Genomic DNA, 64,390 nt, shown 5'->3' on the forward strand with positions numbered 1-64,390 from the left:
ACAATGTGGTCCAGTTGTTTTTCAGCTCAATTTATGTCTGTGTAAGAAGTAACGTTGACAAGATTAGTCCATAAAAGTATTGAACTGCTGTTCCCAACTCTTCCAAACACTCAAGTGAATGCATTTTGTTCCCAATCTAACTCAACTGTCCATTGCTGTTGCTGGTTTACAAAGAGCTGTAAGACCTGCAGATACACCAGTCAGTCAGAAGCCGGACCTAGTCTGCCTGGTTCATAGCATCAGAGAACTTCAGCTTGTCAAAAATACAATCCATACATTCAGCATCACATTCCAACGTCACCTTTGAGATGGACCAATAAACTGGGAGTCATCATAGCAGCTCATAGCTCATAACTAATGCAGATGCTCCATAAAAACATTGCAGATGGAGTCGTTTAAGTTACTTTTAATTCATGGGTATGAATATTTTTGTACATTTTGGGGATAGATAGAATTATTTAAGACAACTAAAATGTTTATACTTTTGTACTGCGGAAGGAGATTCTGAGGAATAAATTCTGATGAATTATGAGAATTGGATTCTGCAGTGTTTCTGCTGTCCCTAGAATACACCCTATCCCATATATACTTACTTTCACATATAAAGTATCCAAAACAAGAAAAGAACTATTGCTAATATATGCAGTTCCGCAATTGTCAAATTCATCAGCCTGTTAAGTAAAGTTGGTCGAGATAATCTACTGTAGCAAACAGATAATATATTTTAGAAGAACTTGCCCAGTTGGAGATGGATGGTTAATGAGTGTGATCTACCCGGAAGATGTAGGTCCTCTCTGCTCATTGGCCATGAGAAAGTCTACTGAGGCAAGCTTGCTGATAAGCAGGTAGATCCTTCATCTTAATCACACAATCCTGCACCATCTCCCTTAAGAGGGAGGGCCACAGCCTCTGCAGAGAATGACCCTTCAGGCTGGTTTCAGACACCCTGTGGACCAGCTCTCGCAGGTACTGCCGGGCTATCACAGTCTTCTCCCCTGACTCCACAGCACCCTCCTGTGGTAGAGGACAGATAAAAGGATGCATAGCAATTTTCTGAAACAGGTTGGCAATGTGGTCCTAACTGAGCTCTTAAGTCATAATATGTTGATCAAATGTGTCCCAAATTTAAATGATACCAATTCAGCTTATGGCAAACTAAAATTCTTCTATCATACTAATTCACATATATAGAAGAGTCAACCAGACAGAAGAAAGTCGTGTTAAATTGATCAGCCGCATCTCAATGCTGACCAATTAGCAATCCATCAGACAGACATATTTGCTCCACTTGGAAATGAAAGCCGGCTAACCCAGAGTAAGATGTTCACCTTGTTAGAGTTTTAAAAGCGTCACCTCGAGGGCATGACAGAGTTGGGGAATGTGGAGTGTGCTCTTGGGGATGTTTGGAGAGAGTGTGCTGATGGGACGTTTCTACCGCTTTGCTTTTCTTAAAGGAACCTCACCCTTTTTTTGCTTGATGATGCTCCAGTCACGGTCCACACACACCACAGTGTAGCAGCTGATTGTTATTCAGACAGGTTTACTGATTAATTGGTTTACAAATCTTCCTAATTTTGTGTGTAGTTTTAATAATAAATAATCTCAAAGCTAATTCTGTTTTCCCAGCTGTACCAAAATCGCACCCAACCGTGAGCCGAAAACCCACATTAGTACTAAACCGTGAATTTTGGGCACGGTTACAACCAATATTAAACATGAAATATTGTGAAAATGGCTATTTAGTTTACGGATCCGCTTCTTATACTCTTTCTCGTCACATGGGAAGCGGTAGAAGGAAAATTCTTTGGTTTATTTTTGAATCAGATCGAATACAACAGACACAACACTACGGCATATTGGTTTGTACTCAGTAGGCCACACGAACAGTATTATCACGCGGTTCAAACGTCATGATTTAACAAGCAGATTGCAGCTACCAAGCTCCCAGGAGAGAAAATCCCTAACCCTATTTGCCAGCAGAGCAGAGGCATCCATGACGGGATTGAGGGAAGTTTTTCTGGGGGAATTTGAAATCCCATTTCCAATGAGATGGATAAGTGAAAGAGGAGAGTCTATGGTGTTCCCATGGGGGGGAGGGGGGGCTGCAGCCATTACAGCCCCTTCCAAGGCTCAAATTCCACAACTCTTGCCTGTGAGGACAGTCAGTTCTGGCAGCCTTAGCACCGTGTGGACAGATGCCAACTCAAAACAACTGACGTAATAGTACTGATGGGTGAACCTGGGACCCAGAAGATTCTGAATGGTGCACAACAGCTACAGGAGGCCTTTTCCAGAGAATGTTTTCATTATTTTGATAAACCACAGGTCTCTAGTGCTTAGTCCTTATGCTTAGCTTTTATAGTTTTGTGCATCATACAAACTATCTTCTGGTTGCAGCACACCTAGTACACCTAGTAAGTCTGTACCAGTGTTTCTCAACCCACTACTCAGGGAAGCCCAACGGTCCACATTTTTGCTCCCTCCCAGCTCCCTAAGAATAAAAATGTGGACTGTCTGGGGTCCCTGAGAAACACTACACGACTCGATCCCCAAGGCCACAGTCTCCAGCTCCTTCTGGGGGGATTCCCAGGTGCTCCTAAGCTAGCTGGCAGATATAACCCTCCCCAGCGTATTCTGGGTCTGCCCCAGGGCCCCCCACTCTAAGGGACATGTCTGGAACAGTTCACTTAGGGACTGCCTTGTGAAATCCCTGAACCCTGATCTGACGAGGCAGTTACTCCACTTTAAGGTCTCCCAAGATCTCTGATGTTCTTTCCCTGGAACCCTGCAGGAGAATCCTATTTCATCTGCTTGTTCTTTTGTTCTAAAAAGATACGTATATAAGTATAAGTATGCTTAATTTGTGATTTGTATAGACACATTGAATCAAGATTAACTTCATTCTGACAGGCAGGGTTCTATGTGTTGAGGACCATAGCTGTTTGCTTCAGAATTATCATCATAATGTGGTATAGGGCTGCTGTTGTTTTAGCTGCACTTTAAACTAAGGTGAGGTGAATCAAAGGTTTAATGCAACAGGGCGAGATCTGACCTCTGTGCCCTCGACAGGGCTGTACTGGCAGGGGTAGCTGAGCAGCGTCTTCCCCAGACTGTCGCCTAGCAGCTTGCTGGTCTCGCACAGCTCCTCTGGTCTAAGCCCCGCCCTCTGGCTACGCCCCTCAAGGAGAAGCTGCAGCTGGTGCTTCCTACAGCATGGAGGAGGATGAGGAGAGACAGGTCTCTTAGGTGAAAAAGGAAGTGTGAAGGTTGAAACTGAGAGTCCGCATTTGCAAAAAAAAAAAAAAAAAACTAAAATCTGCTTAATTGTTGGTTTTGACTGTGGGTAAAGTCTCGTGCTGTGGGAAATATTTACTTAAACATTGTCAAGCCTCCGGGAATCATGTTTAAATGACCCACCAGGACCAGTTATCATGGCAGAAAAAGTGATCTTAAATTACAGCTAAAGCTAAAAAAAATCTTTTGCACCTACTCTACAGCATCAGTGATGGTCCACATCACAGCAGCTACATTCACAGAAGGTATTCCTGTAGGATGTGACATCCGATGGATGTGTCCGATTCATCATGAATAATCAAGAGATACCGTACTGTTCCAACACGTTCCAACAGCCGGTGATAGATAAACCAATCAATCCAGCTCCAGCTGTAGGCTAAAATACCGGATGGGATTAGTTTGGGTACGGAAGGAAATGCAAAGGAGGAGCTGACAGAGGCATGTGAGTGAAGCAGGGTTAGTGTGAATCAGAAACACAAAGAGAGACCCCGTTTAAGCTGGAATGGGTGGAGTCAATGGAAAGATCTGCTATCATAGTGTTAGGACACAGAAAAGTACGCTGAAGGTTTATAAGGCGGGACCCGCTGTAGTGCCTCAGATCAGGGTACAAGCCGCTGCAAAAACAGGTAAGAGCTGCTGTACGGCTAAGCAAGTGAATGTCAGTAACAAAGAGAGCAACTATCATAACCAATTTATCTTCCGAAACTGCTTATTCAAGGCAGGGTTACAGTGTTAGCCGGGAGCCCATCCCAGCCCGCACAAAAAAAATACACCAATTCACCAAACAGCATATTTTTGGATGGATGGGAGGAAACTGCAGTGCCCAGTAGAAACATACTAAATCACAGGGAAAAAAAGCAAGTTACACCCACACATAGAGCCAGGAATGGGGTCTGAACTCCTGATACAGTGCAGTCATGCTACAATTATTATTGTTGTTGTTACTATATTGGGACTTATAGCAGTATGACTTGTGTTCTCTGTTACAACTGTATGGATGTTACAACTGTACAATGGGTAGGACTACAGGTAAGACTACAGCAATTTCAGTACTACTGCGTTTCAATGCACTGACAGCGCCTGCATCTACATGCAATGCCGATATAGCCAGAGCACCAATTAACTCCCACCAACCACGTGACAGACGGACAGGCGCCGCCTACCATTGGCTGCTTATTGTGATGACAGCCAATAGGACGCAGCGGCTCCCGCCGGCTGGTCACACGGCCTGTGTGGAGCACAAGCCGTCCCTCATCATCTAGCGCAGCACGCTAACGATTTCCCCGCGCATAGATGTCAGCCTGATGTCTTCACCTCTCACCTCATACAAATTCAACCCCGGGGCCAAGAATGTAGTTCATCTGTGTGAAGACATGCCAGGTGACACCCCCGAGGGGATCTCTCACCCGGGACTAACTAGATCGCACACCAAGGGGAACCTAACACCCAAGGCTAACTTAGCTACACGCTGACAATGAGAACTTCATTCTAAGACCCTATCCCTTTGCTACTGTAACAGCATGAAACAAATTAGATTCCATATTCTACAGCAAAAAAAAAAAAAACAAGTCTTAACTTCTCTGAGTACTGGTGGTAAGAAAAAGTGCATCTAAAAGACAGATTGACCAAAGACCACTGGCAAAAGCTCAAGCATTGCACAAGGGTGACCTGGATGAAAGGTTTAGTCTATAAGTTTACCCACTTATATGTGCAACAACCACACCGGTCCTGACAGCCCTGCGCAGGTGTGGACTTGTTCACTGCATACATACATACAGGGCATACCTGGAACACATATGCCCACCAGGGACACCGTACAGAGAATCAGCTATGTGACTGAAATATGGCAAGTAGGAGTAACCAGCTAATACATCATTGAAGTTGCTTAGAACTGCCTCAGTAGAATACTGAATTCTATGAGAAATAAAATATGCCGCTAATTTGGACAATGGTGCAATAATGTAACTAATTCAACTATATGAAAACAGAAAAATGTGTCCACTCCTCTTTTAGTTCTGTTCCAGTGACCAAGTCATTATATGAAATGGTTGCTAAATGAAAATTACGATAGCCTAGGCATGAGCGTGATTGTGCTTACAACTTTATTTCAGCCTTTCATACTCAATTTCTCTCATTGTTCATGAAAGTGAACATTTTAAACAACAATTTGTATATTCTACTTCAAAGATCGGTCTCTCTCCAGGTGTGCAATTTTGTCAGACTTACAAAATTTGGTCATAAATACATGTGTTGGTTAGAAACTTTTTTATTACTGTCATATTTGCAAACGATTGCTAACCAATGCAGTCGCTAAGCGAGTTTCAAACAAGTGTCAATTATGCCTTTATACACCATTTTGTTGTACACACAAAATCATTTGCTTCATTCTAAAATAAATTACTCTATTTTTATTGTGTAGGTTTATCCAGCATCATAGCTTCTGCTGCTCATGGTCCAATGCAAGAATCTCCCATGGTGGATTATAAACGTTAAGCAAATCCAACATGAGCTAAGAGGATCTGCTTCTCATTGGTAATGTGGACGTTTCTCCTGCTTTGCTTCCATTTACGAATGAGATAAAAACTCATAATACGGATCCTTCTGGGAGTCGAGCCACCGACGTCAAAGGCAGAGGGTCACTTCTGTCAGGTACAGACCAAGCTGGAAATCAGCTCCACCCAGTCAGAAGAATGTGACTATGGTCAAATTTGAGCAAGTCAAAACAACGCGGAGAAATGGTGAGCCTAAATCGCTGTGAGGTTTTCTGCTCAGGGCTATCATGTTTTGCATTACTGTTGTCCTCTTTCCCATGTCAAGAAATGCAAAACATTCTGTACAAAACAAAAAAGAAGGTCAGTGTTGGGGAAACTTCCATAGGCATTTTGTTAGTCAGCATGACGCTCCCCTAACAGCAGCCAAGGCCACTGTCATGGATGAGGCATGACCTCAGACCCAGGCCTTGTGTTGTTTAGATAGGGTTTTGTGCTTGTTCTCTTTGAGTGTGTACGTTTTTCTGAGGAGCTGTCAGCCACAGTGGTGCAGTGTGCAGTGGTTCCAGGGAACACCCAAGCCCTGAGGTGCTACCACTGTTTCCATGGCCCCCTCCTCTTGGACCACAAGTGAACCACGAGGACCTTCTTCTGAACTCAACCTCCCTTTGTCAAGCATCCAAGTGAAACAAAAGGCTTCTTCAGTGGCCTCGTACAGAGATGAGGGGTAATGGTTGCACCGTTTGGGATTAGTGGCTGGTGGGAAGGTGGTCATCGGGGATTACCTGGGCTGCTCCAGCAGCAGCAGGAGGCAGAATCGGGGGGTTTCAGTGGCAGCAACGTGACCCAAGGTGCCAAAAAGCCTCTCCGCAGAAACCTTGTCTTCCATGGTCACCTATTGCATACATACACATACATGCACGCATAATGCTTGTCTCCCTCTCTCTTTAGTGAGTTCCCACTTGAATCTATAGTGCAACAATCTTGAAATAACCAGAAATCAAATGAAATTTCAGGCAGATTTAAATTTTACAAATGCATATGACTGCAACTTTGTGTGGCTGCATGTGTGTGCATTGTATACGACATCAAGCACAAAGTTTTCGCAGGTACGGCCCTAGGTGTCGTACCTCCCTACTATTGACCTTTTGCAGGTTGAGATGATGGAGGCGATAAATGAGGAATGAACGCCACAGCATCAGTCCAAGTACCGGATTGCCTTCAGGGTGGATGGTCAGCTGATTCAAGCTCCTTAGCTTAGCTAGGGCAGCTAGCTGTGGGAACCGGCTGATGTCTGTCTCCAGGAAAATCAGGTGCTGAAGTGAAGGTGAAGGCCAGAATGAGATGCACATGTATCTCATCGAGTTACGACATCGTGAGCTGTAGTGAGGGCTTCCATAGATGTGAGCACTCACCGACAGGTTGGGGAACTTCACCCGGACTCGTGGCAGCATCGGCACAATGGCGTTGAATGGGATGTAGCGGAAGGCAATGGTGGTGATGGTTTCGGGACTCTGGGCTCCCCAGGACCGATCCAGGGCCTCCAGGGCTCCCAACCCAAATAGCCGCAGTGTGTCTCCGCTCAGCTCCGCCAGGTGTCTATCTGATAGTGACAAACTCTGTGTGGTGCCACCACTGGTCTCCAGGGATCTGCAAAGTTCAGACCAAATCAAGCCCATGGGATCCTTCAGCTAGAGTTCTCTCAGGTTGCCTGCTTAATGCCTGAGAAGAGGCCAGCAATCTTGAGGCCAACACTGTTGCCTATGTGCTGCCTGATTGTAGATGGAAGTACCTTCTGCTGATATTATGAAAGTCGCAAACTTTGACTGCTGTCAGCAGGGGAGTATACAGGGGCGGGGCCACTGGCCACAGCTGAAAGCTGGTTGGCCCTCTGTGTGCCCCTCCCCCTCCACCCTAAAAGATTTAACAAATAGCAATTGTCCCTACCTGGAGTTATCAGAAGGGCAGACATGGTAACTGCTATTCACTGACACAAAAGAGTTTTATATCCAACAAATTAGTCTTCGCATTCTTACATCTAATTTAGAGAAAGAGAAATAGATATTCAGATGGAAAGTCGGGCAATCCCGAGCTCTTGTGGGATAATTCGCTGGTCCATTTCTCCACGGTATCTGGTTGAACAAGGTCGACAAAAGCACTTACAAGGAAAATGTTGTACCGGGCAACAAACCTGATCCCCTTACTGCAGAGGAGGAACCTCTTCTTATCGTCAGAGTGCTTTTGAGCTAATCTAAGACTTCCCTGGTTACATGCTAGGAAAACAAAAGTGGGACGACTGAGAGCAACTGGATGCCTGTAATACTCTAATACAAACTGCAAGGTGTCGCATTCTCCTTTGGAAAAAGATAAGAGGCTTTGCACCACATACAGAGAGGAAGCCGGGTGACACTGTTCCAAGGTGAAGTAACAAGTGAGAGAGAATACAGGGAGGCCACTAAGGCAATGCCAATATTCAAAGGCACAGGTGCGCTGAAAGAGGAGATGGACAGGTGGAGGCCCACAGAAATCTAAACTGGATGGGGTCCCAGTTTGCTTAGACTGTATGGAGTACACTAGGATAAGCATATAGATGCTCCTCGACTTACCATGGGCTTACGTTCCATCATAAATGTAACATCTATATAATGTAACAATATATAACATCGTAAGCCGAATATGATGGATAGATAAATAAGTAAATAACTACTGTCACTGAATAAGTGAATAAATAATTACTTTAAGAAAATACCAGAAATCGAAAAGTAAATAAATATATACAAGTTTATTTGATTAAACGCAAAAAAAGCACTGCATGGTACCTTGTTATAAACACTGCATGAGACGTTCACGCTCACGATCGCTACAGAGATTTGAAGTGTGGTTGCGTGGATGTGTTTTAGTTTAAAACCTGATAGCTGCTGAATTTGCATCGCTATCGCCCGACATATTGTATGTCAAAATATTGTATGTCAAACCATCGTAAAGCGTGGATCATCTGTACCAAAATATAAGGTTAAATACCCTAAAAAAAATAACCAAAACATAATTTCAGTATTATTTAATTGAATTAACAGCAGAATCTCAACAAAACAGACTACTTAAGATCAGGGTCCTTTGGTTTGGTTAGAACGTGACCTTGGGCAGCTCGGAGACCATGTGCTAGAGCACTAAATGTTTATTGAAATCATCTTCCATCGACTCTTGGTAATATCACCATATGACAACAATAGAATTATGGCATGACAGCCATCGCCTAAGGGTGTTTGTAACATACTGTATGTAACTATTTCTGGGAAAAGTTTTAATGACACAAAACATTCGACCCAAAGTTGAGGTCATTTTTAGGGGACCAGCTGTCTCTGACATTATGGGGTCATATAGAAGTGGATTCAGCTGGCCACTGCAATGTCTAACTCAGTTTCTTTAAGCTTGTGTCTCCAGGCACCAGTGCTCTGGGATAACGGGCTGGCTGGTGACAGGTTAGCAGCCCACAACCAGCACCTAATTTGGCCAGCGAGGGTCTAAATCAACTGACTCCGGATGGAGAATCAGCTCCTGGCAGTGGGCCGGCGTCCAGGGAGCGACACACAATTCGGATTTCTGCTGACCTGGACGCCTGCCACCGCCACATTCGCACGTCTCACTCATTGTCTGCTGTAATCTCACTTGAGAGACAGCTGGGCCTCTCTTGGAGCACGAACAAAACCCAAGAAATGTAGCCTAATAGACGCTCAAAACAAATGTTAATGGTAACAAAAAAAACATCTGGCGCTGATTTAGAGGCAGCATTATTTCACTGGTATAAAGAACTTTGCGTTTACTGAACTCAGAGTACAAACAGGCTCAATTTTTCATTGCAGGCCCTGCAACAAACCGTCAGGTCACACTGTGTCTTGACAAATATGCTGCAACGTGTTTTTAAGCCTGAAAGTTGCCCAGGCTTGGCTAAGCAATAGAAGCCAGTGCTAGATCATCTCAGATGGGCTTCAGTGGAATGTCACGCAAACTTCTTTCCGAATATTCGTCAACAATCGTTAATATACATATACGTCTCGTTGCAGGTGCCTATGTGTCCCTGCGATCTTCCCTTTTCCATTCAGGTGAACGCCCTTATAGGGGATTGCTGGAGGAAAGAATTGTACTCTTTCTTAAGGAGTGTTCTCCTGCGGTTACCGCTGGGACTTCTCTGATGTGGCGTTTCAGACTGCGATTTCTCTGCATGCCTACGAACTTCTTTTCATCCGTCACCTTGGTAACATTCTTGAGATCTACGTCTGTATGGCAGTCCACCTGCTTGCTGCCTCAGTCCTAGGTGTTCTTAGGGATTATGTATAAATAGATCTGTGGAACTGTTGTCTCCACATGCTCCTATTTGGTAATAAATCACCACCCACCGCCCAACAAAAGAAGGAGCTGAAGAAGTCTCTTCTCACAGGCACAGAAGTCGTTTGCCTATCCTTGCGTGTTCCTAAGTGTTGTTGGGACGCGTTTGAAAACTACCAGACTGCATAAAGTACATTTGCAGTTCCTCCATTGTCGGGGAGGTAGTGACACTGGCATTGGGGTGACAGGTCCCATTGTGCGAATATCTACTGGCTTGAAGCTGGCTCACTGTCCCCCAGTACTTCCTGAACCCTGGAGAGGCTCATGGAGGCAGAACAGGAGCTGTAAAGCAAAGCTCTCCCCTGACACTTGACTCTTTCCTCCTAAATAGATGGAAAACAGCTGGATGATGGTGTCTACAAGCCAAAGAAACTTCCAGCAGGTTAATCTGCTCACCTCTAATCCAAATATAGACACCTCCTCAAATTCAATATCTCTCTCTATCATAGTCTTCAGAACACTCACTTGGCAGCTGAAATACCATCGTAGAAATTTATGTAGCCTCAAACTACATATTATGTTGCCTGAGCAGAACAATAATTTAGGTTCATAGATCAAGAATACATTTATGCAACCAGAAGTATCTGTTCTCACAGCTGAGGTACAATGGCATGAAGTCAGCCAAGTGTCATTCCATAATTATGGGGAAAGATGTTGGTAAAATATGGTAATAACGTAAAACAATAAGGTGAGGCTTCAATTTCATTTGAATATGGAGCGACTTTGGTGTGCCATTATGTAATAGTTTATTTAAGGGTGTGGCAAGAGTGTTGTAGTTGAGTGTTGAGGTTCTGCGGACGTCTGTGGGGAAAACGGACAGGACACCGTTCCGCCTCCATGCGGAAGGCGAAGCCTTTGATGACAGTGGCAGTATTACTCTGCCTTGTTACCCGTGTAACGATGGATCACGGCCCGTCTGAGCACTTCACTCAGAAAGCGGACCTGCTGCCAAAAGGGCCAATCGGAAACAGATGTGAGAGGAACACGACGCCATCCCTGCTGCCGGCTGAAAGGCTCGTGTTTCTCCTTTGGCGGGTCTGGGCTGACCTGCGACCGACCAACCGTGACGCTAGAAAGACCTGCTTCTTTCACTGTCAGAGGTTAATCTACTGATATGTTTTCTTTTGTGGGTTTTTTTTTTTTTTGATTTCATAGATCCTCCATTTACTTCAACATGTGACCATTTACGTTAAGGTAAGGCCCTCCCTGTAGGACTAGAACTGAGAAGGTCAGGATAAGGTAAAGGATATGAACCTCACAAGCAAGAGAGACAGGTTGAAAACAACACTGAAATGCCAAAGCTAGACATGAAGAGCTAATGCTTGGACAAGTCGTGCATGAGTCAGTCCTGCCAGACCTACTGCATCACAAGACCTGATCTACCTTTTGTTTTAGACAAATAAAGCAAGAATTGTAAGGTTATGATACGTAAAATAACTTGCCGTTTTGGGTGGTATGTGGCTCTGCAGGTTAGGCATTTGTGGCAGCAACTGAAAGGTTTCTGGTTCAAATCCTCTAGCTAGCAAAGTGATATCACCATTAGGTGCCTGGGCAAAGCCCTTAATCCAAAACACTATCTGATCCTCACTTGTACATCACTTTGGACTGTCAAATGGTAGCTCAGTGAAACATAGATATGTTTTCTCCAGAACAACAGACAGAGCTGACATGTGTTCCATCGTCCCATGCGTGAGTGCAGTAGGACGTACCTAGCCTCCCCTTGACTGCTGGAATAACTGGCCACGTGGGGTGTGCGATCTTTGTTCCACTGTGGTCCTTCAAGCGCACTACCAATAATTAACAATAAGTTATACTTTATTGATCCCTCAACTTGGAGAGTAAGCTGACCGCAGATGTGCTGAAGCTGGGTTTGAACTAGCAACCTTCTGATTACAGCAACACAGGCTTAGACCACTAAGCCACACAGTTAAGTAATTAAGTAAAAGAAGTTTACCTGCCATACTTGTGTCTCCGTGGTCCACAGAGTTGCCAATACAATACGTACCATACGTACCTAAGTTCTTGCAGGTGACAAAGGTCATCGCCCTGTGCAGAGCTGGCCTTCTCTGGGCAGACCTCCCTAGTCCCAGCCTTGAGGTCCTCCCAGTACTGGGCAGCATTCTGGACGGCCAGGCGCCGTTTCTCCTGCTCCCATTGCACACACAGACAGGTATAGGGAGCACAGGTTGGAACTGGGCTTCAAAAAAGAACAAACAGGCTGCCTGTCTCGGAGCTGTGCATTGTTGACCTCTGTAGCAAAGCTGAAATGATCTTTTAGCTCTAACACAGCATGACAAACATACACATCAGACCTGTAGTCTGTACCTGCTGGAGAGGTATGGTTATATTGGTTGTATTCAGTAAAAAAAAAAATAGCATGGCAACTTTAATATAATATAATTCACATCAGTTAATACTAAGCCGCAGTACACGACTGCTGCATGCTGCATGACATATAATATATATAAAAAGAATGAATAATCAGTCACTCGCTTACAAATGGTATAAAAGTTAATCAGTGCTGAACCAAGAAAAGCAATTTGATCAAAGCTCTCAAACGTGCTTCATCAAAAGACAGATGATAAAAATATACTAGTTATTAAAGACTGTTTCATTCAAAACAGTTTAAACTTTACATTTTAACCATTATATCTAAAACTGTTTGATGGTAAAACAGTAGAGTCCCTCGATAACATTAATAGACACACTGTTATTATGCTACTAGCAGCACTTTGTAAGGACATCATGTTTATTACCTATTTAACAGGCGATTTACAATCTTAACCCTAATAAAACTTGCTATTTATAATGTTTATGCGCCCGCTGGCTTTGTCGCCCGTTACTATAGATATGGTTTATCTCCAGTATATATCTCATAATTTTTTTTTTTTTTTTACACCAGTTCTGACAGCTTCCTGCAGCTTGGCGCAAAATCTCTGTGCCCAGAAGTGAAGCAAAACCATAATTTCTATTCCACCCCCCCCCCCCCCCCCCAGAAGAAGACGAACAGCTTCTCTGCACAGATGAAAAGACATTTGGCGCCGCTCAAAACAAAACGACCAGCCAAGCCATGGAATACCAGCAGTCTCTTAGCTCACGCTGCGATCAACAGCTAGGATGCTGGCATCCTTCCACGCACGCCCGGGAGCTTAGTGTGCTGAAGAAGTTCCTATTCTTCTTCTTTGCTGTGTATCACAATGCACAGAACTGCGTTGCTTGCTGGAATAGATACTGATAAATGCTAATCTGATATCACATTGGAAGTGGGTCCGTCTGGCCTTATCTCACACGCAATGAAGCCGACGACACACGCTAAGTGCTTCTTGTGTGATGGAATTGAATTTGACGCTCAAATACCCCGGTCTGCTCTCGTTACAGCATTAGCAGCGCTGGGATCAGTTACATGTTACGGTGCATACAGAATATAACGAAGGGAAACCAAATTTTTTTAAATAAAATTAAAAACAGTGGAAAGATCATAAACACAGTAGCAGTATCGAAAGTAAAGGGAATTCTCAAGATCCATTTTCTTCAACTGAAATGCATGAAAAATTGGATTTAAATGTTGAAAATGACTTGGACTCTTTTGCAACTTTCCACTCCATTCCTGTCTCCCGAGGAACTTGGATGTCATACTTCACGATGAAATGATGGCCAAGAAGATGGGAGCACTGAAATATTTCTCACTATTTCGCAGAGTAATTGACTTTTAGGCACTTTTTTACGGAAAGGCTCGGTCCCTTGTACGAATGAAACCAGCAAACTCCGGTATCACTGAACTGCCACGCTACCAAGCTGCTTCAACACGTTTCTCATCTAAATAGAGAAAGAAGACAAAAATCGTCTCATAAACAATCTTAATTCATTATGCCGCTGCATGTTCATGCCTGCAGAACAGATAAATATGTATGGCCACTTCATTAGCTTCACGGGCTTTTGTAGTAGCACTCTGGGAGAAACAAAGCCTCCTTCAGACTTTCACCTCCCTTGACTTGCTACAAGTTTATCTCGGTCTCATCTGACTCGTGCATCATTCTTTTTTTCTGCTTTTTGCTGCAGAAAGTTTAGCATGGCACAGGGCAGCCTTTCTAATTCAGAAATCTCCTTATGTGCTCCTATCGCTCGCCTCCTGCTTTCCTGAGGCTGATTGGTAACTATAGCAGCAGCATCCTTCCTCCGCTGGACTTTTAGTTACGGCTAAATCATATTCTGTGTGTCTAACCGAAACGGTTCCCAGCAGCGAGCAGCTCCCTGTCTCTCTGTCTCTTCCTTTCATCTTTGCGCAATATTGAAACCTAGAATCACTGGATGTAGTATTTGCACAGATAATGCACACAGATTTGTCTGCAAAATTACTCAACATCAAACGCCCAACATAAAAGCAGCAGTCAGCTTAGATGTGCAACATAGTCAATTTGTTAAACAATCCCTGTAGATGAAAAGGAGCAGAGTAATATGAGTAGATGATAAGACGGCACAGACTCACGGTACCTTTTGTACAGCCAGCCTGAGACTCTCTCGCTTTCTTTCCTCATCTTTCCGGGCCAAAAAACAGGCCAAGCGCCTGTCCTCATCCTGAAACACAAGGCGGTCATCAGTACAAGGCTTCAGGCCCCCTTGCGAGAGAGACGCCTGCGGTGTGACCCTGGTGTGTTACCATGGAGAGGGACACAAGTGACAGATGACCGTGTAAAGCGCCATTGGTCCATCATGTGTGAGACATGTGTGATATTCAGATTTCCACATTCATCCAAGTTCTACTTTCAATAAACAGAGGGTCCCTTAACCATTACATTTTCATCTCATTATTTTAATCGCTGATGAAGATTTCTTAAAAAGATTAAACCACTATTGAATCCATTTTCATCCATTAATCCATCTTCCAACCCCTCATCCACTGCAGGGTACCACAGAGAGCAGGCAGTGGATATTTAAGAAGCTTCCTGGAGTTCAGTTCAAACGGGGCACTCTTGCCTAACGCTGGCATTTCCGTTCAGAGTGCAGATCCTTCATTGCACACGATTAACCACGTGTCACTTTTGCCCTCTGCTACAACTGCGATTTTGATCCGGCAAAGTGCAACGTCACATACCGAACCACACGCTGCACCTTTCAGACTCAACCAGAACTTAAGCTAAACTCATTTCATCTCATTTGCTCACGACACCTCTCTGTTCCATCAATTCAAAACGACTTAACTTGCCAAGTACGTTACAATGTACTGGTACATCTTTTTGCTGCTCAACATAAAAGCGTGACACATACAGTAAAAATACAATACAGTACACTGCCATTCCAAATGTGTGCAGAGTCTATACAAATACAGACAAAATGCAGTAGTCTATTGATAAGAGCAGTCCAAAATGCAATCCCTAATGATGTGATAGAAGGATAAGGTGTTACTATTTCAGGCTGCCTTATTGATCAGAAAGAAGAATTTAAAAGTGACATGATTCAGGTTTGAATGCATTTTTCAGAAATGACACTTTGTAACAGGTGGTTGACTTGGGTGGGAGGGTCAGTAAACCTCTTCCTTGCCCTGGACGTTCTCAGTGGAGAGAGGGGTGCAGATTTGGTGAACATTTCAATTTGCATTTGGCATACACAGCACCTGATCAGATATCGATGTACGAGGTGATGATGCTGTCACTGATGACTACACAGTATTGTACCAAAATGGGTTTCTTGTGTTCATTTATCTATGACATGCGCAGTTGCACTTTCCTTCTGGGGAATGCGATTCTCTCATCCTGTTTTAGTGTGTTGAAGATGGTGGTCCCCAGGAATCTGAAGGGCTCAACTATCCTGGCAGAAACCTCTTTCATTTTTTCTGATAATAGGCGAACGGGGGTATTTCCACATGTACATTTTCTGGAACCTCCTATTCAATTCAAGGTCAGTCTGAGCTTGCAGTCTATCCCAGGAGACATTATAGACAAGATACCGGTCCTTCAGATTCACACATGCAACACCCACACACAGAGCTAGCTACTGAGCTACCAGGTCAAAAGTTATCCATCATTTCTACTGTTTGATGCTATTTAACTGTAGGATGTGGTGCACCCAGGCCATTCACGTACAGAGTAGGTGAGAGAGCATGCAATTTTGGGTGCACCAGTGCAAAGGCTAAGGGCCAGATTTACTAATGGCCTGTTCCAACACCAACCCGCTGTTGGGAGTTAAAATAGTACTGTAGGGATTACTAAAGATGCACAGTGGAAAGACATTGACAGTTAATTTTGTGACTGAAAGGAGTTCCTTTCAAAAGTACAAAATTTGGGGGAGGAGAGTACTTAAATGACTCATACACCGAGATGTACTATAGTTTGCAGCAGGCAATTCACCACAAATTGCGCCATTACATAACGCTGAAAAAAAGCATGTCTTATTTTGCGCTGCCCTTGGATTGGTCAATATTTAAAAGAACCGATTGTGTCTGTATTCATAAGCGCATTTTTAGCAGATCACCCACAGAACTGACCACTCTCATTGGCGCCGTTTTTTGACGATGCTCCCATGCTCATTCACACTGTAAAAGCAGGGAATCTGGCCCTAAGGTAGCTGGAAAGGTAGGGGTTGCATATTCTGCTTGGTAGGGAAGGCAATAAAAATGATGGAAGATCTCAAGCAGGCAGAAACACCTTACTGTTCCAAAACCAGAGTGAATATAGCTATAAAGACTGGGACTGGGCTGTGCTGTATTTTAGCGTGGGAGGGGGAACCAGATCAGCTACAGCTGCTTGCCTGCTGGTTTGTGTCTTTTAGAGCCTGCAGGCCTCCTTGTAGGATAAAAGAATCGGTGCGAATTCATTGTCAGTCAGCCAATGAATGCTTGAGAAGGGGAGGTGGAAGGTAACAAGTCTGTTGGAAAGATGAGAGGTGGGGTTTTGAAAGTCCCAGTTCCTGATGGTCCACTGGGTTCCAAATGTACCTAACAGAGCTTGTTAGGTGTAGGTAGGTCACCATTTACACAAGAGTCTCTTGTTTTTAATTAGTGATGGTTTGATAGCCCTTCCAGACAGTGGAGAAGTTGTTATTGGCAAACTTTTTTTTCCAGGATACTCCTTATTTTTTGGATGCCTTTGTCATACTGGCCATTTGATTTCTGGTCCATTAGTAACTTTCCTGCTGACTGTTTCTAGGGATCTGGTACTTAATCATTCCTCGTGCTCAATCTTGGCGGTTTGTCACTGGGGTTTCAACAGGAATACAGGTTTCTTCATGTAAATCAATGTGGGGGGGCTGTGTACTCATTAAACATCATCACATGCACCTCAGAGAAAAGTGCGGCCCGTTGTATCATCCTCAGATAGCTCGTCAGCAGTCCCAGGGGTCCACTTATGACTTGATTGCTTGATGGACGTATTTTAATATCTTTGGTCTGAATTTCCCACTGGCTCACTATGCATCGTTTAGCAGGATGTTACAAGGGCCCCCAATCTCTCCCCCTCTCTAGACACTTCTATTTCAGGAACTCATCTTTTAGTTTATTGCGAATAATCAAGGAGCCCGGATGGTTATGTTCCTGCTGGCTAAATTGTTCAGCCAGCAGCTGCTGTGTGATATGGGGGGGGGGGGGGGTACACAGTCCTAGATGAACGATCAAAGGCGATTCTCTAGAAGTCGTCCAACTATGTACAATGATTCCAGGTTCACACCGCAATTTTACAAAAGAATAGGCACATTGTCATACCAGTTTTTGTTCGCCGACAAAAGACCCAGCGCACTTCTACCTCCTCTGATGCACTTTTATTTCGCTTCGGTGAAAAACGGTTTTGCACCAGCAGGGAGATCTTGAGCAGTATTTCCAAAGCCAACCAATATAATTCAACCTAAAATTTGATTGGTTTTTGGTTTTCGAGTTTTCCTTAACTCATAAAACTGACCCTAAATCTGACATAAAAATAATGAAGCTACAAGAAATACAATCACGTACTTAGTGCCCAAAAATCCATCGTCAGCTCTGGATAATTTCGTTACCATAACTTTTTCATGCCAAAATGAAAATTGTTAACACTGTCGTCTCAAGCCAAGCCCTTGAACTGGCTCAGCGTTACTTGGCCACAGACCTGCAGTCACCTCTCTAGGTACTTATCAGTACAGTGTTTCATTGATGCCACGAATCTGGAAACACCTTCTAACAAAGAGGAACATTACTGAGGGAGAGCGATGTAGCTGCCCAGGCATGGGAGCATCAGGCTGGGTAGGGAAGGCGAGCAGCTAAGAGAGGATCTAGCATTTCACTTTACTGAAGCATGGCTAAAATTACTTTGTAACGGATTCATCAGTGAAGACGCTGAAACGTTAACTTTACAGAGCCAAATGGCCAGGGTTCAAAGAGCAGGCCCCACCCTACAGTACCTAGACAGCTGTGGGTGGCTGTCACGCTTTGCTGCTTGCCTGTGACACAATTTCCTTACTGTGTAACAACAGAATGACATAAATTTGAAGCATAACCTGCAACCATATAAATTTCTCAAAGTCAGGCCTGGGTGTGTTTTTCCCTATCAGATGTCCCAATCTGCATTGCACCATGACGCAGAGACAGGAATACAGGTCCACAGGAGGGTGCCGGTACACGGAGATGCATACGCATGAACGCGAGTACACAACGTGCATGCATGTGAGGATGCAGCATCCTATATGCGCACGCAGCCCCAGAAGTATGACAGCATATGTGAAGCATACATGCGTATGCACTGCCTTACCGTGACGCGCTTCATGTCCAGCTGTCTCAGGTGAAGCAGGCATCTCAGTGCAGTCTGCTTGTAGCACGTCTCCTGTGTCACCGGGTTCCCGTCCAGGGCAAGCTCCGCGAGGGTGCTGGACCGGCTCAGGCAGGCCAGGTCATCAAAACTAGCCCGGGACACAAAAATAAGTCGTGTCCAGGGCTATACCACTGCCTCCGATCCTCACCTTTGTGTCCGTCTTCATAACCCTTTGCCGCCACAAGCAATATCTTGCAGCAATTAAACACCAATTAATGCCTGACTATTTATAAAACAAAAACATGCTACAAATTCTGTCAATGATTCTAACATGCAACACTTAGCAGTAAAAAAAAAAAAAAACATACAAAACTAAAATCTGATTGGTAGGATAAGAGAGGTCAAGTCAGGAACGGTTTAGAGCAAGGGTGGCCGATCTTGTCCGCAAAGGGTCGGTGGGTATGCGGATTTTCGCTGCAACTCCCTAATTAGATTACTAATCCCAAAAACCTGCATACACACTGGCCCTTTGCGGATAAGACTGGCCACCCCTGGTTTAGAGTTTCAGAACCAGAACAGGTGGGTTCAAATCAATATAAAATAACCTTGCTAGCCTGGGTTCCAGAAAGGAACCAAAACTCAAGGTCTAACTAGGGCTGATCCTGTGAGGGTAACGACCCCTCAGCACGATCCCGGCAGAAAAACAGGTGAATGGAAGGAGCTCCTATGAACTCCAGCTTGGGTCTGTTAGCACTGTCATCGCGAGCGCGAAACGGGCAGCTCGTTATGACAAATTTAGCAGACCTGCTAAAATATGCGCGTTTCTGTGTGGAGAACAGGCTGTTGAACAGAGTGTCGAGCAGGGTGTTCAACGGAAAAGCGTGAGGACCAAAAAAAGAAATTTGCCTTGGGCAACTTAAATTGACGTAGGAAGTTTTCGGGGTTTTCACAGGCACAGAAGAGGACATGGGCTCCAACACTGAAATCCAGGGAGGTAATTAATTCTCATTAAGTCACTAACACAAGAACTTGATTCTGGATATACAAAAGACACTCTCCATATTCAGTGCGGGAGCCTGAGCTTAGGCTGATTATGCAGATGAAGTAACAGCGTGCGCCGTAGCTGATGTGTTAACGTGACATTAACCTTCGGGCTAATAGTCACGCATGCCTGTTCTTTCTGGAACAAATGAAGCTGTAACAACAATCATAGGCTAGAGACCTTGTGTAGCATGAATGCACAGACTGTGGGTAAGGACTATGAGACGATCATTAAAATGACTTGAGATGAAGTACAATTTTCCGGCTAAGTAGTGCATTGACATGACAGAAGTGAAGACAGGGAGTACCGTAAATAAAACAATTCTAGCAGAGGCTTTGTTATTGATTTAACAAACCATGCAAAATGGTAATAATGTGGAAATGATGGATGCTAAAAATCAGGGGTCAGCAGGAGAGGAGTGCCGCTGTCTGTGCAGAAATGTGACGAGACTGACACAGAGAAGCTCACGTCCAGAAGCTCACCTGGCGATTCGGTTGCAGCTGAGGAACAGGCGTTGCAGTGAAGGTAGGCGGTCCAACTCCGTCTGTGGTGAGAAGGAGATGGTGAGAGAAGGCTAACATAACCATCAGCCCACCGGGGAAAATGCTGGTAATCCAGACGGCCAGTTCAGCCCCCTGGAGACCAAGAACTGTGCTGAGCTCTGGGGCTCTGGCCTGCAGCTGGGGCAGGTGGACACAGAGAGAAAGTAAGTGTTGGTTTCGTTTGCAAAGCAGGAGATTACATAATCACTTGTCAAGCAGGAGAATCAGCGTGCTTTGTTACTGGACCCTTTGCTGGAAGGCAGGACGATGCTGACGAATGCCATGTGAGCCCACATGGGAGATGGTTGGGGCTGTGGACCACATGGGAAGATGGTGGCAGTAAGTGTGTGCCACCACAGTCCACACATGTGGATGTGGTGTGTGGTCTAGCTCTCCATTATTACTGCGTACACATACGGTCCCTGCTACCGTTCCCTCTCGGCATGCAGGAAGCACCCGGCACTGACCCAACTGGGCCTATAGCCATGCCTCCAGTAACTCCCCTTTCAGTGCGTTCTCCAGGGAACAATAGCTCAGAACTTTGAGATTGTGCCGGGATTCACTGGGTAGCCTCTGCGCCAGCTTCCGGACTCCTGCCTGTTGCCCTGGTTACGTAAATCTCTGTCACTGAATTAGGAAAAGGGCAACCGTTATATGTTTAGCTCTCTTAGGTTAACAGTTCACCAAATCACAGTGACAAAAGGACATGTTCAACAAATAAATAAGCAAACAAGCAAACAAACAAACAAACAAAGACATACAGCTTATTCTGACTTTAAAATAAATATCAAAAAGCTGGAAACTAACATTTAAAAAAAAAACATCAGAAAAAAAATATCAGCAGAAATGAGTTGTTCTGCAGTCAGGACTGAATAAAGTCTTGAATTAGGCACTGACAGCAGATAAATGTATGCGGCCAAGTGCAGGTCATCAGATGATTCAGTGAGTGCTTAACACAATACTTCTGCTGACAGTCGAATGGCAATAACAATGCTGTAAAGTAGCCTGTCAGAACGAGTCAAGAGTACAGTAAACATTCACATTAATCCGTCTTCAATCCATTGAGTTCACTGGGTTTAAAAATGATAATCTTCACCTCTCTGCCTCTGATATAAATTGCTTCAGGATAGCTGTCGTGAACTTAAGTTTTAACTTTTGCTAAAAAGTACTCCGGACACCCTATGGAGAACATTCCAAAGGCAAATGAATAGTGTTGGAGCAAGATCACAACCAAAGCACAATAAAACGTGGCAGGCACAGGAGGTAGTGGTTACGGTCTGCTCCTTGTGGGGGGTGGAGGGGTGGGGGCTTCTGCACCCACATTGGACCAGACCCAAACTTGCACATACCTCCTCCAGCCACCTCAATTTGGAACAGCAAACTCAACAAGGCACCACTGGGGCGGAAAGCTTCAAAGGCCCTTGCTGGGCAGAAAATAGGCACCCCTGCTACGCGGGTCTCATATAAATGCCACTGCACCAGTAGGCACCGTGCTCAGAACTGGAACCATGACTAGAAGGATGTATGTTCCAATCCAGGGGCCTATGACGTAATATGTTTACTGCACCACCATTAGGGCTAACTTACAATTCCTCAGTAAATTAGAGGCGTGGTCTGAACAGGTTGAGGAATGATACTGATTGAGTTAAACTAGTGGAACCCTATTTATTAAGTATCCTTACTTTTCCAAGATGACAACCCTAACTGTGTAACTAGAGCCTGGAACTTTCTTAATGGGTTACGTTTCCACGAATACTTTAAAGGTCACACAGAATGAGAACGAGAAGCTATTAATGCATCACAGCACATAGGATGTAAAGAGAAACCCTGATGGAAAGACAACGTCACAGCACACTGCCTTTTAAGCAGACTGGACACCCAGTCTGGTCATGAAGCAGTTCATTGCGTTTTGCTTGTCCTAATTATTTTTCCTAGCTGGATAAATAATGCCTTCCGAATGCAGGCTGTTTAAAGAGAGCTGGAGCATCCACTCAAGTTGTGGCCTTCAACACATACGATTAGATAGCCCAGGCTTTGTCAGTTGCTTCCACCCTTTTTACATTTGTTTTAGGTCCCTGCCCCAATTATGGAGGGTAAGAAAACCAAACAAATCCACAGGAGCAGCAAGCAGCAATTTTGATTTTATGTGTAGGAAACCAGCCGGTGAAGACAGACACCAAATATTCTCTTGATTGCCACGACGACGACAACGTAATCAGCTAACGTGCTAACATACCAAACAGTCAACAGATGAGCTGCCCCAGAAGCAGACCTCCAGCCTGCTTCACCTCAGCCAAAGTCTCATGCTGGTATTTGGGTGTGCCTCCTTGTCAGGTATGCCGGTTCGGCTCACGGCTGTGAGGGGGAGAGTCACTCACCTCGTTCCTGACTTCAGTCACACACCAGGCGCTTGTCAGCACCATTTAATCATTACCTAGTAACAAGACAGCTCCGCCTACAAACCCCTACCCCACCACAGGCATCTTATTTAGCGCTCACTCTTATGCCGTAAACAAAATTCACATACAATTCACATACACAACAAAGCATCCATTATTTCTGTCCTACAGGAAATGTCCGCTCCATGTTAGAAGACCACAGACGGCCTGTTGCCTCTTTCTCTACATGTCAACTTTTTTTTTCCTTTAGTCATTCTTCCAAAAACCCACTTTATACCTCAGAAGTACGAAAAGCAAGACATTTTAAAAGTGCATGAGGATTTCTGTCCATGCAACCCAAAAAAACTGGCAGCACTACTGTGTAACGAGAGATGAGACAGAAAGAAGCTTCAGGCCGAGATATTTCCTTCCACGGAATGTTATACGAAATATCGCACCCTATTCGTAGAGATGGAGGTCTTTACAGGGAATATATACAGGAGTTACACTCACCCTCATGAATGCACTTTATTACATGGTGCTACAGCGATCATCTCCAAGATACTCAGTCAGAAATGAGCTGATGTTTGCACACAGAGAGTCATGGTGTCAACACTTGCACTCCATAAAATAATTTAAGAAAACAGAGTCACTCTGTTCTTCCACACACAAAACCTGAGACCAAGTCTGCCATTTCAATTTGTGTGTTCCTTTTGATTTTATCTTTAGGGAGAAGAAAAGAGCGGAAATATCCAACACTGTGAACTTAAACAAACCGCAGAGAAACAGCGTAACCAAGTGAAGAAGGTGCCAGGGCTGTAGGTGGAAAACTTCACGAAGGCCAAGAACATCTGGAGAAAGAAAGTGATGATAATTTAAGAAGACATGAGCATGCGGATAAGGAGTAGTGAAAGAGAGGAGAGACTGGATACAGGGGGCATTACAGAGAGGAGAGGGGCAAGGGCCAGCTACAGGGGAGCAGGACAAAGGCGGAGAAGGCCAGCTACAGAAAGCATGACAAAGGAGGAGAAGGCCAGCTACAGAAAGCATGACAAAGGAGGAGAAGGCCTGCTACAGAAAGCAGGACAAAGGCGGAGAAGGCCAGCTACAGAAAGCATGACAAAGGAGGAGAAGGCCTGCTACAGAAAGCAGGACAAAGGCGGAGAAGGCCAGCTACAGAAAGCATGACAAAGGAGGAGAAGGCCAGCTACAGAAAGCATGACAAAGGAGGAGAAGGCCAGCTACATGAAGCGTTACAAAGGAAAAACTAGGCCAGGTACAGGAAGCATTTCAAAGGAGGAAAAGGTCAGCTACAGGAAGCTTTATAGAGGACATAGGAAGCGAAGGCCAGCTATAGGAAGAATTACAGAGCGTATTAGATGAGTACATCAACATGAGACATTTCACAGGAGAGTGTGCAAGATACAAGGGGCATTACAGTGGATGAAGGAGGAGAAGGCGGCCAGCTACAGGAGGTATTACACAGGCAAGAGGGCAGGATACAGGAGGCATTACAGGAGAAAAGGGTGGGCTACAGGATGCCTTTCTAAGAAGACAGGGTCAGATGCAGGAAGCATTACTGAAGGGAGATGGCCAGCTACTGGAGGCATTGCAGGGAACAAACTACAAAAAGCATGTATGGTACAGTTGTAAAACACACTAAGAAAGAGGCTGGCAATTCAGCTGTCAACTGCATGTGAACACAGACTGTATTCCTAACTCATACTGCAGACAGTGAAGCATACTGTAAGAAACATACATCACACACTACAGTACAGCAGACTAATTCAGTTACAGGAACTACAGAGGGGGCCCTTCCAACGAATGACTCCTCTAAGATTGCTTATCTTAGAGAATGACTCTACTCCAAATTTTATAACATTGAATCCTGATTTTATAATCGAGAGAAGCATTATGCACACAATGAACTTCACAATTTGAGGGGACAGAAATATTTATATGCAAAAAGGTATTAAAAAGTGCATTCGGCCGGCTTGCAGTAATACTACATTATGCTATTGTGCCTGTCAAAGTATCAGCTTAGCCATTTCAAAACCTCTGCTAGAATTACCTCAGTATTTCCAGCCACCATAAAATACACCCATATATTTTTTTGTCTCGACCACTAGCACACCTCATATAGCTAATCAATATGTTAATGACTTTAATTAAGTTAATTAAGTGAGCTAATTCTATAAATGCATGGAATGGCTGGGGAATGGCTGAGGTTTGGGATCTGAGGCGATGTTCATCTTGCCATCCAACTAGATATCAGTAACTTTTTGGAGAGCAGAAGAAAGTTTTACTAGTTTTTATTGTGTTACTCAAAATTGAGCACATGTTCTAATGCAAAATTGTGTTTTTTGTTCTGAGCAAATGTGCACTTACTACCCAGATGTACTGTATTTATTTATTTAAGAGGGACAGTGAACACTGATCTACAGAACAAAAGACTGTAAATAACAGAGTTAGCTCTATAGGCTAATTTTCATCTGTTGTCCCTGATCAGTTCTTGAAAAGGCAACCTGATATCAGAAGAAAACAGCTTATCATAAATGTCTCATACAGCACAAACATCTTGTAGCCCATTGAGTTTCACTCAACTCGAATCCATTGCTCTAATAAATAGCAATTGCCCTTCAGTCGTTACTGTGTAGAAAACAGGACTACGGGACATAGCATCTTTTTGGCTATATCTGAATCCACATTGCACATCTGGAATTAGGGATTTTTGCCTGTCCTTCCCTGCAGATTTACTCAAGATCAAAATCAGTGAACCAAAACCTTCACATGTTTCCACAGATTTTCAGTAGGATTCATGTGTGGGCCTCAAGTGGATCAACCAGGTACATTCAGTTTCTTCTTCAAGTAGCATGTTTGGGGTCATTGTCCTGTTGGAACGTGAATGTTTAATGCTACCAAAGGTCAACTGCACACTGCAGTAGGTTCTCTTCCAGAATTTGCCTTTATTTGATTCCAGATACTCCCTCCCTCTGTCATTGCCACTAAAAAGGTTCCCCACAACATTGAGGTACCACCAAACTGTTCCATGGTTTTTCCATTGAGCCAAAGAAATCAGTTTTGGTTTCAGTAACCCACAGAATCTTTCACCACATGATTACAGACCTTGTCATGTGTCAAGCTGCGAAATCCAGGCTGTCTTTCATGTGGTATTTTCTCAGGCATGAGTTCTAACTCCTCTGCCTTTAAGGCGACATCTGTGCAGTTCTGCAGAGATTGCTGACCTGTGGACAGGCCTTCACAGCTTAACACACCATAATACTTTTCTTGACCAAACTCCACACACCAATGGTATCGCTGTGCAGAAGATATTGCTGGCATGCTTGTGCTTATATCTTCTCTGCAGGGATTCGATTGGTGTGTGGAGTTCGGCACAAGGAAATAGTTCCGTCATTAAACTTTTCACTATGAAGTCTGTGGATTATCTTGAGCAAATTTGAATTTTTCAAATGCAGTTTTTGGCGCTTGAATCAATACACTAAGAATGCCATATTCACTCTCATATTCAAGAATGTGATTAATGCATGATAAAGAAATCTCACTTTCTCCCATTCATTATAGTTTTCTTGTTGGATAATATTCCTTCCCCTTCAGAGTGAATATGTTTGAGTATGAAAATGTGTTCTATTTGAATATTTCATCGGAATTATAATTGTTTATTTATTAGCAAGTATTTACATACAAGGAGTTTATTTTGGCTGTCATGCAAAACAATCAAGGACAATTAAAACAATATGATAAATAATGTATAGATAATGTGCAATGTAGCAGCAGATTGGGTGGATGCACTGAGGGGACACAGACAAAACCATTGGCTGCTGATGAGCCCTACTGCTCAAATGCACAAAAATGTGTCAGTGTTCAAGGGGGCGAATACTTTCCAAAGCTGCTGCATATCAGCCCTACCCACTGCCTACCTCTCAGGCCCTGCCAGAGTAGATCAGAACCCCTCCCCCCCCAAAAGCCAGCCACATCTCCCACACTCTCACCACACTAGAGATGCAGTTCCGCCGCAAGTTGAGTTCAGTCAGGGCGTCCAGGCCCTGCAGGTTGTCCACCCTGGAGATGTAGTTCCCTGCCAAGTTTAAAACGCGCAGCTCTGACAGGTGGGAGACGTTCTCTATCAGCGTGATCTGAGAAGAAACACGAGCAAAAGAGAGCGATATATCAAACACGAGATCGGAGGTGGAAGACTGCAGGAAAGCGTCGGCACCAGGAGTCATTATGGAGGAAGAGGGGAGGAGGAGAAAGCAGGATGACTGCACTGACATGTCTAAAAGGGAAAGGTCATTATTTACATCATGATGACTTGGATGGGGAATTATTGTTTTCTGGTTGCCCAATAAAGCAGAACAGAGCAGCACCGCCTGCCGAAGGTTTCATTCAACTAAAACAGTTCCGATAGTGAGCAGAAAGTCGGCTATATTTACAAAAACCACAAAGTGAGGGCAGTCTTGTATTTATGAAACTAGTATATTTGTGCATTTTTTCAGACGAACAACTTGAGAGAGTCCATTACCCCCCAGATAAAAGCTCACTGGTACAAAGGTTCCACTATATAAAAGATGCTTTTCCTAATTTGCCGTGTAAGAAATAAGATTATTGGTGAACTCGCAGGACTACAAGGAGGAGCGTGTTTCCAGTGACAACTGATTAAAATGTATGAAGACACTGATTATACATCCTGGGTTATTCATAATACAGAATGCTCCGCTTAGCCGCATCATTCCTGGAATAATCACTAAAAATGGGAAGCGGCATTAGTAAAATATGAACAAGTCCCCCTATGAGCAGGATGGAGTCTGGGCTTTCTGTAGGATCAGAATTTCAGGACCTCTTATGAACACGATGAAGGAAGACAGGAAACCTGAGAGGATCCAAACTCAAAATCCCTCACTGGAGCTCAGCACAGCAGACAGCAGTCAGATCAAAACACAGGAACCTGGGACTATAGAAACCTCCAACGGGATTCCAGAGTTAACCTTCATGTACCTGTGCACAAAGGAAAATCAGGTGTGAACTAAAGCCTCTACTAGAATCACCTCAGTATTCCCAGTGACCGTCCAATACACTCGTGCATTTTTTGACTCAGCTACAAATACATCTCGTATAGCTAATCAATATCTCACTGACTTTTTTAAACAAATTAAGTTAGTTAGGTGTGCTGGAGATAAAACCTAATAAATACATGCAATGGCTGGGGTGCCCCTGAGTCTTGGAACTGAAGCCGTGTTCTTCCAGTTGTCCAACAAGATGCCAGTAAGAAGAAGGAAAGACATTTTTACTAGCTTTTATTGTGGTATTCATAATTTGCATATCTTCTAATATAATATTGTACTTTTTGTTCTGAGTAAATGTGCACATACAACCCAGATAAATACCTTTCAAAATTCCTTTAGACTGCCTAAGACTTTTGCACAGTACTGTATGTTGCCATTGTATCAATGTGCTGAATATTCAGCTGGTTAACAATAAGGAGACTGGCAATTCCTGAAGATCTAAACCGGCATAGGGCAGAGACGCATTTACCATCTTGTAGTGCAGACCATAGCTGCAGACGCTGTATGTATGCAGTTCTCATTTGTACCGATCACATCACTAAGAGTAGCAAGGGTCAGCAAGAAGCCCATCACCCAGTTTGAGGGCTGCTGGACTGTCACCAGCACTGTGCAGATTAAAGTATAAACGAACCCCTGTCAGAGTAAACCAACAATTTTGTTCATGTCACTGAGGCACGTTGAAGGGGAGACATGAGATCGGGGAGGAGATCTCCGTCTGAGGTTGCCGTGGGTGATGGACATCCCATTACAAAGTGCCGGAACAGGCTTCTCAATGCATTCTTTTCTCCTTAGGAGAACCTCCCAAGGCTGCTGTCAAACGTGACCCCAGAATGTGGGACGGTAGCCTGCAGCCAGGGACCCTTTGAGTCCTCACAAATTCCACACTCGCACAACTTCCTGTTCAGCACTAAACTGTTTCAATTACACCTCTCTTCTGGGGCAGGCCAGGTTGCTAGGATTGCAAAATGTTGAATGGCACAAAAAGAAGAAACAAAACTTGTATGTGGGAAGAAGTGGAAAACTGTAAATTTACGTGTTTAGCAGATGCATTTGTCCAAGGCATCATACAAAGGAGGATGAGAGAGCAGGAACAGACAGGGCCCTTGGAGCACCTGGACTTAAGGGTCACGCTCCAGAGCTCAATGGTGAAATCTCAGTCATGGGGAATGAACCGACGACCTATTGATCATGGGAAAAGAGTCCTAACCCACAGAGTCACACATATGCAGATGTGCAATTGCCTTCCATTTTGTTTGTTTTTTATGTAAACCTTCCATAGCTGAAAAGCTTGCAAACCCAGAAATTGGGTCTGTGATCAGCTGCCCTGCTGAAGAGATTCCATAGCAGTCAATGGTAATGAATAGATGTGATTTCTACTCATTGGAGACTACGGGCTGCTGGGAACTCCTGCTTGGCAAAGAAGCGATGGATAATAGGAGCTGCTTGGCCAGCATTTGCTGATGGGGTACGGTGGGCTAGCCTGCGTGGGAGGCCTCACTGGGAGGGCATAGTGGGCCTCCTGTAACTTAGAGGTGTCAGGAAGCCAGGGTTCGACCCTGGCAATGCCCGCGGAATAATCCGGCTCAAAGGGAGCCTTGTACAACATGCCGGGCACTGGGCTGGAACTAAACCACACAGAATTAAGAGCTGTAAGAACAGGAACTCGGAGGATAAAGAGGGTATCGAAAGTATAGTGCATATACGCTAACCAATATATCAATTATATTTAAATTTTGAAGGACCCCTTTTACTGGGCAATGCACCATGGCAGCATGCATATTCAGGTATGATGTACATCAAGATGCAACAGAACCACGGCAGGCTGAACAAACCTGGTTCCCATGCAAGTCCAGAACATCCAAATTCATGAGATTATCCAAGCTGCAAATCCTCTTGATTCTGGAAAAAAAAAAATATATATATATATATATATATGCGGTAAAGCGAACTGATTTATCGGAATCAGACTGGTAAAATAGAGACAGCGATTGTATTGCCATGGTAGTGAAATGTCACATTTACATTCACATCCCATATAAAAGCACCTATTCACATTTAAACAGTATATGTAGATTGCATGCCCGCGGCTGTTGTCGGAAAGAAAGGCAAAAAAAGACCAAAGGGCTAGCTTGTCGCGCTTGCTACAGACTGTTTACCAAGTGTCCCCCATTTGCACAGAACAAGGCCCCCCTTAGAGATACTGACGAAGGGGCCGGACAGCAGAAAGGAGCCACATTCTCCCTGGGAGGCACTCGGCAACCTACTGAACACGTATTAGAAGCCATCAGATCCATCCTCACGAAGCTTATCGTGTCAATCAAAGCCCCTCCTCACCGTCATCTACAATTAACACTGGCGGTGTAAAACAAGCAGAGGAATGTTTGCGGTGTGCGTGCGAGGTTCTCTCAGGCAAGGAGGAGGCCGGGAAAGGCTCCACGCCTTTATCAGGCAGGCAGGTAGGGGGTGGGGGGGTGGGGTTTGATTCTTGCTACAGTTCCAGTCAAAACCCAAACCCACGGTATGCGCCTCATGAAAGACATCAGTAACTGCTCGAGGTAACTGCACTGAAACTAAAATTCCACATTTAATAGATCTGGAAAAGGGCCAGAGTGAGTTGAGGACATTCCTCATGGAATCCACCTCCATGATTAGTGACTGCTAATCTTTTGTGTTCCGACTCTCAGACTTAATGCCAGATCGGATTTCCAAGGAGGCTTATATGCATAAGTAACAAAAGCAAAATATTTTTACACATCTTGTTAGGCGTCACTCCATTCCGGAAATATATATTAAGCTGGTAAAAATTCCAGAATTTTGCTTAAAATCGCTAAGCGACAGCGTAAAGGTGAGCATCCCCGGGTATGTGTAGAAGACTAGTAGAGTAAGCTAGTCCTTTGTAAACAAAATTAATAAATTACTAAGATTTTTTTCTCGAAATCAGCTGAGGAACCCCCTAAAATAATTAGCACCATCTAAGACTTTTGACCAGGGTTCCTTGTACCTCTGATTTGGGATTGTAGTCTATGGAGCCAAGTTGATGCTTCCGTTCCGGACAGGGCGTACGATGAAATGGACGCATGTTGGAATAGGATAATCGCACTGACTTTTTGGTGTGAGAATAAGACTGGGAGGTGCATGTGAGGTTGGGATGGTCACACGGCAACACAGTACAGTTCTTCCCCATAGCAACAACCGTACAGCATGCGGCATATACTAAGTAACATTGCAGTGCCGGGCATGCAGCCCTCCAACATTTATTTTCAGATATATTTACTTTAGACAGACAGACAGACAGATGGAAGATGCTGTCATATGTGCAATTCATTGTTAGTCACAAGTTAGGGGAGAGTCTGCATTTGACTGACCTGCATCCTCCATAACCACCAATTACATGCACGGCTTCCCAGCAGGCAGTGCAATTAGCTTTTTATAGCCTTCCAGCTAAATTATACATATGCCATCATAAAACAATCAATTAATTATGGGGTACATATTACAAGGACTAGGCCAACTCCTTTTTCCCTTCCTTCACACCTGTTACTTCCCAGCAGGAGCACCCGCAGAGAGGTGAGGCCCGAGATGCCGGACATTTCAGCCACACGGTTGTCATACATGTCCAGGATCATCAGGCACCGCAGGTGGGACAGGTTCCGGATCTGGTAGATGAGGTTGTGCTGGAGATTGAGGAGACGCAGCCTCTCACCACCTTCCACTAGGGGGCACTTCTCCAGACCACGCCTATTTCAGAAAAACATATTTAGAACTTCAGGCTCTGCCCTTTGTGGTAACAGTGGAGAGTGACGTGTGCAGAAGTGGCTATGTTACTGATCTGAAGATCAATGGTATGCAACTGTAAATTTTTAGGAATCATAATTGCTCATTAAATCCAGTAATTTCATTCTTTATTGTTTAAAGCTGTTCTACACTAATTGAAAACATGAACATTCAGACCCTTAGCGTGTAAACAGCAGTTCCAACTTCCAGAAAACATGGTTACTTTTAAAAACAGTTTTACTGCTACCTGCAGGCAAAATATAGACATTGCACTAAATTCCTAGATGTAAAATGGACAATTTACCCATATAAACATCAATACTGAATTTAATATATGTAATCTGCTTAAATTAAGACACTCATCAAAACTTTCATATACTGTAGATTAACTATAAACTATGACACAATCTTTTATATAACTATGAACATTCATTCTGTTTTCTTAACTGTATTGCGGGGTTTTTGGCACAGAGAAAAGCCCCGTAAATCATCCAGCCTGTGTAGATTAACATCAAGACCTTCATTTACCTGTCTAAGTCCAGGCGCTCTGGGTAGTGGGCACAGTCATCCTGGGAACAGAGGCTCTTGGGGAAACTGGGAACTGAGGTCTCCAGAAAAGGTGCTACATCACCTGATACAGGAGCAGCACAGACATTTAAGTCTCCAGGGGCTTATGAATCATTCTCTCAACTTAAATGTCCTTTTCAAACTACAATTGTATGCCAGTGCTTTCTCGCATAATGCTTCATAGCCAGAAGAGTGATCTCAGCGTACCTGTGGGAAGGGTGTTGCTCGGGGCATAAACGGACCCCACGCCGTGTGCTCCATGGGCAGGCCTGGCTCTGTATGCTGGGGGAACTGCGTCTGCTGTCAGCCTCGGGTAACTGCGGGGGGTAACAGCAGGAGGGGGCAAAAAAGCTCGCTCCAAGCCCACGGATTCAAAAGCCAGCGCAGGTGCTCGTGTGCCCCTTCTGTCACAGGGAGCAGGGCGCCTGCTTTCTGCAATGAACCAGCTAGAGATTATAAACCGCAACGCGTGCCATGATTTTATTACACTTCTCAAAAGGGACTGTTGAGATGATACCTTGTCGTAGGTTGGTCACCTTCAGGGAGTCAATAGAAAGGTCTCGAGAAGCATCTTTAGGGAACCGAGAGTCCAGCTAAAAGATAAATAAATAAAATGCATAGCCGGATATGAGACATTGAAACTTGCTTAGAAAATACATTTTATTTTCTGTTGTTGCCTTTATTTAGTCAGTATTTTTAAGTAAGTTCTAACAGAGACCAAATAATTAAAATGCATTTCGAAATTATTCATTATGGATATAATTGCAAAAAAGAGTATCAATTACTGAAATATATTCACCTGTCTCTGGACATGTCTCTCTGGTAAAAGTGAATTTAAGGCTGCCAGTTGTAATTTGTAGCTGTTTGTCTGCTGGAAATATTGTGAAAGAAGTTGAATTAAAATAAAAGGTAAATTGTGTGTAAATACAACTGGTGCCTGCACATGGACACTGTAACTTAATATGTACCTCAGAACCGAATACGTGTCTTCCAAGCTTTTATTTCGTTTTATTTTCCCCATATTTCGTATGATAAACTCACACATGCATCTACGTGTAAGTCCGCCAAGCTAGATGTCGTTGTTGTCTAATAAAACTGGTTATTTAATTATTTAAACGTTTTGAATTATCATACGTTGTGTGTTCTCTCTCCAGGAAGCTTCTGAAATATTAATTTAAATGTGATGACATATGACTAAATGTTCACAATAAAATGCAAAATTCAGGTTATTATTTATTCATCGTAACTTAAAAAAAACATGCATGGTAAAACTCACCGCTTGATTGAGAATTCGAGCCGTATGACTGCTCTGACGCTTATAAGGCCGCATTACAAACTTGACTTAAAAACATTAAAAGTAACACTGTCTTTTCTATATTTCTTTAAAGTCAAGCAAGATGTTTAATCTTTGATATACCTACATAACCAATGTTCAGAAAATTCTGTTACCATGGGCTTACAGTCCATCATTTATATCTTTTCAACCCCATTAAGCTTAAATATTGTTTCGGGTATTTTGCCGTAGCAACGGAGATATTTTGTTGTTGGTAACCGCGACATCCTGTGTTACCGCCGACATCTTCCGGAAGGAACACGGTGCGAGTACGAATCGTTATGGAATCATTAAATCAAGGTGGTGACATTATTTTAATGAAACTGAAACTCCCGTGCTGTCTGGGTTGGCTCCGGGTATGAAGATGGATGTACTGTAGTTAGATCATCTAATAGAATACATATATCTAGACCTATATTTCACTTTGTTAATCAAAATAAAACGATATTAAAACAGTAAACAGTAAATGTTTGAGCAAATATTTTCTAATCAAATAATTTTCAATCAAGTATTTTGAAGCTAAAACCTTTCCCCATCATCAATACTTTGACCAATGAATGGCAAAGTCGAAGGTGTATTATCTTTATTCATATAAACATTAAAGCTGGTAATGGGCTCATAACCTAGCAGTGTAAGTTATGTTAGATATCTGGCTTAGAACTGTAACAATTCTGTTTAGCCGTCTAGAGTAAGTTTTCATAACATCGACTGTTAAATGTAATAACCAAACCTAATTCTGGCAACTAATTCCATATGTACCAATAAGTAATATATGTACCAATAACTCCTAGACTAACCTTCAGTCACACCAGAGACTGCGCTGATCAGGTGGCTGAGGTCTCCTCAGACATCTTCAACACATCACTGAGCCAGATGATCGTCCCAGCATGCTTCAAATCCACCACCATCATCCCAGTGCCAAAGCAGTCTTCAGTCTCCTGCCTGAATGACTACTGTCCCATCGCTCTGACACCCATCACCATGAAGTGCTTCGAAAGACTCGTCATGTCACAGGTGAAAAGCAACCTCCCCTGATCACTGGACCCGCTACAGTTTGCCTATCGCACAAATAGGTCAACCGAGGACGCCATATCCACCGCACTTCACCTTTCCCTCTCTCATCTGGACAATAAAGACTCTTACGTGCGACTACTGTTCATAGACTTTAGTTCAGCCTTCAACACCACCATTCCACAAAGACTGTGTATGGGATTGGGACTGAGCACCTCACTCTGCAACTGGATTCTGGATTTTCTCTCAGAGAGGCCTCAGTCTGTCCGAATCGGCAACAGCGTTTCCAGCACCATCAGACTGAGCACAGGTGCTCCTCAGGGCTGCGTTCTCAGTCCACTTCTTTTCACACTCCTGACCCATGACTGCACCGCCCTGCACAGCTCAAATCAACATCATCAAATTTGCAGACGATACGACGGTGGTGGGGCTCATCAGCAACAACGATGAGTCGGCGTACAGAGACAAGGTCCAGCAGCTGTCCACGTGGTGCAGTGAGAACAACCTGTCGCTGAATGTGGACAAAACCAAGGAAATGGTTGTCGACTTCAGGAGACCTCGCCCCAGCCACACACCACTCAGCATCCACGGTTCCACAGTTGAGATGGTAAAAAACACCAAGTTCCTGGGAGTTCACATCTCAGACGACCTCACCTGGATGACCAACACCACCTCCATCACCAAAAAGGCCCAGCAACGTCTCCACTTCCTGAGACGGCTTAAGCGAGCCAACCTCCCACCTCCCACCCTCACCGTGTTCTACAGGGGCACTATAGAGAGCGTCCTGACCAGCTGCATCTCCGTCTGGTTCGGAAACAGCACGGTCTCCGATAACCGACGGCTTCAAAGGATCGTCAAAGCAGCTGGGAACATCATTGGTGCGTCTCTCCCATCGTTGCAAGACATCTTCAACAAGAGCTGCATCAGGAGGGCCTCCTGCATCGTGCTTGACTCCTCTCATCCTTCACATGGACTCTTCACACTCCTCCCATCTGGCAGACACTATCCTAGGTCAGGACTCGATCTTCCAGGCTGCGGGATATCTTTTTCCCACAAGCCATTAGACTCTGCTACAAGCATTTTTGCACTTCTGCCACTTATTTGCACATTTTCCATATATAACTATTGTAACCTCAGTTGTAAATCTACCTCTATCTCCAAGTATAGTGTATACCTTATATTTATTTACTTTGTTTACCACGTGCCTATTTGTTACATGTCTCTCTCGTCTGCACTGAAAAAAACTGGAGCCACGTCATCTCCTCTCTATGTATACCTGTACAGTATATAGCAGAGATGACAATAAAATTTACTTTGAAGTCTGAACGGAGTGAATGCCATACATGCGCACTGCATTTTTAACTAATTATAAATCCATATACCGGCGAAACAATACCTATTTCTACCTAAAATTTATATGAGACGGTTCAATGAAAACAGCTAGCCCTGTGGTTAAGAATATGCACGTGTCAAACTATACTACACTAGTTTTGGTCCCTTAATTGAGCAAAGAATTTAATACAAGTTGTCCTGGTCAAGTTTCCAGTTGCTTAACGTCATGAAATTGTAAGTAAATTTAAATAATTAAGCTAATCAAATTTTTAAATCGTTTCTGTTTGAAACGGTCGTACACAATCCATTTCAAAGTGAGATTACATCAGCACGACCAGTCATGAAGTAGGCTTATCGCAAATATAACCGCAATATAATCTTGCGTTAACTAAAAGTATCAAAATAGCTGGATAACATCTTTTTAAGTTGACACACACACACACACACACACACACACACACACACACACACAAAACATATGATAGTCTCTTCACTGGGTTGGCATTTACCTTTACCTTCTGTCGACCTGTGTGCTATTAAAAAAATACTGCGACTCCATAATGATCGCGCAAAAATGGAGTCACCAAATGATTAAGCATCACATCGCCCACGGCCTCTCAGTGTGTTAGCAGAAGTTGTGGCACTAACTCCAAACTCTCCCCGGCCAATCAACAGGACATCCGCCACGTCAAATTCCTTGTACAACTCATTGTTCATTCATCAACTTCTCTCTTCATAAATGCAGCATGATTGACGATTATTCACTTTTATGCATGCATGGAATCAGTCATCCAGAATATGTAGATATAATCCTGTGTTTTCCCCATTTTTACAATGAATAGACTCTGCTCCGATATGCTAAACTTACATAAGTTATTATAGCATTCCCTCTGACAGGAAGCATGCTATCTGTTATGCTTGATATGTTCCACGCGTTGGTCTTGTGGTACTTCAAGTAGATCATGTGAATCACAAAGAGACCATGTGCCGCGAAGACACCGGCGTGAACAAAACTGCGTCGGTTGCATTGTGTAACATATAGGCAAACCGGCCTGCCTGAGCGATCCTGGATATAGAAATCTATAAATAGCTCATCTGACTCAGAGGGAAAACGTAACAAGTGCCTCCGGTGAAACGCGGCATTCAGCGAACGACAGTAAGACACAATGCACGCCTCACAAAGCACGGAGATTTAACAAAACAGCGTCAGTGAAAGGAACCGCGGAATGTGGGAGTGAGAGACGGAGCTGTAGATAAGAGACGGAGATAAACCGAACATACATAACATAGAACATTTGTGTGTATAATATATATATATATATATATATATATATATATATATATATATATATATATATATATATATAAACCTGCGATGAGGAGAGTGGGAATTAAGGGAATTCTCCGCCCCCCTGGATCGACACCCGGGTGGGAGGTGGGGGGGGGAGGTGTGGTCTCCTGTTAAGATGGAAGTGATTTTGCCTCTCAGCGCCACTATGGATAGCTTGACAACTACCACTGACCCGATTTTTTTTTTTGTGACACGCCTCCACCAAAACCCACACGCTTCACCTCCATAAAACAGAGCAGCAGATTCAGTCACCGACCACTGAAAGAGGCGTTTTATTCTTTTTTCACTAAAAGGCAGAGACACCACAACACATGCAACGGAAAACTGCAGATCTGTATCAGCAATATCAGACAGCAAAGGAGAAAGTAACCTGGGCAGCTGAATGACCCATTTTTTCACGTTTACACTCACCAGGCGCATCTGTGTCATCAACAGGGGGGGGGGGGGTGAGAGGGGGCAGGACACTCACAACACACTGATGTTACTGGGGCTCCGTGTCAGTTGGTGGTGGGTGGGCAGCCTTTGCGTGGGGGCTTGACATAAGGGATGTATCATCTCACACCATGGAAGAGGGCAACCACACACAATGACCAGATCAGTCATGTCCAACTCCAAGACTGTCTGTCACAAAAAAACACTAACAAAAACCATAACAGCATAAGATAATAAACCACAGCACAAGCAGATAAAAACAGAACAGTAATTCAAGTGCAGTTCCTCGTCCTTAAAATAGAAATATTTCCGCCACCCGTCCGTCCTGAATGTTAAAGCCTATTATTCAATTTACAGATTTAGAAAACCTTATCCGTGCCGTCGCCAATGATTGGCACAGCGCTTCCCTCTGATTGCCCTCCATTGATGCCACTTAAAATGGAGGATTTACTTTATTACTTAGTTATAAAGAAACCACTTAACCGACAGTTAGGTCTTTAAGGAAGCAAAAAGAAAGAAAAAGAAAAAAACAGAGAGGAGCATGCATGCGCTGATATGCGTGTTTTTGCGCTGCCTTTCTTTGCTCGTTCCATCCCCTTGGTGGCGTGGGGATGAGTGCGGGGAGGCGGCATGGCCCAATCCCAGAGCCCGTTTCAAAGGGAAAAAGCCTCTTACACATCAGGAAGTGAGAGCGCAAGACACGTCCCTCCCCTTCGCCTCCGCCGCTCCTAGTCTTGTCTCGCCGGCCACTGGCCCCGCGTCGCCCCGGGGCTCTCCGTGGGGCAGGATCTGGGAGCTGTGGCGAGCAGCGGAGCGCGTCTTGGTCGTCCCCGTCCACCTCTACCGGCGGCGTTGTCGAAGGGGACGATCGGCGGACACCCCGTATCCTCCCGATCGCAGCTCGGCCGCTGACAGGGGCGGCATCGGGCGAAGCGCGGCGGTGGCGACGGGGAGCGAGCGAAGCGCCTGCGGAGAGGAAGCGGACAGTGCGGCGGAGGCACAAGCGTTAACGGCGGGCAGCATGAGCGCCATAGCGGCGGCAGCTGCCATCCCCGACTGCGCCGAGCCCACGCCGAATGCAGATGACCGAAACGTCTCCACTGACTGTCAGCTGCAAGAGATGGGCACTCGGGTGCGGATAACGGTGGCCATTCAAGCGGCTGAGGATGAGGATCCCGGGGAGGAGACGCAGACGAACCACCTGGACTTACCCGGAGGCAGCTGCAGCGAGGACGACTTTGGCAGATCGGATAAACACGGGTAATTTAAACAATGCATAACTTTTTTTTTAACATCGCAAAAACCCCCCCAAAGATTAGGTTGCCCCATTGCTTGAGTTTCAGAACTATTTTGATCGTGGTATTGAATGAGCAGGACTATGGTAACGTTATGACTTGTGCAACTGAAAATATTCGTATTGTTAAACCTTAAGTATATGTAAGATTAACCTCATTGACGTAAGTAATCAAATGGGCTTGCTGAATTAAGTCTGCAGCCTCATCTTAGACTTGTTGCTTAATAGCCTTGCGTCATGTCCTGCTATGCATTTCGTATTAATAGCTGACAGTACCGAAATACACTACGTGCGTTGCGTGTATTTTTGTATTACATTTCCTATTTCTTTGTAGTGTAGTCATCTCAAGTACACAACCTCTTTTCAATTTCTTACCTCGAGGTCAGGGCTTTGAGTTGAATCAAGGGGAAAAACCTATTTAGACAGAATGCATTCAGTGTAATTAGATTTTGCTGAGTATTTTCCCTGTACCTAAGGGGAAGTATATCATGAGTCACGTCTGGACAGATCTGACCTGAATGGTGCCGCTTTTATGAGTATCTGCGTGGGAGTTCTCCCGACAGTCTGTGGATGAGAGGTTTTCCCCTTTATACACAATTTCAAAAAGCTTAACTCCATGGCATGCTTTCTCCTATAACCTGCGGTAATGCACTGGATCCACCTAGGCAGTTGGAGTAGAGCTTCCTGGGGGGGGAGGGGGAGATGGTGAGTCATCCACTCAAGTCCAATTTAGAACTTGATTGCTTTTTGGTAGTAAACCTGTGGATGGATTCATTAGATAAATTCAATATGAACTGCTTTGCAGCTCAATAGTTTTCCAATGTTTTGTGTGTAGCACTTCATGCGTATAATGGGTCAGAGGTAACCTTTTGTTTGGGCTTTTTCAAAGCGGTGTGGGCACAAGTGGTGGGGAGATGGAGGAGGAAGAAGAGGAAGAGGAGGAGAGCTGGGTGCCGCCGGATGCAGAACTGATGCAGAAGCTGGTGGCCCAGATCGAGTACTACCTGTCTGATGAGAACCTGGAGCATGATGCTTTTCTGCTGAAACATGTCCGCCGCAACAAGCTGGGCTACGTCAGCGTCAAGCTGCTCACCTCCTTTAAGAAGGTACCTCCCGACAGCCACGCCCACCCTGTCACGAGACTGACCAATGGGCTGAAGCCTTAGATGACATTGGAATTTACTGCAGTCTGTTTTTGTCCCTCTGCAGCAAAGGCACTCATCTTGCTACTTCCTGGCATCATAGTTACTGTATCATTTTAATACTGTTTTTAGCTGTATGATATATAAATTTAATGCCAGCATGCAAAGCCTTAAACCTGCTGAGAAAGCCATCTGCAGTAATGACAGAAATGAGTGCTGTGGCATTTCACGCGCAGCTGTGTCCGCTGCAGCGAGAACGAGTCGCATTTGCCAGTAGGTGCTGTTGCTGATCTTGAGAGGGTGTAGCGTCTGTTTCAGGAAGCATGGTTTTCACCGAACAGGATGCTTCTGCGTTTGCGTCAATCTCCTGTGCTGTGCACGGCCTCTCGTTTCAGGTGAAGCACTTGACGCGAGACTGGCGAACGACGGCGCATGCGCTGCGACAGTCTACGCTGCTGGAGCTCAATGAGGAGGGTCGCAAGGTGCGCCGACGCTCAGCGGTGCCCGTGTTTGCCAGCGAGAGCCTGCCCAGCCGCATGTTGCTCCTGAGTGATCTACGGCGTTGGCCTGAACTGGGGACAGCCCTGATGGGAGGGGAAGGGGGTGTGGCTAATGGAGGAGGAGGAGCCGAAGGGGGCGGTACCACCCAACAGGAGCATCCAATGGAGGTGCTGCTGAGGGCCTTTGGAACTTATGGGCCCATCGCCTCTGTGCGTGTCCTGAAACCCGGCAAGGACCTAGCGCCTGACATCAAGAAGCTGAGCGGCCGCTACACCCAGCTGGGCACGGAGGAATGTGCCATTGTGGAGTTCGAGGAGGTGGAAGCCGCTATCCGGGCTCACGAAGCAGTGGGTGGCGGCAGCCTGGGGGTGAAGGTGGTGCTGATTGGGACCAAGCCGCCAAAGAAGAAGGTGACCAAGGAACGGCAGAGGGAGGAGGGCGGCGCCTCCAAGAGCCGCTCCCTGAACAGCCGCGTGCGGGAGCTGCAGTACCAGGGTGACGACTCGGCATGCAGCTCCTCCGAGACGGAGAGCAACCCCACCTCGCCCCGGCTGGCCCGGAAGGCACGTTCCGGCAACAAGCTGAGCCCCACGGGTGGCACCGGTTATCAGCAGAACCACCTGAGCCCCACGGCGTCCCCACGCACCAGCCCCTGGTCCAGCCCGAGGGCCAGCCCCTGCTCCCAGCGACGCGCCCTGTGCACTAACAAGTCTCCCCTGGCCGCGGAGGGCCGTCTAAGCCCCGATTCGGGACGTCGATGGGCGGACTACTCCTCAGACAGCAGTGTGACTCCCTCCGGCAGTCCCTGGGTGCAACGGCGCCGCCAGGTGGCTTCCCAGGAGAACAGCCCATCAGGCAGTCCCATGCTAGGCCGCAAGATTCAGAACGCAGACGGGCTCCCGCCGGGGGTTCTGCGCCTTCCCCGTGGGCCCGATGGCACCCGTGGCTTCCACACTGGCTCCATGGAGCAGCGGTGCAAGGCTGTGGCCCCCCAGACCCCGGCTGTTTGAAGTGACGTGCCATACTTCTTGATGACCCCGACCTTGCCGATTTAACTTTGCAAAAATAACTTCTTCCTACCCCCAGGACGATAGAATATTTTTTATTTTTCTTTTCTATTCCAGTATATAAAGTGGCAGACCCGTACCAGTTCGTTTTTGGTTTGTTTACATGGTGACTTGGTTTGTGACCCGTGATTTATAATGTATCTTTGGCCCAACTGCAAGACTTTCTTTTTCATCCTGGTTTCTGAGAAATCCTAAACTCTTTTCGATGGGGCCATTTACTGATTTCATTGGCTTTTTTTCGTGCAAGAAAGGGACCTCGCCTGACACGCACTTTGTCAGTGTCCATCTCTAGATGGATGGATGGCTTGTTGACGGAAAGCATCAGCGAATCATTTTCCACAGACCTTTTTGCAAATTTGACTTGCTGTTTGAACGACATCCTTTGTCACACCAGCGGGGGACTCTTATCCCCTGCATTTCTTCCTCTTTTGTCTTTTTTTTTTTAAATTGGTGTGACTTTTTTTTTTTTTTTCTTGTGTAGAGGATTGGGAAGGGGGTGGGTGTGGCTTGGTGGTAATTTATAGGCTCAGAGTTGTGACTGGGGGGGGGGGGTGTCATGTCTGATCTGGGCCAATGAAATGTGTATGTGTCCTCTTGTAAAAATAAATACTTTAATTGGCACCTTAAGTCTTCTTGGTCATTAGCAAATGCTTTGATCCATCAGTATTAAGTGTCAGTGTCACTCAATTTATATCCATAGATCTAAAAGCGTTAATTTTTCTGGAAGGTGCAAATGTGCTTTATATGTGAATACTATAGTCTTTAATGGGAAATACCCCTGACACACTGTCTGAAAATAAATGTGGATTACCACTGGCATTGGTTGCATGGTGAAGCTACGGAGCCTTCAGAAGCCAGTTTCCTGGTGTGTGTGTGGTTTTTGCCACTTCTTTCACTTTGGAAAATCATTTTCTGCACATTATTCATGTTAAATAGGCCAGAGAGGTTTGGGGTCCCTGTTCTCACAAGTCTGCTTCTTGTATATCCTATAGTTGAGCAGCAAGTCTAAACAAGATCTAATTTCAGTGACTATAGACCAGGGTTTGCCCGTCTTTTCCAGAAAGGGCCACTGTTTGTAGGTTTTTACTGCATCACTGATTGGCTGAAAATCTCATACTGGGTTCGAACAGCTGACCTAAAGACTATCCATAACCTACATACACACTGGCCCAATGCAGACAAGACCCCTGCTATAGACCATTGAAGAAATCCATAGTGAGACTGACTATTGGGCAGATGAAGCTTTGAAATTCTCTACCATCACCCAGATTTAACTCATGAATCCTGTACAGCTTTGCGTCATTTTCCGACTCTGCAATGCAAAATAGTTTCTCTCAGCACATCCCCAACAGCAATTAGTTTAGCACGCCTAGGTCTGACAAACTCCGGCATTTGTCAGTGACGCAGGTAATGAACATTGAGTCAAACACCCTCCCTTTGTACAGTGCATTGTTAACAGCGTGCTGCATCGCAGTACCTTCAGGCATCCTACGTTTACTTTTAGAATAAAATGCATTTCTTTTATCATAGTACAGGTACCAAGTACAATGGAATTCAATATCTGCATGCCTGTATACAGGCGAGAGAGCTTTGTGTCAGAGCACAGGGCCAGCCAAGGTGCGCACGGAGAGAGAGTACTCTGCTGGTCATGAGATTCAAACTGACAACCTTCCGGACACACCCAGGCAGGAAGCCATAATGACCCCTAACCTGAGAATAAGGTACTCTCGCATCACAGGCAGGAGAACATTGACATAATTGACTCCAAATTATTAGCATATAGAGAAGGCAAAGGTAACTGAAAATCAATAAAAATCACGGTGCAGTTTAAGGAGCCAGCCCACAGTACAGTTCTGCCGCAACAAATGCAATGGATTTGTGAGAGCCACTGCATGTGTTTGTGTGTGTGTTGTGTCATACCGCTGGTGTGACAGTGCGAATGTGGGAGAGGCAGTGTGAAAATCTGTCTCCAGCTCCTTAATCAGAGCATGTTTCTCTCTTGCTTTGACCCTCCCACGTCTGCGTTTGTGTGTAGAGATGGGGAGCTAAAAAAAATGCAGCCACGCCTGTGCAGCATGCGGCAGCTAAACCAAGAACTGATCCCTTCCCTCGAAGTAAAGCTCAACGTAAAAACAGCCGTTCACTACCAACTTGTCGGATTGGAAAGGTCTGCAAACAAAACTGTGAATAAGACAACCCCGTGCCCTCGATGACTAATCTATTTTGGCAGAATGGCGATAATGAGCATATAATAGCCTAAAACTACTTTCTGTCTCGAGGGCTGAAAAGCTCTTTGATATAAAACATAAAAAACTCATAATCGATCAAGGTTCTCTCTCTGTGTTAGAGCCGTGTGACTAAACATGTCGTGTGGAAAGAAATATAGGACAAAATCATCTAAAATATGAAATGTATAATCAACCGTTGGGGAAAACTCCTGAGCTTCCCTCAGCCGCACTATGACCATCATCAGGTCCTTTTAAATCTGTCCCCACAATCTTGGATCCCTTTCACGGTTCTGCATTAGTTTACATACCATAAAGAGTGCTGTCTGTACCCATTACAGAAAAGACAAGGCATTGAAACTGAGTGTCACACACGTCCCCCAAATCTTGTCCCCCAAAGGATTCAAAGCATAATGTCTCGGGGATCCTATACTAGCTCCCTTTCTCACTTTCTTCAGAGGGTTACTGATTTGACGTTTTTCAGAGTTGGAGAGAAAAGCGATATTTTAACCGGCACATTCTGGTAGCGGTGCAGTAAAAGTTCTCCATACCAAACAATTTATATTGTGTACCTACACTGCTAATGAAAGTAATTTCCTGTCATATTCAATGGCTCCACAGAAGATCTGACACAGAACATAAATTAACAATGGTCAAATATCCGAATCAAAACAACATAATATAGTTTATAGTTTGCCAGCCCATGAAACAGAACACAAACTGTCAACTGGCCGTCTTCCAACCAGCCATTGTGTAATAGTATCTGTTGTCGTTACAAGCAGTATGACAGATTGCGGTAAACGTCAAATGTCGAAACAATCTGACGATATTATTATTAAGAAAATAAAATAAGAAAATAGAATTGTTGATATTAAATAAAAATAAGAAAATAAAATATGTACTATTAAGAAAATAAAGGATTATTATTATTATTATTATTATTATTATTAATAATCCAAAAATACTAGTTCTTTACTTTTAAAACTCAAGTGCTCTGGAGAGTGGCTTTCGACTTACTGGCGCCCTCTTGTGATTTGTGCAGCTAGACGGTGACTGAACTTAGCTCTGTAAACAGTAATAATATAGCTGATTAGTTTTCCCCATATGATACAACCAAACTTAAAGACAATAAATTCAAATCCTTGAAGAATATATAACCAGCATGTGATCAAACGTCCACAGCATAATCTATTTAGGGATGATAATTGATTTTTGACATTGCAGTTACATAACACTAAGAACTAAACCTACTCAATCAAAAGTACAAGTTTGTCTACTTTAATGCCTCGTTTCTGAGCGCATGATTCCTCCACTGCATTTTTAAAAAATATTTCAGTGTAGTAAAACTGATTTACAATACTTTCTCACATCAAGTAGGGCGCTGCCAAGCTAATCAACAGCAAAATGCCCTCAATCATAGCAGCACCACGAACCAAACCACGAGTACCATCGACGCCTACATTTCTCCAATCTTCTGTAACACATGCAAATTTGATGGCCTGCAGCGATTTTTACATAGCTAGGGCACGCAGGAGTCACGTTAAAACCATCATTTAGTGGTATATCTACTGGGCAAACCTTGTGTTTCTCCAACATCAAACATTTTAAACATTGGCCACTGCTTCTGGCCAGAAATTCCCACTACGTACACTGGCTTTAAGGTCCCCCCCACCCCAATATTTCTGCTCAGTTATGTAGGTCATCAGATCATTTTCAGGCTTTATTTATAATTTGTACAGAGAATATTTTCCTGAAATGGATTAACAAACCGGGAGGAAGTTCCAGAACAAAGTGAAGCATTCGGTACAGTAGTATTACTATGCATAACCCCAACCAGTTGTGAAGTGGAATTAGTCGAAAATGTATGCAAATGTTCATTAGAGAAACAATCCTGAGATACACACAAAGTTCTTTGCCTAAGTGATGAGAAGTTACTTGAAGCTGCTCTAGAAACTCACCTCGGTGAAGTCACATTCCCCACATAACTCCCAAATTAAGTCATAAAAGCTACACAGATTTCTTTCCAGCGATTTCTGGCTAAACTTCTAATTCAAAACAAACACTCAAACACTACAGTTATTTTGACCAAAATCCAGTTCAAAATAAATTAAGATAAGAAAACCTGATGAAGTACTGGGAGGGGAATCAAATTTAATTGAGTTTCTCCAGATAAAAATCAACACTGGATAGTTGCTTGATAAAAACCACTTTACTGACACGTGGCTTTGTACCAATGAATGAATGGAGAATAAGCACAGACAGCTTCATAGCCAAAAAAATAACAACTTTAAAAGGAAACAGGCAAATAAAAAGGAAAAACATAAGTTAAATTCTGTACATTAGACTTCCCAGAAGTCTTTAACACGAGTAGAAAAACTCAAAATTTTCATTTCCAGTACTTTTATATATAAAGGTGAGATCTTGAGGAAAACAAAGTTACTAAGTCATGCACTGGACAACAGACTCAATAACACATTTATCCTTCTTTGCTATCATTCCACTAAATTTTACACAGATGCTTGTAAATCACATCAAAGATTGTTGCACTTTCAAAAACTTAACAGTGAAAAGCATAATGCCACAACCGTTATGTGTTAGAAAATGGGCTGCTTGGCTGGAAGGTCCAAAACTGTCTTCGCCAAATACCTTGATGTGGGAAAATTCACCAACTAACAAAATAAAAAGAAGAGCATTTTCTGCCCATAACAGTCTGAAGAACCATCCTGTTGTCTCAAATCCCAGAGAGGATTGTGACTAACAACTCCACGGGGCAAAAACTGCATCTCGTATCCAAGATTTCCATTTTGACTGCTTCCAGCTGCCAACTTGGATACCTCCTGTCCACCGCCCACCGTTCCATGCATCTAGTGCAGTTCAGCCATCTTCAGTGCTCATTTTCAGGGACACCTCCTGCTACCTCCGTCACCCCCACCCAAGCTAGCGACCCTACGCACGGCACCCGGTGAATCGGCGTCCGACAGTCTCCGACCCACGGATTCCGGCTAACCTCGCACCAGGGTGCTCCACCTCCTCACTCCATGGTGGGGGACACACAGTGGGGAGAAAGGAAGGCATGCTGAGGAATGAGTAGGCCCAGTGTAACAGATTTCCCATAATGCCGCATTTTCCCACGGCAGATGGGACTGGAGTCTGCTGCAGTGGGTGTTTGGACAGGAAGGCGCATGTGAATGGTTGCATGTTGGTGGAGGTGATTAGAGTCCAAAAGGGTGGTGGTGGCGGGGCTGAGGGAGGGTAAAAACTTAAATGTAGAGGGAGCCATCCGCTGGTCCCACATATCCCACTCCAATCAGTAGTACATCTATCAAGGTCCATATCCCCAGGCCACCAAAGCTAAACAGCTTCCCAAGGCCCTCCCGCCACTGACCCAGGTAGAAGCGGTCTGCCCCAAATCCACCCAATGTGATGCTGCAGGAAAGCAGAAAGGAAAAAGCCTAGTTAAGCACTATTCTCTCAGCCAGAGGTGGTTACATTTTTGTTGTTTCGCAGACATTTATGAAAGAATTCCAGTTATAAACCAAACTGAGGGACATGAGGCTCCATGCTGATGGGCTCTATAAACTACAAAAAGCAGCGGCATGGATGGCCACCTAGAACTCAGCATCCATGTGCTGACTGCAGAGAAATGCATTCAGCAAATCTAAAATAAGTCACAATGTTACCCAGTTACACAACAGGATATGTCACTGTAGAAACTCAGGTTATTCAACTCTGACTATTCTGTCCCTGCCATTAATCACTATGATCCTTGCTTTATTGATAATGGGACTGATAAGTTTAAGTGCTGCGAGGACGTTAAAAGCTGAGAGGAATATATTTACTTCTTTCAAAAACAATGCAAATAAATGGTCTGAAATAATAATGCGGGGCAGGTACCTGAGTGCCAGGGCGGTGGACCACTTGTAGCCTCCTGTCCAGTTGCAGAACAATCGTTTGGAAAACTCCCTATTCCCTGCAAAGTAACAATTATGTGATTACCGCAGCTAATATCGCAACAACGTGGGCCACAAAGATTACATGATGCTGTAAGCAAGTGAACATTGCAAGAGTGTTTTGACATTTAAAGTAGCCACAATATCTATTTCATTTTATCCAAAACGTACAAATGAATGTACCAAGGACAAGTGACCATGACACATGATCACTGATTTTAAAGATGTCTCAAATAGGGTTTCAGGTAAAAACCTGTAAGCTGTCCAGTATATTCTGAGCAAGACAAAATACCACCATTAGCACTACTAAAGATCACTAGTATGATGTTGTTGTAAATACGAAAAAATACACAATCATTTTGGATGAGACAGATACACTACCAGTCAAACGTTTTTCTAAAAACAGATTTTCTACATGTGCATGCTATTCACTTAATATTTGCTAGAAATGCACTTAACATTCTTTGCTAACAAATAAATTTACAGTATGTTCACCATTTGAGTTACTTTACTACCAAGAACATGTCACATCTTTCATTCACCCAAGTGACCTCCTTTAGCAAAAGTATGGTATTCTTTCTACAATGGACATTAAATAGTGCTCTGTTTCATAGGATGAAACAGTTATCTAGCGCATTTAAAGTCAAAGGACAGGCTAGAATTTAACTATGCCATCAACACACAGCCAGTTACCAGGACTTCAGACATGCACTGTTACATACTCTTCCCATATTATAAAGGAAACTTGTTTTATTTGACTGTTTTCATTTATTGTTGTTCACTCAACTTTCCAGTGCTTAACAAGAATTAAAAAATCTGCAGTTTATGAAATAAATGGAAAAATGGTAAAAACAAGACATACGTATTATTGCCCTGTGTGCGGTTTAATTACAGGGAATCCCCGCCCATATGACTCGCAGTGTTGGTACTGACCTATACAGTGCACGTGCTCCATGACTGTGCAGGTGGCTGTGTAACGCTTGCGGGGGACAGGACACAGTCATGCAGTTGTTGGAGTTGGAGCACCGGTATTGGGAGGGGTCCAGCTGCCAGCAGAATTGGCAAGTCACGTTCAGGTTGAAGCTGGTCTGCCGCTGGCCCGATTCCCCCTGGAAGCAGAAAGTGGCACTTCAAGATAAAAAAAATCGCCGAGTGGGGGGGGGTTAGGGTTAGGGGGCTTGAAAATTCACCACACGAAAATGCATGACTCCTACTCTTCTTAATATTTGTTGGAAATGCCATAATTAATGTGGTCAGGGCCAATGGGGAAAAAAATGAAAGTATTGCAAAAGAAATTTAAGTCTAAGTTATTGGCCCAGACAAATCTCATTCTGGCTACAGCCCTAAATTAGACAGAGGCCACACTCACCAGGCAGTGGACGCCACTCTTTGCAGTGCAGGAGAAGGACGCTGGCTTGCCATAGGTGCAGTTTGTGTGGTAGGTGCAGTTGACACAATCTGGAGGCAACTTACTGCACAGACCCCTGCTTGGACACTTGAACACGTAACTAGTTACAGCAGGGGTAGTTGCTGGAGGAAGAAAAATAGAGTGTCATTCATAATATGTTTATATATACCATGTGAATCATCGGGGATAGAGCAACACTCACTGGGGACAGATGATGGCGTCACAGGGCTTGTGATGACTGGGCTTTGCTGGGCAACTTGGCTGGAGGGGGGCTCCTGACTAACAGGGGGGGAACTCAGGTACCCTGCGAAATCAGAGACAGCCCCAATCACATTTAACATGACAAATGCCTACATAAGCCTAAAATGCATACTAATTATCAGACACGTTTATGGTCATTTGAAAAATGTTGTTTTATTTTTGGTATTCGGGATATTTATATAATCTGACATACTCTTAGAAAAATCTCATCACCTCTAATCGTAGAGTGCGCTTGGGTTCACAACCGAAAGCTAATGGCTACACCCATTACGATTGCTACAGATTTATTATAGCCCCGCTTAGCTCTTGGTTACACATTTAGCCATTAGATATGATCAGCAGCTGCAGTACTTAATAGATATCGTTACTGAAGATAACCAAGGAATACAGCCTCGACAGGCAATGTCTGACATAGCCAGCTAACTAGCTAGCGACATTAGACATAGGTAACTCAGCATTACGGCTTTAAATCACCAGTTTCAAAAACGACACTTAAATATCTTGGACTGAATTTTTCATCTGATGACAAGTACAAATAAAGCTGACTAAACTAATTAAACGGCCGTTTTATTTCTACCAACTAGCTAACTAGTCAGTTAGCAGGTATGCTAAATAGCTGATACTGAAACAAGTAAACTGTTTAGGTACCGCAATTAAAAACAGTAAATAAATTTCAGTTAAAGCTGTGTAGCTGACTTGTTACTAACCGTTAACCGATTTGAGACAGAGGTCCAGGAACACCAGCAGCATAATCGCGTAGGCCTTCATGGCGCACCGGCCTTGCAGTGAGAGCCGAGCCTGACAGGCGGCCGCCATCCTGACACACAGCGCACGCCTCGCGCAGCAGCCCCGCCCCGAGTGGCGCGCGGCCGGCCTTTGCTCCGCTACGTCACCGCGTATTAAAGCTACCTACAGCAATGAACATGGACGCTTATAGATTAAAACAGTGATTTTCAACCACTGTGCCGTGTGAGATTATAAAGTGTACGGTGGGAAATTATGCAATTACACTTAAATACCTATAACTTTTTTATTTATTTGCAAAGAATATGCATTCTCCAGTGTCTGTGTTGTAATAGTGTAATGTATTCTACACAAACAAAGCTATTTCAACATTACTTGTATTTTCCACGACATATTTGTGTGAGCTGAGCTTTTCAGGCCTGACTCATATAAAAACTAAAAACAGAGAGGGACAATTCCTGCCAGGATATCAGCTTTTTGTTCATCCAAACAGGCTCATGTTTCAGACTGAGTATACAGTAACATTTTTGGTTGGTGGTGGGCCGTGTGATTTTTTTCAATGGAAAAAATGTGCCGTGGATCAAAAAGGTTGAAATACACGGGGGTAAAGTAACGCTAGAAAAAGCATCCCATAGGAAGACCCGATTACGAACAGGAGCCGGATATTCTGGTGCGATGCTGCCGGTAGTCGGCATTGACTTGACAGCGCCCGATAACAATAAAAGTGCAAGAACAATAAAAAGCTCAATGACAGTTATACCAAGACAAATGCTATGTGCCATTCTGTTGTGGTTATGTGCTTATTATTGTAGTGTGCTGTATAAGTGCATTGTATCAGGGGTAGTTTAATTACCCATCCCCCCCCCCCCCCCCAGCACAATCAGTTCAGGGAACATGGCCTATAAGAAGACTAACTGGAAAATGATTTTAGTGTCATGGATTGAAAGTAAAAACTGAGACAAAGTCATATAAATTCGATGCTTTCTTACATTGCCATGGAATTTTTGTTGTTAGGTAAAACATTGTCTCAGAACATCATACATTTTTTAAAAGGTAAGTTGAAAAAATCCACTGAACAGATAAGCAGTTAGAAAACGAATGTGTGGTTATAAATGATGTAATTCATTAGCAGATGGATTTGACTGATAATTTCTCGTGTTGGACAGCATCGGGGATGTGCACGTAAGCTGCCAGTACTGTACTGTCTATTCGTGTTGTGCACAAAAGGTATCAACCGCAGACATCACAAACTACTGGCATCGAAAAAATATGCCAATATATCAATATTAAGATGCGAAACAGAAGGGAAAAAAACACAACACTTTGCACTGAAGGAGTTTATTCCCTTATTCCCAGAGTGCCGGGGAGATACCGGGTTTCACTTTGTCCCCCCTCTCATTATAGCGTCACCAACAAAAGGCAGACAGTAAAGTGACACAGGAAGTCTGCTGGATCTATACGCAACACTGGTATTCTGCCAAAATCTGACATAACATCTTATATTCCCTTTTGATTAGCATTTGGACAAATATTACAGCACAAAATACTGACCTATCTGAACCCTTTATTTCTGCACTTTCATTTTTCACCAAACTTTTCCAAAAACGTGCCTTGTGCCTTCCATTCATGGAATTTAGTCATGAATAAACAACAGTGTAGTGATGTTGGCGGGCTGCTTCAACACCTGGGATGACAGCATTCAGTTACTCAAAACTGTAACAACTTGTCACCTCAGATTGTTGAGTAACAGCAGTAACACTGATGACATCGTGTGTCAAAATTACGTTCCTCTCCTTGCCATCTTGAGCCATTATATCTTGGTTCTGATAAATCTGCACTTCCTGCTTCTATTACTCTGCTTTTCTTCCAACCAGAACATCGTGAAGTCCCTCAGATCTCCAGCTTTTCAGCCCCAGTCTCAGGGAACCCTGCGGTGGCAGGTAGATCGGGGATTAACTCCTTGCCCCCTTCCTCAGAACTCCTCCTCTGCACATCTACAGCGCGACTGCTTCAAGAGGCTCAATCTGGCTATGACCTCCACCACAGGCATCTCGCCGTGGACCTTGTTGTCCCTCGTCCGCACATTCACGCTGTTCGTCATCTTCTCCTTTTCCCCCACCACTGTAAAAAAAACAAACAAAAAAAACAGGTTGACACAGTGAGAAAGGGTGTTTAACTTTCTGCTCCGTAAAGGGAACTGCACCAGAAGCACCGTATTAAACTGGCTGACGCACAGCACTGAAGGGAAATACGACCGCGTTACACTCAGACGACTTTCACTATATTTAAGATTTTATGCTTCGATCCCTCATGCCTACTTTGACAGAAATCTGGCTTCTCTTACCCAGAATGAAGTTGTACTGGGCCAGCTGGGCGTTGCGGACTTTCCTGTTGAGAAGGCAGCTGGAATCAAGGTCCGCGTCTGCCATAAAGCTGGCCTCCACAAACTGCTCACACACCTGAGTGGCAAAATAATGTTTCTTCAAACTACGGTTACATGGAGTTTGAATCAAGAGGAGAGCAGACATGACAGAATGAGGCTTTGAAACCCAAGTGAGTGGGATCATCACGCACCGTCAATCACTAGCCGACTTAAATTCCCTTTGTTCATGCTACTGTTCTAAGTGGGTTAACCCAAGCAGAGACTGACAGAAATCCCACCCAGGAGGACTTTTAAAGCCTAAGTACTGCTACACAAAAAGAGAAGCTTCTGGAAAAGCTGAACAGACAATTGAAGGGGTAGGAGGTGTACCGTTTTGGCGTATTCCTCAAAGGAGGGGTTGACTGGTACCAGCATGACCTGACGTGGAGACAGCCAGAGAGGCCTATGGAAAGATCCAGACCACCTGACTACGATGCGCACAATTTTGACACAATTTTACACTAATGAGAAACCTTCAGCTCCATCACCCAAACTGTGTAATTCGACTAGACCTGTCAACAGAACGTTCAGCTAAACACATGCTGGGACACCAACACACACAGAAATGTCCACACACTGATCATTCTTCAGCTGCGGAGTAACACTCACCATTTCCCGGCATAGTTCTCAGTGAGGATCGCTATCATCCTCTCCACTGAGCCCAGGATGGCACGATGGATGATGACTGGCCGTGCCTTGTCATCCCCATCTTTCCTGCAGGGCCCGTGGACAGCAGGAGTAAATATGGCATTCAAGCATGTTCCCAAGACTTAGGCTAAGCAGGGTGCTGTTGTCAGAAGTAGTGATGGCTAAACAAAGCTTCGTGAACCATTTGCCATATTTTTTGATCCCACTAGATGGTGCTCTTGGTTTGCATTGGAGCATGCTTTGAGTTTGATTTTTGAATATAGAGCACCATCTAGTGGGGTCTAAAAATATAGCAAATGGTTCACGAAGCTTTGTTTAGCCATCACGACTCAGAAGTCTCAACTTGCACTTTATGTGTGAGCCATAACTAAACAGAGCCCACATCTGAAGACTTACCCAACAAAGCTGAGGTCAAAGCGTATTGGCAACTGAAAATCCAACTGGATGGTGGCACACTGATGGTATCGTCCAATGGCATCCATGATCTTAATGTCAATCTGAAACATCACACCTACACATTGTCATTACGGGGCCAGATAACAGAAGCTTGTTCTATGTGCCAAAACAATACATTTATAGAAAAAAGTCCAGAGAAAGATCAAACCCACCTTGGGACCATAGAAAGCTCCATCTCCAGGATTCAATTTCCATGGCTCCCCAAATTCATTCAGGCTGTTCTCTAGTTGCTGTGGACAGACAATACAACACACACTTTAAAATGTACACAGAAACTCTTATACTGGCCAGTGAAGCTTACAGCACTCCATGGGGTGAGCATCACGCAAGCTTTCGTTTTTTCAGACAGGATCTCCAACCCAACATTACCTTCTCGGCCTGGTCCCAGATAGCAATGTCACCCAGGAACTTCTCTGGACGCGTGGAGAGGAGCAACTGGAAGGAGAATCCGAAGACATCATACACACTGCGCAGGAAGTCCAGGCATCCCTTCATCTCCATCTCGATCTGCATGAAAAAGAGCAAAAAGAACCGAGGAGGAGAATAACGGTGAACAGCAACCCAGTGGTTTAGAATCCTGGGCTGTGTGAGGCCAGTTCTTTATAATTAGGCTTTATTGAATGAATGACAGAATCATAATAGTTTCTCTCAAAGGGCATTTTCAGAAACTGCATTAAACTAAACAAATATTTCTTGAAGAAAAACGACTGGATATTTCTGAATGTCACCGATTCTTTTTTTCCCCCCAAGTGAACACTGTTTAATTCATTATATGTAAATTAACCAACAATTACTCATTCCTAGCTCTTGGGAAAAAAAAATCAATGAGAGTACTTAGAAATAATTGCCGTCAGCTATTGAAGTTCAAATTTCACAAATTACCAAATAATTTGGGAATGTTTTCATAAGCATGTCTATAAATACAAGTTGTTTGTTTTAACAATTTAAAAACTGTACCAACCAACTCATCAACTGGCACTCGAAAACAATTTAAAGCGTGCTTCACATTACATTAATTTCTCAAATCACACCTAATTACGTAATAGCTCACCTGCAACGAAAACCAGCACAGACGAGTCATGACATTAAAACATCCGTACAAAACAAAGATTAATTCACTTGGTCATGAAAACTTCTTATTCGTCATTCTGACAGGTCTGCCCAGTATAAAATGCAGCTAATCAGTAGTCTCTACCTTCCAGGGAACATCAATTAAGGGATCAGGAGACAGATCATGCATCAGGCCTGCTGGCCTGGCCTGCTTACCTGCTCCATGGCACAGAAGATGTGGGCATCGTCCTGCTGGAATCGGCGTACCCTGGTCAGGCCCGTCAGCGTCCCCGACAGCTCGTTGCGGTGCAGCACGCCGAAGTCGGCCAGCCTCAGTGGTAGCTCCCGCCATGACCGCGGCCGGTGGCTGAACATAAGGCTACAGGAAAAGGGAGAGTGCCGTCACAGATGGGGTTACGAACAGGGTTGCAAAATTCTGGGAATTTGTTCATTCCCATATATTCCTGGTAATTCCTATGGAAAGTTTTCAAGTTGGAATATTTCCAAAATTCCTCAGCTTAACTTCCCATGGAATGGAGAGTTTCTGCAAATTTACCACCCCTTCGCAATCCTAGTTACAAATAGGCAGAGGAGTTTGGGAGGGGGTTTAATGCCTTACAACCTGAACGTCAAGCTCCACGTGATAAGGGAAATTTGAGAAAAGCATGGCATGCTGGTTAAACTCAGTTAATTAGTTAGAAATTGAAATAGCTCAAAGTATTGTTTTTAGCAGACAGCTTCATTACTAAACAGCTTACAGTACGAGCAACTGAAAATACACAGGGAACAAAGGTTACCATAGGGACAGAGCATTTCCTGGTAACTGAACTGGCAAACTTTGGCTCCCAAAATATAAACGCAACAATCTTGACTCTTTGCACAAATGTGCTCAAGGAGCCACTGAAACCAAGCGTGAGGGCAGAGACGCCATCACACCCACCAATGTCCGGGGCAGTTCATGGGCTTGAGGGCAAAAATGTCCTGCTCCACAGGGAAGGAGAACATGTTGTCACTGTAGTGTTGCCAGTGGCCAGAGGTCTCCCACAGCTTGCTGTTGTAGACGTTGGGGCTGGCCACCTCCTCGAAACCCCTCTTCCAGTATTCTTCCTGAGAGCAAGACAGCATCAGCGAGCAGCAATGGACTGGCAACGCAAGCTGCCTCAGCACAGACGCCACACCCACTGCAGCATGACGCACGTGCTAACATGCTAGCACGCTAACACGAGTCTCATCTGCTGTGCTGTCCCGTCTTAGTGGGAAGCTGGTCGCCTGCATGGAGCCCACAGCAACTGAGCATCCAGGGCAGAGAATCCGACCGAAGACCCTGCGTGAAGGACCCGGCGGTCGCAGGTGGGCACCAAGGGTAGGTAGATCACTGCTTCACCTTGATGAATTCCATGAGGGCGTTGTACAGGTAGGCCCCCCGGGGAAGGAAGAAGCAGCTCCCAGGGCTCAGTTCATGGAAGAAGAACAGCTCTTGTTCCTGCATTGGGAAGAACCGGGACATGCAGACTGTGGCCGAGTATTTGGTTATTGTGTCAGAGGAGCATTCAAAGTGCTTCTTAAGAAAGACAATACTCCTAAAGATGTGATACATGGAAGCTTCACATTGGCTGACAGCGTGTGGCAGCCGTGCCAAGTCATGTGAAACGATGAATATGACCAGAGTAATAAACGTAAAAGGAATATGGAAATGAATACATCAGGTTTTGCATAAAAATTAGAGAAATGTTTCCTTGTCAGCCACCTGCTGCATGTCCAGCAGGGAGAGTTGGGTGAGTCAGTTTCAGGACCAGCTGGTACAGGCAGGACTGTCTGGCATAGCCTGCTGTCGGTCACAGGGCTCCCTCTGCTGGTGGTCTCAGGAATAATGGCTAAGGAACGGCTACCTTTCCGATTTTGCGGTGATCCCGTTTCCGGGCTTCCTCCTGAAAACGTTCCCACTCCTTCAGCATCTTGGTGTCAGGAAAGGAAATGCCATAGATGCGTTGCAGCGTCTCCATGTCCGAGCGACCTTCCCAGTACGTCGAGGAATTCTGAAGGCATGTCGGAATGACAGAAGCCGCGTGACGTCATACAACAATGGCAACTGCCTGAATAGCGGGCTGCATACAGGGTACACACCTTGTAGATCTTCATGGCTTTGATCTTTCCAGTGTGTCGGACATGTGGCCCTCTACACAGGTCGATAAGGGGCCCGCATCTATCACAGGAGACAGCAGAGCCGGGAATGAGATGATGTCATCCAAGACAGTGCGCGGCACTGACTACAGATAGGCAGCCAGTCGCAAGGTGTGCCCTACCTGTACACTGTAGTGGTGGGGGTGGTGACCTTCTCGTTTAAAATGCGGCACTTGAATTTGTTATACTGAAATACACACAAAGAAACTAGGTGTAAAATTTTCTATTTAATAACTTCAGCAGGAAGCAATATCCACAAACAGACTGAGTAAGGTGCAGAAGAATTAGATTAACGTTTGATGGAATAAATATCCAATAGGGAGACGGTGTTCTCACCTTGAACATCTGCAGCAGGGTCTCCTTGCTGATCTCCAGCCTCTCAAAGGGCTGCTTCTCCTTCATCACCGTCCGGCAGATTCCCTCCAGGGCGCCGAACTCGGTGCTGGAGACCCCCCTGGCCGGGATACACGAACACAGGGGCTCAAAGCGGAGTCACACGGGGAACGTCACGGATAAGGGATCGTGTCGCGGCTCAGGGGCGCCTCACCGCTGTCCGTCCAGAAACATGTCGTAGTAGAAGCCGTTTTCGATGGGCGGGCCATAGCACAGGCAGCCGCCGTAGAATTGCTCCATGGCCTCTCCCAGGACATGGGCGCTGGAGTGCCAGTATACCTGAGAGAGGGGAGGAGGAACAGGAACCATGGGGGGAGAGGCAAGGGGGTAACGGGAAAGGAAGGTGTGGATGCGACTGGAAGAGGACACCTACGGCCCGGGCATCTTCTTCATCGAAGCGGAGCAGCTCCAAGGCACAGTCCTTCTCCAGTGGCCTGTCCAGGTCCCACAGTTCACCATCCACCCGTGCGATGACAGCGCTGTCGGCGAGCCCCTGACTGAGAAAGGCTCCGCTGATGTATCTGCAGGTACTGCAACGCTGGAAGGTCCCAGTCTGACAGAGACTCTAAGGGCGTGGCTGAGACAGCACTGCTGCACCAGTTACCATCACTATGTCAGTACTGGCCTGACTGGGAGAGACCCCAGTGGCGTACCCAACAGTCAGTACCTGGTACTGAGATTCCCTGCCACTAGAGGATGAAAGCAGCAGATGCTGTAACTCAGGACAACATAACATTATATTTATTTATCAGACACTTTCATCCAAAGTGACATACAGGCAGACCCTGTAGCAAACGGGGTTTAAGGGCCCTGCTCAATGGCCCAACAGTAAAATTACTCAACTTGACCCCGGGGTTCGAACCAACAACCTTCCGATTATAAGCACAGTAGTCTACCCCACTAAGTCACACACTGCAACGTGGAAATGACGTACAGGCTGTTTATGGGCTTCTACAGACTCTTACGCACACCCCTGGTACCTGATTTTGCAGGCCAGCTGGTAGGGGCTGGTCACCCAAGACTGGGCCTCCATAGTCTTGCCATCGGGCAGCTGCACAGTGATGGGCTGGCTCTCCGCTTTCCGCTTGGCCAACAGAGCATCGCTCTCCATCTTCAGTTTGTCATACAGTTGAAGGCGGTCAGCGACATAGGCCGGCCAGGGGCGTGACTGAACACAGGGCACAGGCAAATCAGTCAGACCAGAGCCACTGAGGAAACCTGATGTTAAACAAATAATGCGAAGCTGACAATCTGAATATAACAACATCCAGGTTAATACGTCTATGATAGGAAGGTAATTATCTGGGGCTGACCCTGGAAACACCTCTAGTTTAAATAAATGGATAATCAGTTTAATCAACGACATAGCTCTGCTTACGATACCTTGCCGAGGAGGAACTTTTTAGGCGCATGCTGTATACTACTACTAATAATTTTAAAACATTTTAACGAACCACACCATGCTTATACCTCTTTCCTCTGAGGAGGTATCTTGTCGAACCCATTGGTTTTTTCAGTCTTTTCCGGCTTTTGCTTCTCATCCTTTTCTCTTAAAGGCGCAGCCTGCACCTGTGACAACAGTACAGTGGGGATATATTTATATTTACAAAAATAAATACGATGAAGACACGCACAAATTTCGCTACTTTAAAACTGTGAAGCAGATATTAAGCAGGCGAGAGTTTAGCAGTTTCTGAGAGAAGTACTAAAATAATATTGAACAGCTATTCCAACGATCAAAGGCACTGCACCCCGATGGCATTCAATAGCGGTCTATTTCGAGACACCGGCTGTCACTTGCACAAACGCTCCTGCGATGCTGCGATCGCGATAAAGGGCAGCATTAGAGACGCTAGGAAACGTTTAGCGGGGAGCGAACGGCGTCCGTGCCGGTGCTTGCCTGGGTCTTTTCGCCCTTCTTCTCCGCCTGCTTGCCCTGACATTTTGCGGCGTGCTCCTGGCCTTGCGCCCCCATTTCCAGCTCCGCCTGAATCCCCCGTCGCAGATGTACGATGCGATATTTGAGCTTTTCATTCTCGGCCCTCAGGCTTTCCAGCTCCGGGGACCGGGCGAAGTTGTGCGCGGCATTATGTTCACCGCATAGCCCTTCCAGCAAACGCTTCACCTCCAAGCTCAGCTGTTGTATCTGTTCCTCCTGAGCTTGCAGGCGCGCCGCCATGCGGTCCGCCATCTTTAAATAAACGCACTGAATGACGGCGCCGGGACTCCGGGTGCTACTCACTAAGGCGAATGAAAGTGGCGACACGGCGCCCCCTTGCGGTTGTACAGTAGAAATCTGAGGATGCCACATAATTGTTTGGGCCTAACTCAATCCAATTAAAATAACTTAAAAATCTTCCGGGTAAAATCATACTTATAGTTTTCTTATCCCCTTGTGCTCATTTTTTATTACTGTCCTATATGTTTCTGGGTGTCCTCCCATTGACTTTATAACTAACATTTTTATATTATGCTGTTATTAGTCTTATAGTAACATATCACATTGCTATTGTTGTTGCTAAAGATTCGTTAAGGGCATTGGGCCGAGCACGTTGTGAAGAGCACTATTGGACAGAACGATGACGTAAAATATCAGGCGACGCGCCTTAACTTCTCTGCCGGATCCGTACACTAGAGGGCGCGGTTCCCCCGCAGCGCCAGTCGACGTCAGGAAGCAGCTGATGGTGCTGTCATCTGGTTTACGGCAAGTCTGAAAATGCGAACCGTGATGCTGGATTTGCTGTTCTTGGTAATAGTATAGTTTGCTTGTGTAGGCAGTCATACCGCGATATACCCAGGCAATCAATACAAATGTTTTGTGGGAGACCATAAAAATTCTTGATACGTAAAACACACTGGGTTTACTGCACGGTTGCTTATACGTGTTACAGGAAAAGAGTGGAAGTGACATATCTGGCTGAACTGTGTGTATATATATACACACACAACTGTGATCTTATCGCTGGTAGTGCACACCGTCCTGATCGCGAGTCGTCCGGTCGGGTTCATGCCGCATGGCTTCCGGCTTCGCTCCCCCGAAACTGGCCGACTTCATTCTTACCGAGAAGCTGGGCAGTGGCACGTATGCCACGGTATACAAAGCATACAGGAAGGTTAGTGCTGCACACTCATCTACTTTCATAGAAACATAACTGTTGCTGCTGTTTATTTCTTATACTAAAGTATAATAGAATAGTTTTCTCTTTGGTATGTGGAACAGGTCTGCGTTTAACTTGCAGTATTATTCCAGCAGTGTATAGAGTGTAATTCCTGGGTTTGTAGGGGGACAATCGAGAAGCAGTGGCTGTGAAAGTCGTAAGCAAGAAGAGTCTGAATAAGACCTCCATGGAGAACCTGCTCACGGAAATCGAAATCCTCAAGACTGTGCGACACCCTCACATCGTGCAGCTGAAGGACTTCCAGGTAGACCCTTTTTTTTTTTTAGCTTCACCTAAAACAGCAGTCCTTACATCCCTCTGAAGGACCATTCTAAGAGAGCACACCCCATGGATTCCTGATGTGGGTAGCAGGTGGTGTCCCACTAAGCAGTAAGGCTCTGCTTTGCAGTGGGACTCGGAGAACATCTACCTGATCCTGGAGTGGTGCTCCGGAGGAGACCTGTCCCGCTTCATCCGCAGCCGCCGTCTGCTCCCAGAGAGGGTAGCACGTCGCTTCCTGCAGCAGATAGGTGAGGGTCCACCATGCCTGTTGGGATGTCATTCTGAGGAGTGCGCGTGTATCGGAATGGTGACCCCTGTCTCCTTCTCCCACCTGCCACAGCATGCGCCCTGCAGTTCCTGCATGAGCGGAACATCTCCCACCTGGACCTCAAACCTCAGAACATTCTTCTCAGCGGCTCCGTGCTGAAGTTGGCAGGTGCTCCTCCCCCGAATGGCTCCCTGTTGGACCCCCACACATCTGTAACCCACCCCCACAGTGCACCTTCATGGCTGCAACCCTATAGGCCAGGGGTGTCAGACTCCAGTCCTGGGGGGCCGGAGCCCTGCACATTTTTGGGTTTGCCATCATTTAACACACCTGATTCAACTCCTTGTGCTAATTACCACACAGCTCTTGAACTGAGTCATTTGTGGTGGAACAGGGAAAGAACTAAGGTACACTGGGCTCCGGCCCCCCAGGACTGCAAGTTGACACCCCTGCTGTAGGCAGTCAGTGACAATTAAAAATTATGTATAGTTTCTGATTTTACATACCTGGCTTCTTTCCCATACTCAAGTACGCTGGTTCCCAATCCGGTCCTTGGGAACTCACAAACAGTCTATACTGGGAGGGAACAAAAACATGGACCGACTGTGGGTCCCCACGGACTGGACTGGGAAACGCTGATGTAGTACATTCATTTTCACTTTTTATTGAGACAAAATAAGCATATGTTAGTTTTGCTCATTCACAGTCTTCAGTAAATATACAAATATGCTTTAGAGCATTAACTACTAGACCACCAACACAGCTTCAGCGTGGGGGTGATTAAATAGTCTCAGCCTTGATTGGCAGACATCGTTCCAACCAGAAATGTCATTGGCCTCCACTCAGTTCAGAAACTCAGCCTTTTTGCTGAACAGCAGTTCCTGTGTTTGTAAACAGCCAGCGCTGTGCCTGAGCTCTGATCATGTTCTTCAGACAGGCTGAACCACATGCATGAGCTGCTCTATAAATATGAAGTAAATGAAGGCTTTAAAGGCCCTTGCACCGCCATCTTGGCTTGCTGCTTATGTACTATTGTACAGTTTTTATTAATAGTTACTGCAGCTCCCTGCATTTTCCTTTTCCTGTTGGGTGCGTGTGGCTTCAGACTTTGGCTTTGCACAGTACATGTCTCCCTGGGACGAGCAGAGCGCCCTCCGCGGATCGCCACTCTACATGGCTCCGGAGATCGTGTGTCGACGGCAGTACGATGCCCGGGTGGACCTCTGGTCCGTGGGCGTCATCCTGTACGGTAAGGTGCCCTGCCCCCTGCTGTCCTGTGCTCGTCGTTACACCCTCAGCCTCCTGACTAAAATCTTTATAAACATTGTGTGTACCTGTTGGGTGTAATATGACTTATATTTACTCACGTCGACACTTTGACCTTTGGATCTTACGTACAGCACTGTGCAAGAGGCTTAGCCAGTCACAGAAAATGATGTGTAATTGATCTTCGTGTTGCTGTACCATGACATTATGTCAGTCAAAGTCTGTTAGCTTAGCCATTTCAAAACAGCATCTAAAATTACCACAGTATTTGCAGCAACTATGTAATGCAGCCAAGACTATGGTGCCCCTAAGGAGAGGTTTGGGTACCAAAGCAGAGTTTACATAGTTATCCAACAAGATATCAGTAACTTTCTGGGGAACAGATGAAATTCTTGTGTATTTTTATTGTGTTACCTTTAATTTGCGTATGTTATAATGTTAAATTGTTTTAAGCAATTATTTTACATTTTGAGCAAATATACACATATACACTACCAAGATTAATAGCAATAAACATTTTCTTTAATTGCCTAAGACTTTTGCACAGTGATGAATGTACATCTATTCATGACTGTCTGTCCTGCACTTGAACACCTGGAGAGGATGTCTGTTAATAAATCTCTGTACACTGCGCATAATTGTGCATATTATTAGACATTGTTCCTCTCAGGGCACTTTTCCACCACACCAGGTACCGTACTTCTGATATTTTTCCTTTTCCATTGACTTGCAGTCGAGTTCCAGCACCTAAAGTACCAAACTAGCTGGGGTACTTTTCTGGTACTTTAGGGTGGGACTTGAAAGGCTTTCTTGATTGGTTGATTGGTTATGCAAATAGCCTACCGCTGAAACACAATACAAACGGCGCCTTGAAAAGAGTTACAAATTCAGAAAACAATGATGAATGAAGTATTAATAAGATGTAGTAATAACTTTATTACTCCTGTGTATGCTTGAACAGTAGTTATATATTGCTTTTGTATGTGTCTGTACTGCAGTTGTATTCCACACGTCTGTACTGCAGCATTATGGTGTACAGTGCAGGTTGCGTACTGTGTGCTAGTCTTGTGCTCCTCCTTTTATAGAGGCTCTTTTCGGACGTCCACCATTCGCCTCTCGCTCATATGTGGAGCTGGAGGAGAAGATCCGTAGCGACCGTGCCATTGAGGTGAGCGCGTGATTCTTAACTCCTGTAGCTCAACAAGAAGGCCGTTATACTAACAATGCAATGGTTGTGTGTTCAAATCCCAGGGAGCACGTGTTAAAAAAAAATTAACTATAAGTGTTCCTTCTATTGCAGGTTGCTTTAGATAAAAGCATCAAGTGCATGTAATACTGTAATAATGTAAATGTTATTCCGCCTGCTGCTGTCAATCGAACACAAAAAGTCCATTCTGATAAGCAGAGCTGTGGACCTGAGGCAGGTTGGCTGCAGGGTATTTAAAGGCTTTTTTCCTTTGTTTAGCATTGTGGGTTTCAGAGGTGGCTGAAGGTGAAGGTCCCGCTACCCGATGGTCACACAGGTGTAGGAGAAGCCATTAGGCCAGGAGATCACGCACCTAGCAGAGGGAGGGGGGAAGGGGGGGAGGGAGGGGGGGTTTGGAAGTCAGTCTTTCCCTGCGGCAGGTGGTTACTCTATCACTGCTGGAACCTGGCAGCAAGTGGGTTGAGTTGACTTGGGTGGGGGGGTTGGTTTTGGGGTGGGGCTGGGAGGTGTTCTGGAGCTGCATCCCATCGGCTCCCGGCTCCGGTCCCGGCCGGCCTCCTTGGGAGTGTCGCGCTGTGGTTTGGCACGGCACTGCAGCCCAGGGAGGCGCTATTTATACGGGCCCTTTTCATGGCGGCCCCCAGGCTTTCTGGGTGACGTTTTTACACGGCAGGCCGAGGTGGGCTGTTTCTCGGGCGATGGGGTGTCATGGCGGGTGGTCTCCTGGCTGTGTTGCAGTTGCCCGCCGGG

The 64,390-nt window shown here is 44.9% G+C and overlaps 5 protein-coding genes across 11 annotated transcripts in view; 2 read left to right on the top strand and 3 right to left on the bottom strand.

The window, feature by feature from the left end:
* Positions 1-391: 391 nt before the first annotated feature.
* LOC125704034 (leucine-rich repeat-containing protein 49) lies at positions 392-34,074 on the bottom strand. Of its 3 annotated transcripts, none has more exons than XM_048969319.1 (17): positions 33,535-34,074; positions 33,058-33,126; positions 32,776-32,851; positions 32,466-32,690; positions 32,220-32,322; positions 31,452-31,655; positions 29,750-29,816; positions 26,847-26,990; positions 20,399-20,460; positions 18,875-19,022; positions 14,658-14,741; positions 12,181-12,311; positions 7,199-7,433; positions 6,914-7,099; positions 6,569-6,678; positions 3,053-3,206; positions 392-1,014 (listed from the first exon to the last, which is right to left on the bottom strand). In XM_048969319.1, the coding sequence occupies exons 1-17, from the start codon at positions 33,586-33,588 to the stop codon at positions 799-801; spliced, it is 2,268 nt and encodes a 755-aa protein (XP_048825276.1). In that variant the 5' UTR covers positions 33,589-34,074; the 3' UTR covers positions 392-798. The 3 variants fall into 3 exon arrangements, with proteins under 3 accessions (XP_048825276.1, XP_048825277.1, XP_048825275.1); XM_048969320.1 differs by having other exon boundaries at positions 6,929-7,099; positions 33,058-33,129; XM_048969318.1 differs by having other exon boundaries at positions 33,058-33,129.
* A 4,058-nt stretch (positions 34,075-38,132) lies between these two features.
* LOC125704035 (la-related protein 6-like) lies at positions 38,133-42,540 on the top strand. The gene is made up of 3 exons (XM_048969321.1): positions 38,133-38,977; positions 39,901-40,117; positions 40,549-42,540. The coding sequence occupies exons 1-3, from the start codon at positions 38,259-38,261 to the stop codon at positions 41,662-41,664; spliced, it is 2,052 nt and encodes a 683-aa protein (XP_048825278.1). The 5' UTR covers positions 38,133-38,258; the 3' UTR covers positions 41,665-42,540.
* Positions 42,541-45,653: 3,113 nt separating this feature from the next.
* tm2d3 (TM2 domain containing 3) lies at positions 45,654-50,462 on the bottom strand. The gene is given in 7 exon segments (XM_048969335.1): positions 45,654-47,372; positions 47,841-47,916; positions 48,830-48,884; positions 48,886-49,005; positions 49,266-49,426; positions 49,507-49,608; positions 50,273-50,462. Coding segments are annotated over 7 exon segments (789 nt in total). The 5' UTR covers positions 50,382-50,462; the 3' UTR covers positions 45,654-47,206.
* Positions 50,463-51,631: 1,169 nt separating this feature from the next.
* Positions 51,632-59,689, bottom strand: tars3 (threonyl-tRNA synthetase 3). The gene is made up of 19 exons (XM_048969317.1): positions 59,360-59,689; positions 58,930-59,028; positions 58,440-58,627; positions 57,833-57,956; positions 57,614-57,738; positions 57,403-57,520; positions 57,189-57,253; positions 57,010-57,088; positions 56,775-56,921; positions 56,270-56,368; positions 55,826-55,992; positions 55,102-55,264; positions 54,205-54,342; positions 53,988-54,065; positions 53,776-53,876; positions 53,341-53,445; positions 53,062-53,134; positions 52,654-52,768; positions 51,632-52,430 (listed from the first exon to the last, which is right to left on the bottom strand). Exons 1-19 carry the CDS (start codon positions 59,648-59,650, stop codon positions 52,282-52,284), a joined length of 2,424 nt encoding a protein of 807 aa, XP_048825274.1. The 5' UTR covers positions 59,651-59,689; the 3' UTR covers positions 51,632-52,281.
* Positions 59,690-60,056: 367 nt separating this feature from the next.
* ulk3 (unc-51 like kinase 3) overlaps positions 60,057-64,390 on the top strand; it is a 13,066-nt gene continuing 8,732 nt past the window's right edge. Inside the window, exons 1-8 of one of the 5 annotated variants that reach the window (XM_048969326.1) lie at positions 60,067-60,208; positions 60,429-60,572; positions 60,742-60,882; positions 61,027-61,147; positions 61,240-61,335; positions 62,273-62,416; positions 63,519-63,601; positions 64,379-64,390. The exon at positions 64,379-64,390 is cut by the window's right edge and continues 144 nt beyond it. In XM_048969326.1, coding sequence (XP_048825283.1) covers positions 60,474-60,572; positions 60,742-60,882; positions 61,027-61,147; positions 61,240-61,335; positions 62,273-62,416; positions 63,519-63,601; positions 64,379-64,390 — 696 coding nt within the window. In that variant the 5' untranslated portion in view covers positions 60,067-60,208; positions 60,429-60,473. Of the gene's footprint in view, positions 60,573-60,741; positions 60,883-61,026; positions 61,148-61,239; positions 61,336-62,272; positions 62,417-63,518; positions 63,602-64,378 lie in introns of all 5 variants that reach the window. The other 4 variants (XR_007381016.1, XR_007381017.1, XM_048969328.1 and 1 more) reach the window with 4 other exon arrangements.

The sequence above is a fragment of the Brienomyrus brachyistius genome, chromosome 11 (genome assembly GCF_023856365.1).
Source record: "Brienomyrus brachyistius isolate T26 chromosome 11, BBRACH_0.4, whole genome shotgun sequence".
NCBI classification, from domain to species: Eukaryota; Metazoa; Chordata; class Actinopteri; order Osteoglossiformes; family Mormyridae; genus Brienomyrus; species Brienomyrus brachyistius.

What these genes read in the sequence shown, in the direction of transcription:
- LOC125704034 (XM_048969318.1), bottom strand. Translation starts at nt 33,588, where the DNA reads ATGCGGCCTTATAAGCGTCAGAGCAGTCATACGGCTCGAATTCTCAAT. An exon ending in GGTGACCAACCTACGACAAG is followed by an intron (nt 32,691 to 32,775) that starts GTATCATCTCAA and finishes GGTTCATTGCAG; the next exon opens with AAAGCAGGCGCCCTGCTCCC. An exon ending in TGTCACCTGCAAGAACTTAG is followed by an intron (nt 7,434 to 12,180) that starts GTACGTATGGTA and finishes TGAACTTTGCAG; the next exon opens with ATCCCTGGAGACCAGTGGTG.
- LOC125704035 (XM_048969321.1), top strand. Translation starts at nt 38,259, where the DNA reads ATGCATGCGCTGATATGCGTGTTTTTGCGCTGCCTTTCTTTGCTCGTT. An exon ending in GGCAGATCGGATAAACACGG is followed by an intron (nt 38,978 to 39,900) that starts GTAATTTAAACA and finishes GCTTTTTCAAAG; the next exon opens with CGGTGTGGGCACAAGTGGTG. An exon ending in TGCTCACCTCCTTTAAGAAG is followed by an intron (nt 40,118 to 40,548) that starts GTACCTCCCGAC and finishes CTCTCGTTTCAG; the next exon opens with GTGAAGCACTTGACGCGAGA.
- tars3 (XM_048969317.1), bottom strand. Translation starts at nt 59,650, where the DNA reads ATGGCGGACCGCATGGCGGCGCGCCTGCAAGCTCAGGAGGAACAGATA. An exon ending in ATGAACTGCCCCGGACATTG is followed by an intron (nt 55,265 to 55,825) that starts GTGGGTGTGATG and finishes CTTTTCCTGTAG; the next exon opens with CCTTATGTTCAGCCACCGGC. An exon ending in GAGCTTTCTATGGTCCCAAG is followed by an intron (nt 53,877 to 53,987) that starts GTGGGTTTGATC and finishes GTGATGTTTCAG; the next exon opens with ATTGACATTAAGATCATGGA.